The 72089-nt window shown below is 34.6% G+C and overlaps 2 pseudogenes; one reads left to right on the plus strand and one right to left on the minus strand.

The window, feature by feature from the left end:
* The first annotated feature begins 14587 nt into the window (after positions 1-14587).
* Positions 14588-27719, plus strand: LOC149571334 (putative aspartic proteinase GIP2 pseudogene; annotated as a pseudogene).
* Positions 27720-56541: 28822 nt separating this feature from the next.
* On the minus strand, positions 56542-57778 carry LOC149571335 (putative aspartic proteinase GIP2; annotated as a pseudogene).
* Positions 57779-72089: the final 14311 nt, after the last annotated feature.

Below are 72089 nucleotides of genomic sequence, written 5' to 3' on the forward strand. Positions count from 1 at the left end.
TGTTTGTAAATTTATATTTCTTTTATCTTCCTCCTCAATGAGTAGCATATCTCTTCTCAAGTCTTCAAATGTGTAATTATCTCTTCCTATTTTTAATACTTCCTATATTAAATCCTCTTTATGTAAGTCACTGTGGCTATCGATATTATCAAAGTTAAAAATTTGGATCAATTCATCAGGTAATTGTTCTAGGGTCTCTTTCTCTACCTTATCTAAAATTATCATATCCATCTCTTCATTCTTTGGTGCATCATTATCCAGGAAGTCATGGAACTCTTGTATTATATTTTCTTTTGTCTTACTTTGATCCTTTTCCTTTGTATTATACTCACTCATCTTATAAATAGGTGATACATGATTTGTAGTTGGTGTCTACCAAAATTTGGTGCATAATTTTATTTCCTTTGTTTATTGCTTGCTTTGTTTTCTACCTTGTTTTGTTGTGGAGTTTCCGATATTTCTTTTAGATAATTAGCCTTATCTTGATCTGTAGATTCTTCATAGAAAAGAAGTTCATTTTCTATTTCTTCAAGATTCTTATTGTTTTCCTCTATAATCTTTTATTTTTGGAATCACATTTCCTTTCCAAAAATTTTACTTATAGCCATGATAATCTTTTTTTTTTTTGTGATTTCCTTTTTTCCTTGCTTAATCTTTTATTGTTACTAACTCTCTTTAAATTCTTTCTTTTATAAATATTATCTTCTAATGTTTCTTCTTTCTTCCTATTATTTTCTTTATGGTTTTGAGCTTCATACAGAAGATCTAAATTCATCTACAGAGTAGTGTCTTTACATTCTTCTAACAGTTGGATACTTTCTTTATTTTTTTATGAATTTAAAACCTTTTCCTTTTTTGTGCTTTGATCATTTTTTTCTTCTTTTGACTCTTGTAGTGTTTCCATTTCTTTCTTCTGATCTTTCTTGGTAATTGATAAGAAACTATTTCCCATCCCTTTATTTGCCATTGTTTTTTCTAATCTAGTTTTACCTTCCTCCCTTTCTGTATCTCCTTTCCTTACTATATCCTTACTTGGCTCCAACCTACTTATCTCATTTATTATTTTCCCCTTTTTTAAAATTTTTTTTTCTAATGTTCATTATAGGAAAGGTGTCTATAAGATTCGATGTTGATTGTAAAGTTGTAAATGATATCTTTCTTTCATTATCTAATCTAGTTATTTCTGATATTTTACCTTCAAATTTTTGATATCTTAGGTTGTATATAGAGTTTTTTATAATTAATTTAATCGTATTGTGTTATAGAGTTTTATTCTTATCATTAACCAAAAATTTAACAAAGTTACAAAATTTATAAGAAGCATCCATTCCTATTAAATTACCAATTGAATATCCAATTTTCCTAAGAATCTCTAAATGCATTAGTTGGATTGAATGGACAACCAAGTTGGAATGGGTAAATCTAACTAATTTTCCTTGCAATCCAACAACCATTCAATGAATTTAATAGAAAATCCTTTATAAAAGAAAATAGAGACAAAGAGGAATTCTTTTTTCACATCTTCATTACTACTGTGTGTGTGTGTGTGTGTGTGTGTGTGTGTGTGTGTGTGTGTGTGTGTGTGTATTAGAATTGTAAGATATATTTACCTAATTTTTGCAGAATTCCTTTAACCAACAAATGAGATTGATTATTTCTTATTTTGGTCCATTCCAAAATGTGAATATACTCACTTTTTGACAATCTTGCCATCGTTCTTTGTTGACCTAATTACTAATACTTAGGACCTGTTCTTCAAATTTTTATTTGTAGGTTTGCAAAGTTGATATGGTTTGAATGGGGCACTGACATGAGGAATTGGGGGACCCAATCCTATAATGTGGTGGAATATAAGTTGTTTTAAGATGTGATATGGGTTCAAGATGTTCTCCCTCTCGAAGATTGGCTCCATGGTTATCAAGATTAGAGAGATATCCTGTCTGCTGAAAATGCATAGATAAACTATTTTGTGTTGCATATTTGGTATGATTGAAAAAGAAAATTTGTTTGTCTAGGCTTGCTATTGAAAAAATGATATTAGGGCAAAAGCTCTTCCAATTCCATTTGTTGCCTTATTAGGAAAAATCTTCTTCTATACTAATTTGAGGAGGTACCTGATTTTGATTTTCCTTATGATGATCCATTGATAGATGTAGTATATTGTCTTGATTTATTACCAATTTGGTTCCTCCTCTATTGTTCTTATTGTCTTTATCTATTGGATGAAACCCTAATTTTTCTTTAAATTTCACTGGTAGCTTTTGGTTGGATGCATCGATATTTTTACTAATTTGATGATTATATTTTGTCTGTCATTGAAACTTCTACTTGAAATCATCATACCTTGAAAGTTCCACAAAAGGATTAGACTTTTTTACTGCAAACCATAGATTAACAAAGGGAGAAGCCTTGATATGTGGAGGGTTTCTGGTATAAATTTCAATCTCATCTACTTCTCTGCTAGATTGACATATTAATATTTTTGGTTGCTACCCTAGTTGTCAATTAGGTTCCCAAATCATCTACTTTGGTTTGCTAATCAAATGCTTTATTGATCTAGTGTGTCTTGTTTGCTAGTTGTTTTTATTTGCATAATTTGCATAATTCTTGTGTTCTTCTATTCCTTCCATTTTTTGGTCATAATCACAATTTTAATAAATTTCCATATTCATGAAAATATTACTATTATCTATCAAACGAAAAACACATTTTGACCTTCTTATGGTAGGTTCAAATTTTCTCAAAAAATTAGGTTATTATAATTTATTTGAGAAATTCTTTAACAAATTTGGCATATGTAGACTATTGATTATCTGAATGTGGAAAAACTTATGGACTTCATATGTGAAACTATGGCTGATAGGATTAAAGATTTATCAATTCAAGAAATTTTGTAGCTGTTTGGAAAAAGAAATGATTTTACTCTGGAAGAAGAACAAAAAATGAGAAGTGAAACTAAATGGACATTTTGCTAAACATGTTACAAAGATGGATTTCATATTTCAAAATGTCTTGTCTTTCTAGTCGATATTGTGGAGCAGAATTAGCAATCCATATTGGGACAACTCTTCCAAATAATCTTTAATACTAAAATTCTTGATTCTTCTGTTTGGTCTATAATGATAATAATCCATAATTTTGTTGTGGCAATTTGATGCAGGGGCACCTCCCAAAATTTCCAAAAGGAACAAAAATGGACCCGGGTAGTTAACTAATGATTTGTAACCATTAAAGATGATCTTTAAATAAGTCATCTCATAATGTGATCGAGATAGAGAATTGATATGTGCAAAAAGATAATAGTTTGATAGAGAGTGAGTGAATAGATTGAAATGCAAATGGCTCTCTGGCAGCACCCAGAGAGCCATCAATTTTGTAATCTACAGATAGTTATATGTAGTGAAAATATGTGTTGTTTTTAATGGTGATTCAATTTTCTTATCAAATCTTGTTAGGTTCCCTATGCTTTTGGTTCAGTAATTTGTGAAAAAAACATGGTAGTGTTTAGAATTAGTTTCATATTACCATTATTTTATTATCATTATTGTGATTTCTCTACATCAGATTGGTATTAGAGCTCAGAAGATTCTAAGCATGTAGATGGAAAGTGATCTACACTAGGCAGTATTGTGGTTGTTTTGGATTCTTGGTATGAAGTTTGTGGTTGCAGATTGGTGCTGGTTCACTCAGTTGCAGGGGGTGGACATGAAGGTCTACCAAAGGCCATAAGAGATGGTCTTGTGTGTCGCTAATAGATTGGGGAGAGAGGCATGATGGACTCCCAGGTGAGGAACAGAGGTTGTGATGTAGCGTGGAGGAGAGGACTAAGGAATGGGAAGCACCATGGAGGTGACCAACATAACTCCATAGATGGGAGTTGGTTGATAGTGAAAAAAGGAATCAGCAGAGGCGTCGATGCAGTGATCTGAGTGACAAGGCCCATATTTGTCTTCCACCTTGTTTCCATGGGACATGGAAACATTTGAAGTCTGGCAGTATGATGTAGGGGCACCTCCCAAATTTTCCAAAAGGAACGAAAATGGATTTGGGTAGTTAAAGAACAGTTTGTAACCACTAAAGATGATATTTAAATAAGTCATCTCATAATGTGATCAAGACAGAGAATTGATAAGGGTGAAAAGATAATAGTTTGATAGAGAGTGAGTGAATAGAAGGAAATGCCATCCATTTTATAATCTGTAGATAGTTATATGTAGTGAAAATATGTGTTGTTTTTAATGGTGATTCAGTTTTCTTATCAATTCGTGTTAGGTTCCCTATGCTTTTGGTTTGGTAGTTTGTGAAAAAAAAACATGGTAGTGTTTAGAATCAGTTTCATATTACCATTATTTTATTGTCATTATTGTGATTGCTCTGCATCACAGTTTTTGGCCAATTAAAATCTTCAATATTTCCCTTATTGATGTGAAAAATTGCTTGTTGAATTTCTTAACATGTGACGCTTGGGTTACCTTTCTCTTTTGTGTTAGAATAAAGTAGGAACATAGTGATAATTCAACTTTACATAGTGTTGAAATTCGATCGAGTTTCCTAGATATGTAGAATGTATCATAATTTAATTTATAGTATTTTTAATTCTTTAATATACATACATTTTTTAGTTTAATAATAATTTAAATTAATTATTTGGTAATATACAGTATTATAGATTTGTTAATCATTTAAATCAAATTTTATTAATATATTATAATTATATAAAATTAATTATTAATTAAAAATTAATTATATATTCTTATTGATTTAAGTTTCATTCAATTTTAAAATGTTTCAAATGATATTTAATAAATATTTTAATTAAGAAATTTAAAAAAATATGAATAGAATAAAGTTCTATTGATTATTTATTCTTGAAGAAATTTAATTGTATATATTTTTTCCATCTGATATAATATATATTGAATGTAACTAATATTTTATATATAATTAAAAAATATTTTTAAAATTATAATTATTATAAGTTGATTAATTATATATAAAATAATGCTTATATTAATTAGATGGTGAGTTTTTAAAATTTATTGGTTAACATTTTTATTATATATCATTTGAAACATTATTTCACTATACTTTATAATTGAATGAAATTATTATTAAATTGAATTATCAAAAAATTATTTAACAATAAAAAGTTGTAATTAATATATCAAATAATAAAATTATTATTAAATTGAATTACCTTTGATAAAATATTTTTTATTACTCTAAAACTTGATATGTTAAATGATATAAATACTATTAAAAAAAATATTTTTAAAAAATATTTATTTTCAAAATTAAAAAAACACAATCATCAAAGTAAATTTAAAATTGTACTTATTGTATTTGATGTAAGCAATATATTATTGATTTCACTCCCTCTAAATCTAATTAATTTTCACCAATCAGGAGAAATTATTTTTAAGTAAATAAAATATTTCTCAACTTTTTAAATTTATAAAAATATATGATTGGCTAAATTATTTTGTTGTTGTTGAAGCACTTTTTCCAAGGTTTCTCCATATTCCAAAATTTTTAGCTAATTTATAGATTATATTATTTCAACATATTTTATCATATGGATAATTATATTTTTAGTTTATTTTGTAACCACATTACATGCATTATATGAAAAAGGTTGGAAAAATAAATATAAGTTGCAAAAAATAATAACAAATATACACTTTATAGATATTTTGATTAAGTGACAAACTATATTTTTTATTTTTAAACCAAAATTAATTTTTTTTTTAATATTTTTTTCCGAATTGACTTTTCATGGCTATTCTATACTTATTAAGCATCATAATACCATTGATAGAATATATTATCATTTAACAACATTTTTAAAAATTTACAAAATAAAGTTCAACATCTTATAAGTAAATATATAAACATAAAGTTCAAATTTTTAAAAAAATTATTAATTACTAATTCTCTTACTTTCTACAATAATTTTCTAAATATATAGCGAAATAAATTAAATTTAGTAAAAATATATAACAAAATAACAACTTATATTACATAAATTCAACACAAATACAATTAACTATAGACACAAATACCACACCACTATGACACTTGTTCAATATATGCATTTAAAAGATTAAAAAATACAATGTTTATAAATTTTAAACATAAAATATTACTTACTAAATTTAAAAATGAAAACTACATGCATACACACTAATATTTAAAAAGTAATATAATTTTAATCTTCACTATAAAGATATTTTATACTAGAATTAAAATAAAATTACTTTTCCTATTTATATTTTTAGTAAACTAATCATTTTTTCTAAAGAAATATATTTAAAAATTTCAATTAGCATATAAGGTTGTGATTATTTAAATCAAGTTAGATTAAAATTACTTTTATTAACATAATAAAGTAGTAATTGATCTTTTGAATTCAAATTTAATTAAAAATTCATTCATAATGCTAATCATTGATTAATGTTTAGTGTATTTATGTATAAATTTGTAACAATGACTTTATTTCAAATATGTAAATTTAATAAAGTAAATTATTTTTGTTTAATGTTAAGTATTGTAGTAATAAAAAAATTGTTAAGCAAGTGAGCTACTTATGTGGGAGGTCTGGGTTCGAGTCTATTCAAATTTAATAAATAATAATAATAATTAATCATAACACATTATAATAATTAATCTTGATTTTGGGTTCTTATTGTTAAAAAAATTCATTAAAGTAAATTATTTTAATAGCTTTCAAGTTTTATTCTATTTTAAAAAATAGTAAAAATATGCAAAAAGAGGGGTAAAAATTTATTAAGACAGAAAGGAAGACAACAAGGAGAGCTCAACAAGGAGCTCGATCCTGAGCAACAAGATCATCAAATTCTTGCACCATCTCAAAGGACAGTTGCCCCCTATCCCTAATATTCCAACCCAGATCATGACTAGAAGCCCATTTGGCTAAACAATCAGCAGTTCTATTCCATTCACGAGGAATATACATGAACCTAATGAACTGAAAAGAGGAAGAGAAGAAAAGAATATGCTTAACAACAGTGGCCAGCTGCCAACTAACATCCTCAAGCTCTTGTGAAGAAAGCATGTTCACCACCACCTGGGAATCAGACTCACAAATAATCTTACTCCATCCCCGCGAGCAACACTGTTCCACAACATATAAAATAGCCTGAGCTTCCATGAGATTGTTAGTATAATCACCCTTATGAACTGAGAAGAAAAATTTAACATCCCCAGAACTACAACGAGCCACTCCGCCAATACCAGCTGGACCAGAATTCCCACAGGAAGAACCATCAGTGTTAATTTTCAGAACTCCACAGGGAGGAGGAGTCCAGTGCCCATCCCGGTTAACCCAACCCTTCCTCTAATGGTGAAGCTGCCTGGACATAGAAGGAAACCTATGAGCTGCAACCCCATCTTGTAGATGAAAATTGAGGCGATTACAGATAGCAAGATCAACCAGATCCATACCCCCATCAAGCTCACACTTCACAAGAATAGTTTCCTGAAGAGAATGTGATATTTTCCACTAAAGATGCAAAACACCAAGCCGAACATCTTGGAATATGCGACGATTCCTCTCCAACCAGATATGCTAAAGCATGAAAGATGGGCCAGCAATCCAAGCAGCATGGAGAGAAGAAGACTTGGAGGGAGCACTACCCAAGCGGGCCCAGAACTCAGGCAAAGAGGAAGCATGCCGAAAAGAGCAACCCCAAGCGCTCCACCAAAGGTTCCATATCTGAGTAGAATAGGAGCAATGGAAGAACAGATGGGAGACAGACTCCTCTCCATTACCACACAAAACACAATAAGAGGGGCCCTGAAATCCACGTTCACAAAGATTATCCCAGGTAAGACAATGGTTGTGAGCCACTAGCCACATGAAAAAATTGCACTTGGACCAAGAAACTTTATTCCAAACTTGCTTCCACCAAGGGACCTCAGCATCCCCAAATAATTGTCTAGTTATCTCCTAATACCCAGCAGAGACATGATATTTACCAGACAAGGTACTGCCCCAAGCCAAAACATCTGGACCAAGCAAAGAAGAACACTCTCTAGAGGCCAGAATTTGAGAAAGCTCCTGACGATCCATGTCTGTACCTCCAGGAGGCCAATCAGAGGAATGCTTCCATCTGTAACCAACAACAGGTCCCAATTGATAAGGAGTCTTGTAATGAGCCACTTTATCCCATCTAGCGGCAAGAAAAGAGTCACAAAGAGGCTGAAGATGAGGGTATATGGATAAAATGGAAGGGAATCCATCCCAAGTATCAGACCAAAACAAAGCCTGAGAACCTCCTTTACATATCCAAAATAGACCCCTCTTCACCAACAATGCACCTGTCTTCAAAGTATGCCAAACCATTGAGCCACGACCTTCAAGAGGAAGTGCAGAAATAGAGCAAGGATCAACACCATGAAAATATTTATGAGTGATAATACGAGCCCAAAGTTGATATTGTCCAGAGCACCATTGCCAATAAAGTTTAGCAGCTAAAGCTTGACTACTCAATAGAGCAGATCGAAGACCAAGACCACCCTCTTTTTTAGGCCTACAAACAGTTGCCCAATTAAACAGGCTCCATTTAGTACTACGCAAATTACCACTCCAAAGGAATTGTTGAGAAAGAGCATCAAACTCCTTGAGAAAGTACATAGGTGTAGCATGAACCATGCTTCTATAAGTAGGAAGAGCTTGGATAATAGCTTGAAGAAGAGTAACTCGGGCAGCAGTAGAAAGCCATCTATGAGTCCAATGATTTACCTTATCCTGAAGCTTGGTAATCAAATTTTGCGACAAGAGACGTGGTTGCCTGGAAACAGCAATAGGAATGCCAAGATAAGTCAAAGGAAGTGAACCTATCTGAAACCGTAGGATACCAACAATCCTGTGCTGAATAGAATCAGGAGTGTTAAAAAAGTAAATGAAAGATTTGTGCTCATTAACTTTCTGGCTTGAAGCTGCCAAATAAACGTCCAAAGCATGTCGAAAGGCTTTAGCTTCCTTGATCCTAGCAAGACCGGCAAGAGCAGAATCATCAACAAATTGAAGATGGGAAAGAGAAGGTAAGCCATTACCCCACCGCCAACCTTGAATAGAATTCTGGGACACCTGATGCTTAATGAATCTACCCAAGCCTTCAGCCATGATGATGAATAGATATGGGGACAGAGGGTCACCCTGGCCGAGGCCTCTAGAAGCACCAAATAGTTGTGAAGGTTGACCATTAATAATAACAGAAAAAGAGGCAGAAGTAACACAACTCATAATCCAACTCACCCAGTCAGAGCTATATCCAAAAGAAAGAAGAATACTCCTTAGGAAGCTCCATTTAACTCTATCGTAGGCCTTAGCCATATCCAGCTTAACAAAGATGGCTCTCTCCCTTGAAGTAGCCATAGAGTGAATAGCCTCAGTAGCAATAACCACCCCATCCAAAATTTGTCTGCCAGCAACAAAACCACCTTGTTCTTCTGAGATAATAATGGGAAGCCACCTTTTCAGTCTCTCAGCAATCAGCTTAGTAATAACTTTGTAAACCACATTACATAAGGCAATTGGTCTAAAAAACTCCAATTGATTAGCACCCTCTCTCTTAGGAATAAGAGTCAAGAATGTAGAGTTCAAAGCTTGAAGCATCTACTTGCTAGCATAGGATTCTTTAACCACCTCCAACAAATCATGATTAATGATGTCCCAAAATTCCTGAAAGAAGTCAACTGGAAAGCCATCAAGACCAGGAGCCTTCCCCTTAGGCATGCCAAAGACCACCTCCTCTAGCTCTTCCAAAGAGATAGGACGCATGAGATAATCATTCATTTCCTGAGTGATAAGGGAAGGAATACAGGACAAAATAATATTTTCTTCATTATCAGCAGGAGGAGAGTCCTCAGAGAAGAGGGTAGAGAAGTACGAAATAGCCTCCTGGAACAAAGCTGGCAAGGAATTCAGTTGGATACCTTGAGAATTAACCAAAGAAGAGATAGTGCTCTGATTCTAGCGAGATTGCACTGTTTTATGGAAAAAGGCAGTATTTCGATCACCTTCCTGGAGCCAATCAACTCGAGCCTTTTGCTTCCAAAAAATTTCCTCTCGAAGTTCCCATTCTTCTAGAGCTCTAGAAGCAAGGGATTCAGCCTGGCCAAGATCCTTTGAGAAACCTCGATCTCTAATCTCCCTTGTGATGACATCAAGATTTTCTTGAGCAAGCCTCTTCATAAAGTGAAGATTTCCAAAGCATTCCCTATTCCATATCTTGAGCTGCCTTTTAACATATTGAATCCTTTTAGAAAATGAGAACATTTCAGTACCATATACAGGAGCACCATCTTTCCACCAACAAAAAACAAAATCATAAAGAGAGGAGTCACGAAGCCACATCAACTGGAACTTAAAAGGAGGATGCTTCGGAACATAAGCCCCTATAGTGGAAAATTTGATTGGCCAATGATCTGAACCCCTCCAGTCAAGGATTTCTGAAGAGATAGTAAGGGTGCCACTAAGCCAGAAGCAAGAAACAAGAAATCTATCCAGGCGTTCTGAGATAGCAGCAACACCAGTCCTGCGATTATTCGAGGTATAGAGGCCATTAGAAGGCTTAACATCAGAGAGATGCAAAAGAGATATGTGTTGCCGAAGAAGAGCAGAAGAAGGCCCCAATCTAGCCAAACCACCATGCTTCTCTTCCAGACTTAAAACTGAATTGAAGTCCCCTGCTAACACCCAAGGATGATAAGGATGACAATTTCTAACATATTGAATATGTTCCCAAAGTTCCTCCTTTCCCACAAGATCAATAGGTGCATACACATTAGTAACCATGATTACCTCCCCTGAGTCTAGAGTAGAAGCTACCATAGAGAGAGCTGAGCGAGAAGACATCCAGCCAAGAGGAGAAATTTTTTGAGGATCCCAAAATATAGCTAAACCACTAGCACTTCCTATTGCCCCAACACACTGGCATTGGCCACGAGACCAAATACTAGAGGCATGTTGGACCATAGACTCCATAAAGAGCTTAGTCTCTTGGATACAAAAAACATCAGGACTATGATCAACCACCAAGTTATGAATAGCCTTTTGTCTAGGGATGCTATTCAACCCCCTTACATTCCATGAGAGAATAATCATCATTGGGTAGAATTGGGAAATGAGAATCCAAAGGTTTCACTGAACCAGACTCAATCAATATATCTCCTGTGAGTTTAATCTTCTCTTGGTCTGTTTTGCGCCCACTCCTTATAGGGGGAGTAGAAGAAGCCCGCTTAAAGGGTCGAGGCAGCAACCCCAAGGGGAGAGGAGATCCCTTGCCCTTACCTGATGGTAGCACATCCTTAACCAAGTCAGCCAAAACAACATCATCATCTTCCAACACTGCAGGAGTCACTAGAGCCACTGTCACAGGAGCTACAGGAACCTTACAGTTCTGATATACTACAACTTGAGATGCCCCACAAGCATCATTAGGAACAGATCTCTCATCTGGGCAAACTGGATTAGAAGAGATAGGAGGAGGAATACCCTCCTCTAGAACCATACTATCTAGCACCTCAAAGCGGTTAAAACCTGAATCAGATAATCTTTCTTTCAAAGGCCTCTTTTGACCACGTCGCTTAGCTCGAGGGCAAACAGGGGTAAATCCATCCTTATCCTGCATTTGAGCCTTACCCTTACCTGTAGCATCTTGTGGATTCATCCCCTTGGTAGTATTAACCATTTGAGATTGTCCTTTCCCTATAGTATCTGCCAAACCACCAGCATTGCCAGCTGTAGAACGATCCACTCCTTTGAAACTCGAGTTATGGAGGCACTGCCGCAGTAAATGACCATACTCATGACAAATCCGGCAACGGAAAGGGAGGGATTCATAATCTAATTGCTGCACCCAAGAAGAATCCCCCAGACAAATTTCCAAAGAATCTGGTAATGGGTTATTCAAATTAATTTCAAAAAAAATTCTAGCATAAGAAATAACCTTTTTATCAAGGGATTGATGTGCGATCGCAGCTGGCTTCCCCAACAAAGCAGCAATTTGTCGAAGGATTTCTTCACGCCAAAATTCCAAGGGAAGACGAGGCAAGTGAACCCAAATTGGCACTGTTGAAGGGAGATCCTCAGCAAAATTAAAACCTGAATGTCAAGGTTTGACAAATAACCCCACATGGTTGTAGAAATAAGGGCCTCCTTCAAAAAAATGATCACGATCAGACATGCAAGAGAATACAACAAAAAAATAACTATTCCTTGCCAACATAATCTCCATATCGCCTTCCACCTGCCAAGAGCGGCGGATCCATGCCTCAAGAGTGGATAGGGAAATTCGGATTCCAAGAAATTTGCATATCAAAGCATGCTTGGTCCAATAATCAATGTCCTCCATTACAGCCGTTGGAGGAATAACCAGAACAGGGTGATCATGGCTACGCGAAAAACAACCATTAACTTTTTTCAGCTTGGAGCTCTCCCCTGAATAAAACGATTCAGATTGCATTGCATGCATAGTTGGAGAAGAACCATCTGTTCTCACCAACAGAGAAGAAATCCTAGGCCCTGCCATGCAAACAATAAAACCCCAATCCAAAATTGACTGTAGAAGATCTCCAAAAACACCGACGCAAATTATGTCCAGTAGCTAACAATCCAAACAGAACAGAAACATAGTAAAGATCAAACACCAAGAACAGGCTAGGGGAAAAACCCTAGCCCAACTGGCAGCCAACCAAAAGGTTTGTGGTAAACCTAGTGTGACTCGAACTGGAGTTGATGCGTAGCACCGGGATCATTAGCCTAACACTACGCCTCACGACTAGCCTTCACACCAACTCGGCTACTCACTCACCTTTAAGATATATTACAATTAAATTTATTATATTATTTTTACAACATTGTAATAAATACATATGGATTTATTTTTATTATTTTAAAATCTTTATTTGTATATGATAGATTATTGTCAGATTTTATATTGTCTTCCATTCACAAGATTGATGATTTTTTATGTTTTATTTATCATTTATTTTCTACTAATATTATCCAATAAACCACTAACACTTTTTAACAAATATGAAACTGTTAGAAAATCTCCTTATGTAAAGATTGTTTAGTATCGTTTCTAAATTTCTTCTACATATCATTAGTAATTTATTTTTCATATTTACAAAATCCTATCACTAATCGTTGCATGCACAAAAGCATGCAAATGCTAGTTAAAAAATAAAACTAACTTCTAAAACTAAATAAAATAATATCTTACTAATGTTGCCCAAAACAAAACAAAAACAAAAATATATGACAAAGGGTACAAATTTTAAAGAAGTCAAAAGGCTTAGCATATTACATTAAAAAAATTGCAGCTGACGATGTACTATTTAGCAGTACCAAATGAAGCATGGAAGCACGAATTTTGGAGGTGCAAATAAGTTGCACTCTAGCCTAACATTATTGACTAGTTATTTTCCTCCACATGAAGAAGAAAAGTAGGTCCATATGTAGGTTTCTTTAACCTTAATTACAATCCGCACCTCTAAGTAGCAGTATAAAGCTGATTTGAATTATATGGTTTCTTTATTTGGTAATGCCAGGAATGCCAAGTCAAGCGTGGAGACATTCGAGTCCAACAAATATTACAATATTTGTAATTCCAAGTCAAGCGTGCAGACATTCGAATCCAACAAATATTACAATATTTGTACTGCCAAGTCAAGTGTGGAGACATTCGAGTCCAACAAATATTACAATATTTATATTGCCGGAATCTAATATCATTGACATGAATAGATTTGGTCTGTCTGGTTAGAGCCGATCTTTTCGCTGGAATCTAATATCATTGACATGAATAGATTTGGTCTGTCTGGTTAGAGCTGGCCTTTTCGACTGAAAAGAATAGACAGTTTTGAATGACACTTCAGGCCCCGAGGTTGTTTGACCTGCTTTAGGCTGGGGTCCCATGGAAGCCAGCTTCCTTAAAAATAGAGCTGCACCCACTAAGATTTTTTAGGAAATTTGTAAGCTGAGCGGTCCTATGGATTTTGTAATTTGAGTTTCAACTCCCAAATTTAAAGAAAAACTTTCTAAAATTTATTTTATGATAAAAGATTTTTCTAGTTTTAAAGTTTCAGTCTTTGACAAATGGCTAGATTTTTCCCTACGCTGGTGGGGCTATTTCCAGCCCCACCCTATTTTCATCCGCTTCCTAAAAAAGTGGGGCTCCTATTATGAAGGAATAGATTCTAATTAACCCTGTAGCCCCTCAAAAAAATTCTTATGGGACCTCCTCTACCTGAAAAATAGCCCTATAGCCCCCCTCATGGGACCCCTGCCTTAGTAAACGCATTTACGCATTTTCAAATTGGCCTAGACAAACAAAACAGGAGCAGTGAAAGAGATACTGATTTTTACCATCTATATGTAACATTGGGATTGTATCTGCCAACTGCAAAGTAGCATCTAGTAAACTGGGGGCTACATTAGGGTTTTCTTGCATGATCACAAGAACAAATCTGCCCTTATCCTATTTATATCCCATATGCCCTTATCACTAAATCATCATTCCCACTTCCTCGAGTAATATTACAAGCAGATATCATCATGTCGCCGCGATCCCAATCAGTACTCCTCATCCTCTCTATTTTCATTTGTGCTCTGTCCACTCTTCGATCGGAGGCAGCGACAAGTTAGCCAAGGGCTCTTGTTGCTCAGGTCACTCGAGACTCTTCAACTCTGCAATATGTTAATCAAATCCAGCAGAAAACACCGTTGCAGACAGAACATCTAGTGGTAGACATAACGAGAGATTATGTGTGGGTGGAATGCGGATACGGCTCCTACAAATCCCCCACTCTCCGCCCCGCTCGGTGCCGCTCAACAGTTTGCTCAAAGGCAGCCTCCATCTTCTGCAGCGATTGCTATATGCCACAGGAGCCCGGCTGCAATAACAACACGTGCGCAGCCTATCCCGAGAACACCGTCACAGGAACCTTAACGAACGCTGAATTTGGGCAAGACGTTGTGGCTCTTTCTTCCACCGACGGCTACAATCTCGGGCCCAAAGTCACGTTCCCTCTTTTCATCTTCTCCTGCGTGCCCGCCGTTCTCTTGGAAGGACTCACTCAGGGAGTCGCTGGAATGGCGGGATTTAGCAGAGCTGCCGTGGCTCTCCCCTCTCAGCTCTCCGCCGCTTTTAGTTTTTCTCGCAAATTCACCATTTGTCTCCCCGCCGCCAGAGCACCGGGTGTCATTTTCTTCGACAACGGCCCGTACGTGCTCCTTTCTGGGAAAGACGTCTCTCAGGGGCTCACTTACACTCCTCTTGTCAAGAACTCTAATCTTCCAGACGAGTACTTTGTTTCTGTGAAAGCCGTCCAAGTGGCTGAGAAAAATGTCGCCATCGACACCGCGAAGTTGAAGATCGATAGCGAGGGGTACGGCAGCATGACACTGAGCAGGGTGGTTCCGTACACAACTGATGCGATGTGTACGCTACCATTCGTGACGCTTTTGTGGAGGAAGCAAAGACGAGGAACATTTCTCGTGTGAGAGGTGTAAGGAAGCAAAGGTGTACGGAATCGCTTTCTAGGCTATTCTTTGAGAGGACGTTTATGCAAATCAAAGTAACTATTGCAAAGATCTCAAGAAATGCATAATAACATAATCAAAATAACAAAAAACACACAACACAGAGATTACCATGGGGAAACACTTCCGGGGGAAAAATCCCACCCTCCAAAACTTACACAATGTATTATCAAACCAAGATGATTACAATACACTTGTAATGCAAGTTCTTACAGGAGCGCATCACCACAACTCGAACTTGGAGAGACTCCTTCTAGCACCAGTCTTGCAAACTAAACTCAATTACACAAACACCTCCCCAAGCCCTCCTTTTATAGTGATTTTACCACTTATGGTTTTACAAAACCATGAGCAAAACTACCATGCCACATGTTACCCATTTTTGACAACAACCAGGTTAAAAATAGTAATCCCGTCCACAATTTTGTCTCTTAGTCTAAACCCTCATAAAAGTCACAAAATGAGTCATCAAGGCTCTAAAAATAGCCTACCTATATTCTACTAAGGACAAAACTCATTTAACAACTCACTAACCACTTTCCAATGCATAAACAAGTGGAAAACTCCCACAAACTAATTTTGGAATTTTTCAAGTTGTAAGGTTGAGACACATGTTTCTCAACATTCTCCCACTTGTCAAACACCTTGCAAGAGTCAGGGGATCTAAAATATCATGGATTTAATTGCTAGGGGCTGAGAGGCCCATAGACTCTGAACACCATCTGAATTTCTCTGTGCTCACGGGCTTAGTTAATGCATCAACAACATTCGCCAAAGTCTCTACCTTTTCCAGCTTCACCTTGCCATCCTCGACCATATCTCTCACAAATTGATATTGTACATCAATGTGCTTGGTCCTCGCATGAAAAGTCTGGTTCTTCGCTAGGCAAATTGCACTCTGGCTGTCACTATAAATTGTCACTATACCCTGTTTGAACTCTATATCTGAACACAATCTCTTTAGCCAGATGGCTTCTTTGCAAGCATGAGTAGCTGCCATATATTCTGCCTCAGTAGTGGACAAAGCGACCACAGCCTATCGCTTACTCATCCAACTGATTGTACCACCAAATAATATGCACTAGTGGATCTTCTTCTATCAACATCACCAGCCCAGTCTGAATCCACATAGCCTCGAATATCCAAGGAACGCTCACTTCCTGTTCCATGAAAACATATTGAGTACTTTGAGGTACCCTGCAAGTATCTGAAAACTCTTTTTACTGCATCCCAATGTGCTCTTCCTGGATTAGACATATAACAGGAAAGTACTCCCACTGCTTGAACAATGTCTGGTCTTGTACAAACCATAGCATGTATCAAACTTCCAACAACACTCTAATATGGTACTTGACTCATCTCTTCCATCTCCAATGGAGATGTAGGACACTGTGAGCTAGAAAGATTTATTCCCATAGTAACCGGAACACTCAATGGTCTTGAATCCTGCATATTGAATCTTTTCAAAATAGTACCAACATACTTACTTTGGCCTAGCCAAAGCTTTCTATTCCGTCTATCTCATATAATCTCCATTCCCAGAATGTGCCTAGCTGCACCAAGATCTTTCATTTGAAACTTCATTGAGAGTTGAGATTTTAACTCTGCAATCAAACCTTTTCCTTTGCCAATAAACACCATGTCATCAACATAGAAGGCAATAACCAAAAAACCATCACCATCAGATTTGAAATATATACAATGATCAGATTTAGATCGCACAAATCCCAAACTCAACACATATGTATCAAACTTTTGGTACCACATCCTAGGACTCTATTTTAAATCATACAAGGATTTCTTAAAATTACAGACCAAATGACTTTTACCTTTCACCACATAGTGCTCTGGTTGTGACATGTAAATTTCTTCCTCCAAATCTCCATGAAGGAAAGCAGTTTTCACATCCATTTGCTCAATCTCTAGGTCATAAGCTGCTGCAATAGAAAGAAAAAATCTAATGGATGTCATTTTGGCTACTGGAGAAAAAATCTCATCATAATCTACTCCCTCAACTTGAGAGTAACCTTTTGCAACCAAACGTGCTTTATACTTCTCAATGCTTCCGTTTGAACCCATCTTTTTTTTGAATTCCCATTTACAACCAACAGGGTTCCGTCCTTTAGGAAATGGTACAAGGTCCCATGTTTGATTCCTCTTAAGAGCTGCCATTTCTTCATCCATGGCTATTTTGCAAGACTTTGAATCATTCATACCAAGAGCCTCTTCTACATATCTCGGTTCATCAATGTTAGCATTCAATGCAAATATGCACCTCCAATCATCAGGAGAATACCCATGCCTTTCAGGTGGTTTCCTTTGTCTAGTAGATCTTCGAACAAGATCTGGTTCAGGTTTAGGAGGTTCAGGTTCGTGATTAGGTTCTCCCTCTTCCTCTGATGATTCAGAACTCGTAGAGCTCTCTTCAACATCTTGTCTTTCTAAGGGCCTTGATTTAACTTTCTCAGGTGTAGCAGGAAGTTGAATCACATCTTTCTTTTCTTTAATTTGTTCTGGCTGCATTGTAACAGAAGAAGGCTTAGTTTCTCTAAAAATAACACTTCTAGAATAAAATACCTTTTGTGCAACAAGATCCCAAAGCTTGTATCCTTTCACACCATAACTATATCCGATGAAGATACATTTGACAGCTTGTTGTCCAATTTTTTTCGCTTCTCCTTTGGCACATGAGCATATGCCTCACAACCAAACACTCTCAGATTTCTAAGTGAAGGCTTGTGGCCCGACCATGCTTCCATTGGCGTCTTATCAAAAAGAGTTGATGTAGGAGACATGTTTATCAGGTAATAGGTAGTGGCTACAGCTTTAGCCTAGAACTTTTGTTCTAGTCCAGCACCACTTAGCATACTCCTAGCCTTCTCCATCAAGGTCCTGTTCATTCTTTCTGCAACTCCATTTTGCTGTGGAGAATATGGAGTTGTCTTCTCTCTTTTAATACCACAATCTTTACAAAATGTATCAAAAATATTGGAGCAAAATTCACCACCATTATTAGTTCTCAAGAATTTTATTTTCTTTTCAGTCTGCAATTCAACCATTGCTTTAAATTCTTTGAAACGACTGAAAACTTCAGCTTTACTCCTAAGGAAATAAACCCATGTTCTTCTACTAAAATCATCAATGAAAGAAACATAATAAATTGATCTACCAATAGAAGGAATATCAACTGGACCAAATACATCCGAATGAATTAGATCCAAAATACATGAAGACTTATGAGAACTTGAGTAAAACTGAATGCGATTTTGTTTACCATAGATACAATGCTCACAAAAATCAAACTCAAGGTTGCAGTCATTCAACCCATCAACAAGGTTCTTATTTTTCAAGGTCCGTAGACCCTTCTCACCTATGTGGCCGAGTCTATGGTGCCATAACATAGTCTTCTCTGCAAGAAAATTTGATTCAGTAGATAGAGCACCCTTGGGTACCCAAAAACCATGACCATCTGTTGAGAGAGAAACTCTCTCCTTCTCCAACTGAGTAGTCTTTTCCACAATCTTATCAGAAGTACTATTGCACTCGACTGTGCATGCATCAAGTTGGTACAATGTACCCAATCTACTTCCTCTTGCTATTACCATAGCACCTCTCACCATTTTTACACCTGCTTCAGAAAACTGTACATGCACACCCGCATCTATTAGCTTACTAACAGATAACAAATTCCTTGCTAGTCTAGGGATATGCAAGACACCATCAAATCTTCTAATTCTACCATCAAAAAATTTCACATGAATACTTCCACGACCAACAATATCAAGTACTAAATTATCACCCAAATACACCTTACCACCATCAAAATTTCCATACTTACTAAACCAGTTCCTATTAGGAGTCATGTGGAAAGATGCACTTGAATCTATTAACCATGCATTTTCACCTGCATGAGTGGCCAAGGCTACAATGAAAGCATCTCCATCTTCCTTCTCGGACTCAGAATCAGAATCTTGCTTCTTCTTCTTCTTCTTTTTCTTCTCCTCTTTGCAGTCCTTTCGGAAGTGTCCAGATTCACGGCAATTCCAACAGATTGCCTTGGACTTACTAGGGGTTTTCGATCTCCCCTTATTTTTGGACTTAGAATGGCCATGCTGCTTTTCGTTCTTGCCTCTTTCTTTTGGTCTTCCGTGAACACTCAAAGCCTCTTTGGCATTCAGAGAGACCTTCCTTTTCATCTCCTCAAAAAGTAGAGAACCAACAACGTCTTCCATCTTCAAGACAACTGAAGTGCTCCCTATAGCCATCACAGGACTATCCCATGAGTCTGGCAACGAACATAACAAGATTTGACACCTTTCTTCTTCATCCATTGGCACCCCTACTGAGGTCAACTGAGTCACCAACATATTAAACCTTTCCAGATGCTCAGAAATTTGTCCACCTTCTTCCATTCTCAAGGAATACAACTTCTTTCTCAAGAAAATCTTATTCACAAGTGATTTCACTTGATAGATCTCACTAAGATTTTTCCAAAGCTTCTTCGCGGTAGGTTCTTCATGGACATTAATTAGAATCGAGTTTGCAAGACACAATCTGATGAGACCTTTAGCTTTTCTATCATTCACATCATATTGTGCAGCTAATGTCGGATCTGTGGGCCTCGGCTTGTTCTCATCAATCGCATCCCATAGATCCCGATCAATCAACAAATCTTCCATCTTTAGCTTCCACATCTCAAAGTTTGTGCTAGAAAACTTTTCAAAATCAATTCTCCCTGACATGCTTGCCATCTTTTCAATCCTGTAACACAGAAATGAAATGCTCTGCACAAGCTCCCACTCAAACCTTGATTAGCTCAAAAAACCCTGTACCCAACAAATAGAACCAAAACTGGCCAGGCTCTAATACCACTTGTAAGGAAGCAAAGGTGTGTGGAATCGCTTCCTACGCTAATCTTTGAGAGGACATTTATGCAAATCAAAGTAACTATTGCAAAGATCTCAAGAAATGCATAATAACATAATCAAAATAACAAAGAACACACAATATAGTAATTACCATGGGGAAACCCTTTCAGGAGAAAAACCCCACCCTTCAAAACTCACACAATGTATTATCAAACCAAGATGATTACAATACACTTGCAATGCAAGTTCTTATAGGAGCGCATCACCACAACTTCAACTTGGAGAGACTCCTTCTAGCACCAATCTTGCAAACTAAACTCAATTACACAAACACCTCCCCAAGCCCTCCTTTTATAGTGATTTTACAACTTGGAAACCACTTATGGTTTTACAAAACCATGAGCAAAACTACCATGCTACATGTTACCCATTTTTGACAACAACCAGGTTAAAAATAGTAATCCCGTCCACAATTTTGTCTCTTAGTCTAGACCCCCATAAAAGTCACAAAATGAGTCATCAAAGCTCTAAAAATAGCCTACCTATATTCTACTAAGGACAAGACTCATTTAACAACTCACTGACCACTTTCCAATGCATAAACAAGTGGAAAACTCCCACAAACTAATTTTGGAATTTTCCAAGAAAAGATTGCAAGGTTGAGACACATGTTTCTCAACAGTGTGAAGCTGTTTGATGCGTGCTTCGATGCGAAGACCATGGGTTCTACTAGAGTTGGCCCTGCTGTGCCCACCATCGGATTGGTGTTGCAAAATAGTGATATGATTTGGAGAATCATGGGAGTGAATTCTATGGTTGAGGTGAGTGATGATGTGTTGTGTCTTAGATTTGTAGATGTAGGAAGGGAGGATCCCATCACGATAGTTGTTATCAGAGCTCATCAGATGGAAGATAATCTTTTGCAGTTCAATCTAGTCACATATATTGGAATATTAAATGCATATAGTCATTTCTCCTTGGAGCCAAATGCCCACCTACCACCCCTAACAGATTGCATGACAACCAAAAAATTTATTACAGGTAGGTGAGTTTTTCAAATTTGCAAATGAGGGGGAAAAATTTTTCGGCAGAAGACAAAAAAGGATTGTTCACATTCATTCAAGTAGTCAGAGGAAGACAGAGAGACAGAGTGAGAAGAAGAGCTCAAAAGTTGCAGAGAGCAGAGAAAGTGATTAGTAGATTTAGTTTGTTGCAGGGACAGAGGAAGTTCTTTTCATGCCTGTAGTTGCACGTGTTTCTTCTCTAATCATTCTGTAAGTTGAATGTTTTATTGTTTCATTCGTCCTGTTGAAGTAGTGATTGCTCCAGGCATTATTGTATGCAGCCATTAGAGCTGCAAGTTTAAAGTTTCTAAGTATTGAAGTTGTTCAAGTTTTTACCATTTTAAGGTTTTTTGGGTTGAAGCCGAATGCTCCCAGATTTTGTAATAGTTTGAATTTAAGTTGAATAGTAAACAAGAAGGCATACATGATTCCATTTCTTCTTGTTCATTGTATTAGTGAAGTTTATTGTTGAATATTTCAAGCTTTGGATCTCTGGTTTAATGGTGAACATATTCACATCATAAGTCTAGACTCAGTATTGTCTTTGGTAGAAGTCATTTGCAGTTCAAACCGATCTCACTCGGAAACGTCTTCTATTGAGCTCCTCCCAGTAGTGGCTACCGACCTCACTCGGTGCTTTCTTCTACCGAGCTCCACCTTCCTGTGGTTACTGATTTCACTCGGTAATCACACTATCGAGATCACTCGGTATCCTTTGGTTATCGAGTTGTGTGTTTACCGAGCTCACTAAGTAAACTCTCCTACCGCTCGATTTCTTAATGTTTACTGAGAAAAACTGCTACTCGGTAATAGTATTTGTCGAGAAAATTTTTAGAGTTAGGTTGTGAGTTTTAAATTGAAATTTTTAATATTTCTCACATGGTATCAAAGCTTTGAGGCCCCACATCCAAAGTGAGTTAGGGCATTTGTTTTCTTGGGATATTTATCATGGCAGGAGATGCAAGAAAGATATGGCAGCAGCCACCACCATTCAATAGACAAAATTATGATTCATGGGCAAAGAAAATGAAGACCATTATGGTTGCAAATGATTTGTGTGAGTTTGTGACAAATGGTTTCAATGATGTAATAGATCCAACTCAATATGCTGCCCTCACAAATGCACAAAAGATTCACTTGAAAAAGTCAAGAAGGAAGGATGCTAAGGCATTAAGTCTTATTGAAGCAGCAATGACAGAGACAATTTTTCCGAAGATTGCAGCAGAAAATTATGCAAAAGAGGCATGGGATATCCTTCAAACAAACTTCAAGGGGATTGATAAAGTCTGTACAGTTAAGCTACAGAACATAAGGAGGGAGTTTGAGAACCTTCAGATGAAGGAAAATGAATCAGTTGCAGACTTCAGTTCAAGAACCTCCAATGTGATTAGCCAACTGAAGTCAAATGGAGAAGACTATCAAGAGCAGAGGATAGTGGAAAAGATATTGAGGAGTTTACCTCATAAGTATGACAATTTGGTCATGACCATAGAAGAGGCAAAAGACCTCACTATTTTAACAATGGATGAGTTAATGGGTACACTGACAAACCCATGAGCATAGGATCAATAGATCTACATCTTTTTCTACCCAAGAGCAAGCATTTAAGGCTCAATCAAATCCAAGAGGAAGGGGGAGAGGAAGAAATGGCTCGAGCAAAAACTCCAGAGGCAGAGGTCGATATAATGGAGGACAAAGAAATGCTACAGCAGAAAGCTCAGGAAGAGCAGATGGAGCAAGTAGCTCACAAAATACTTCAAGACGAGGTAAGAAAAATTACAACTCAAATAAGAGTAATGTAGAATGCTACTACTGTCATAAATATGATCATTATGCAAATGAATGCTGGAAGAAGCAGAATGATCAGTCAGGACAAGCAAATGTGGCTGATGTGAATATGGGAAGTGGACCCAATGTTGTTGCTTTCATCATGTGTAATGTTGGTGAAGAAGGAAGCCCTGAGGTTTGGTACCTCGACAGTGGATGTAGCAACCATATGAGTGGTAATGAAACCTTGTTTTCATTCATTAACAAGAGTTTCAAATCAAAAATTAAGATGGGTAATAATAGAACCCTACCAGTTGTGGGCAAAGGATCTATTATGGTCTACACCAAGAAAGGTGAGAAGAAGGAAATACAAAATGTGTATTTTTCCCCTGGTATGAAGCACAATTTGATGAGCATTGGTCAAATCATTCAAAATGGATACAAAGTGCTGATGGAGAATGACAGGTGTATCATTCAAGAAAAAAATGGGAGCAAGAACCTACTTGCAACAGTTCAAATGACAAAAAACATGATGTTTCCCTTGAGGATAGAGACATGTTTCTCATCTCAAGTTGGTGTTGCACCTCCCACACAATCAGCTCTAAGGAGTGTGATTGAAGACCCCTCATGGCTATAGCACCTAAGGTATGGTCATCTTGGCTATGATAGTTTAAATTTATTGTCAAATAAAAGAATGGTAGAAGGTTTGCCACAAATAGGAAATTCATGTGACAAATGTGAGGCTTGTATTTTAGGTAAGCAACATAGGCTTCCCTTTAATTCTAGAAGTTCTAGGAGGGCTAGATATCCATTAGAGTTAGTGCATACTAACCTAGTCAGTCCTATGCGAGTTAATTCCATTGGGGGGAGTACTTATTTCATAACATTCATTGATGATTTCAGTTGTAGGACATGGGTGTATTTCTTAAAGAATAAATCTGAAGCATTTGATAAATTTGTAGAATTTAAAGCCCAGGTTGAAAGAGAATGTGGACACTATATTAAGGTCCTAAGATCAGATAGAGGAGGGGAGTATACCTCCAATTCTTTTGTAAATTTTTGCAAGAAACATGGCATAAAGAAAGAGCTCACAGCTAGCTATACACCACAACAGAATGGAGTGGCTGAAAGAAAGAATAGGACCATTGTTGAAATGGAAAGGAGCATGATGAAAGAGAAAGGTCTCCCAACTGAATTTTGGGGAGAGGTTGTGGCAACAACAGTTTACCTAATTAATAGTTGTCCTACAAAGGCAGTCCATGACAGAATTCCAATGGAAGCATGGTCATGAAGAAGATGGACAGTTGAACACCTAAGGCTATTTGGATGTGTTGCATATGCACATGTGCCTAAAGAGCAAAGACAGAAATTGGATGACAAAGGTGTGAAGTGCATCTTCACAGGGTACAGCTTAGAATCAAAGGCATACAGATTGTATGACCTATTGAACAACAAGATGATGCTTTCAAGAGATGTGGAATTTCTTGAAAATTAGTCTTGGTATGGTCAAACTGATGAGTCAATGAGCACTTCAAGTAAAGTGCCAATTATAAATGAAGAGGATGCTGATGAACAACAAGAAGAAGGAGCAGATAGAAGAAGAGGCAAGTAGCCTCAGTCATTACCGAGCTCCTCTAAGCATTACCGAGTGTCAGTGCCAAGTAGTAGCAGTGAAGATTCTGATCCTACACTCTCTTCCCTATTACCAAGAAAGACCAAGAGTCTTAGGGAGATATACCAAGATGAAAGGTATGAAGATTATGATGAGAGTGTTAATTTTGCATTATTTTCTAATAGTGATCCAATTTATTTTGAAGAAGCTATTAAAGAGAAGAAATGGTGTAAGGCCATGGATGAGGAGATAGATGCTATAGAAAGGAATGAGACATGGGAGCTAACTGATTTGCCTCCCAAGAAGTAAGTGATTGGAGTGAAATGGGTCTATAAGACCAAATGCAATGTTGAAGGCAAGATTGATAGGCATAAGGCAAGGCTGGTAGTCAAGGGCTACAAACAATAGTATGGCAGAGATTATGATGAGACATATGCTCCGATTGCAAGAATGGAAACCGTGTGTGCTGTCATAGCAATTGCAGCTCAGTACAAATGGAAGGTATATCAAATGGATGTGAAGTCCACCTTTCTAAATGGTGTATTGAAAGAAGAAGTGGATGTGGAGCAGCCACCTAGTTATGAAGTTGTTGGTGAAGAGAACAAATTATATAGGTTGAAGAAAGCTCTTTATGGGCTCAAGCAAGCTCCATGGGCATGGTATAGTAGGATTGACTCATATTTAATGAGCAATGGCTTTAGCAAAAGCAATGGTGAGCCCAATCTTTACATCAAGGTAGCAGATGGTAATGTATTGATTGTTGTCTTGTATGTAGATGACTTGATTTTTACTGGTAATGATAAGGCTCTAATTGGTGAGTTTAAAGAGGCCATGAAAAGTGAATTTGAAATGACAAACTTAGGTCTTTTGAAATACTTTCTAGGCATAGAATTAAAACAAATGCATGATGGCATCTTCATCTTTCAAGAAAAGTATGCAAGGTAGATCTTGGAGAGATTCAAAATGTAGAATAGTAAGGCAGCCCCAACACCAACAACAATAGGTCTAAAGTTGAGCAAAGAGACACTAGCAAGAGAGTGGATCCAACTCTATACAAGAGTATGGTTGGAAGTCCAATGTATTTGATTGCAACTCGACCAGATCTAATGCATGCAGTAAGTTTGATTTTCAGATTTATGGAAACACCAAAGGATTCCCATTGGTAAGTGGGAAAGAGGATCCTAAGGTATGTGAAAGGTACCAAGGGATTTGGTATTTTGTATACTACAAATGATAATTTCAAGTTGGTTGGTTACACAGATAGTGATTGGGCTGGAAGTATAGATGATAGGAAGAGCACTTCCGAATATATGTTTCATATGGGATCGGGTGCAATTTCATGGGCATCCAAGAAGCAACCTATTGTTGCTCAATCTACAGCAGAGGCTGAATACATAGCAGCAAATGTAGCAGCATGTCAGGCTATTTGGTTAAAGAGGATCTTGACAAATTTCAATGAAAGACAAGAAGATGGAACCACAAATTATTGTGACAACATCTCATCTATTGCATTGTCCAACAATCTAGTCTTCCATGGGAGAAGTAAACACATAGAGATCAGATATCACTTCATCAAAGAGTTGGTGGAGAATGGGGATATCAAGATGGAATTTTGCAAGTCTGAGCAGCAGCTAGCAGACATTTTTACCAAGCCATTAGGCATTGGAACTTTTGTACACCTAAGAGAGTGTCTTGGTGTAGTTGATTTCGATCAGTTGTGATCCTTGTTTGTTTGGCTCGGGACAAAGGGGGAGTGTTGGAGTATTAAATGCAGATGGTCATTTCTCCCTAGAGCCAAATGCCCACCTACCACCCCTGACGGATTGCACAACAGCTAGAAAATTTATTACAGGTAGGTGAATTTTTCAAATTTGCAAATGAGGGGGAAATTTTTTTTGGCAGAAGACAAAAAAGGATTGTTCACATTCATTCAAGTAGTCAGAGGAAGACAGAGAGAAAGAGTGAGAAGAAGAGCTCAAAAGTTGCAGAGAGTAGAGAAAGTGATTAGTAGATTTAGTTTGTTGCAGGGACAGAGGAAGTTCTTTTCGTGCCTGTAGTTGCATGTGTTTCTTCTCTGATCATTCTGTAAGTTGAATGTTTTATTGTTTCATTCGTCCTATTGAAGTAGTGATTGCTCCAGGCATTATTGTATGCAGCCATTAGAGCTGCAAGTTTAAAGTTTCTAAGTATTGAAGTTGTTCAAGTTTTTACCATTTTAGGGTTTTTCTGGTTAAAGCCGAATGCTCCCAGATTTTGTAATAGTTTGAATCTAAGTTGAATAGTAAGCAAGTAGGCATACGTGATTCCATTGCTTCTTGTTCATTGTATTAGTGAAGTTTATTGTTGAATATTTTAAGCTTTGGATCTCTAGTTTTAATGGTGAACATATTCACATCATAAGTCTGCACTCGGTATTGTCTTTGGCAGAAGTCATTTGCGGTTCAAACTGATCTCACTTGGTAATGTCTTCTACCGGGCTCCTCCCAGCTGTGGCTACCGACCTCACTCGGTGTTTTCTTCTACCAAGCTCCACCTTCCTGTGGTTACTGAGTTCACTCGGTAATCATACTACCGAGATCACTCGGCATCCTTTGGTTACCAAGTTGTGTGTTTACTGAGCTCACTCGGTAAACTCTCCTACAGCTCGATTTCTTAATGTTTATCGAGAAAAAATGCTACTTGGTAATAGTATTTGCCGAGCAGATTTTTAGGGTTAGGTTGTGAGTTTTAAATTGAATTTTTTAATATTTCGCACAACATATTGGTTGGGATTCAGCTCTACATTGCTGGGCATGCAAACCACCTACTCCAACTTCAATTTCACCTCTGCATAAAATTGCAATGATTAACAACAGTTTGCTAATAAGTTCTATTGAAGTTTCATTACTGTCATGACCCACGTGCCCCTCCTTTATGGAGAGTAATATTATTATTATTTCCATCCTTGTCTTATGTGATAAAGTTTTTCTTTGGTTGAACACATGCTTTTGACTAGGGTAAGTCACGAGTTAGTCCATTAAAAAAAGAGAACAATTTTTGTGATAGTCAATTTCAACAAAAGTGGAAGAAGGAAATAAATTACAAAGAGATACAGCTTAGCATCACTACTAGATTTTTGCATATTTATTTATTTTCAACTTATGTTTGTCCAATGTTTTAGTTGTGTATTGTAGAAATTATTTTTTGAAAGATTCAATTATCCATGCATGTTTAATAGTTTTAAATGATTATTTAATAGATTGATCTTGGAAAACTAAACAAAAAACTTAGAAGCTTAGAAAATATTTGGAAATAAACATAAACTTAAATAATGATAAATTTATTTAATTGGGTAAATCTATATGGAACTTATTTTACCTTTCATGGAAGGGAAAATATGTATGAAATGAGAAAAAGTAGAATTTATTTACTAAATCCAAGTTGAATAAATACATAAGGTTGAAAATATAGAGCCACATGATTTTATAGTATGATTATGCTTCATAGAATGACTAGAATTGATTTATGACAAATGAAAATGAATATTATAGGACTAGAAATGATTTATTTAAACTTATTATTTCTTAAAATTAATTATTTAAAAGAGTACTATTGTGTTTACAAAGGGTCTATTAAAGAGATAAAATTTGATGCAAAAATGATGTTTTATTTTAGAAATAAATAGTTGTTTATATTCATGGTTGGAAAACATAGATGAATTGGATTAGATTGGATTAAGAAGAAAAGTTACATAAAAAAAAAACCATATACCTTGCATGTATTGTGTTACCAATGGAGATGGTTAATATTTTGAACATGGAAATGGCGTTTAAGAAAAAGGAATTGGTGGGTAATGTGGAAGATAGAGAAGGGTAAAAGATTACCTACCACTAGTAACTGGTTTTCTTTTGTTCAAAACATGCTTTGGCCAAAGCTTTGTTTCGCATATATTTCATTAATATGCATGAATAATTATTTCAATTCCTCTCTGCCACCCTATATCTCAGATTTCTACATATAATAAAATGTTAAGTAGTTATATTCATAGGTACACCCTTTCTATCTAATCCATCAATGTTGAGCTGCTAAACTTCTTGAGCAAGGGACAATGCTTTTCATTTCATGATAAGCTTTGGGGGAGCCAACAACTCCGTGATTGGGAGGAAAAAGCACCTGGGCCACACTCTCGTCTCAGGATTTGCTAGTGAACATCAAATGTGAAGGCTTAGGAGACAAGGATTGTAGATTCAGTGTGGTGCCTTGATGACTAAATGTATGTAATCTGAAATGAATAGAATTGAGCAAACATGTGATATATTGTGGTATCCATGTTATTCATTGATGTATTAGTATTAAGAAAAATATTAGTGTATCATGATTTTGTGAGAAATTCATATTGTAGAATCTTGTTATATAAGAAGGGACAATTTAAATTGGAAAGTCTTTGGATAAATTTTATTCTTGAAATTTTCCTATATGAAAGTGTATCTTTGACTAGTCTTGGAAATTGAATGACTACAGGCATGATTTCATTTTAACTCTGGTTGACCGTGGATTATTTTATGCCTTATTGATGACATGGCAATTGTGTGAGAAAATGAGTCTTTATAGTTATAGATTCAATTTTCTCTCCCAAATAGTTTAGGCCGAATAGTCTTGATTTTCAAATAAATAAGAAAATCTCTCATGGTGATTGTGTCACTACATTAAAAATCTTAAAGTGGAGTCGAGCTCATCTATGGTAATTGGTGTTATTTTCTGTGTTGTATACTATGGAAAAAAAAAATTGCATTATCTTATTTATCACGTACTACTTTACCCTTCATCCCTCCTTAATATTGCCAACAGACATCTATTCATATTTCCTACTACTAATCATTTTGAAAAAACATTAAATAAAGAAATAAATAATATCAATGCATCTTATCTCCTCAGGCTTCTACTGTATTTAGACATTAATAATTTATATCTAAACATGTTTTGACGATAAATTTGAATTTTGATTTGTAGAAATAATCATTATAGATGTTTTAACTAATTTTAAAATTTTGTTGAATACTTAATTTAAAATATTTTCTCATTATTTTATTGTTTAGGAAAGTATAAAACACAATGAGTAGTACATGTATATATATGTTTTAATAAAATAACAAGAGCTCTTCAAGAGCTTGAGTCCTTGTCTTTGAGAAAAGATATTTACTTGAAATAGTAAAAAATGATTAATGGATGTGGTTGATTTCATTATCTTGTGTATATGAGCTTTGATATAAATAAAATTTTAATTTTATATTATGTAGAAAGATAAAATAATATTTAATCATGAAACTAAATCTATATTTAATGAAAATATGAAATAAAAAATAAAAAATAAAATGATACATAGAATAAAAATAAAAATAAATTGTATACCATCATTACATTGATCATTAATGTACGATTTAAAGATAATTGTTATATTTTTAATATAAATTTACATTAAAAAAATATAAAACATAATCATGAAAGGTTGCTCCACAACCAAGAAGAAAAGTAGACCTCTTGGTTCCAAGAATAAAAAGAATTTTGGAGATCATAATGATCTCCTTACCATCCCTCTTAACCCTCTTTCCCCATGAAATTCATCTCATGGAATGTTAGAGGCTTTGAGTCTCTTGATAAGAAGTTTTTTATTGATAGATTTTTGAATTGTCATAGTAATACTGATTTTCTAATGTTTTAAGAACTCAAAGATATTGATTTTTCTCTTAACATTGGTCTTGACTGTATCTAGAGAGATGTAATCAAAATCTATAGTAACCATCCTAAAGGAAAGGGTGGAGTTTCTCTTCTTATTAACCCTAGTTGGGCAAGATATGTTGAAGATACAGGCACTTGCCCACGAAACAGAGTTGCCTAGGCTATCCTAGATATTAGAGGTTCTTTCTTTGGTGTGTGCTCCCTATATGCTCCCAATGACTTTAAGGAAAGGATCTCCCTCTAGGGTTGGTAAAATACCCTCCCAAATATCCCTTGGATTGTTGCTAGAGATTTTAACATGGTTGAGAATCAAGATGACAAGGTTGGAGGTATCCCTTTCCAATGGAAAATCCCTAAGAAGCCTCATTGGGATAGCTTTAAACAACAATTACAACTTTTTGACCCCCTCAATGGTTTCAAATCTGAAACTTCTTCCCTTTGGTATACCTAGTGCAACTTCCAACAAGGACCTAGTCAAATATACTCTAGGCTTGATAGGTTTTATGTCAATAAAAATAATTTTTCCTTTTCCCATAACCATCTAGGAAATTCAGTCTCTATCATTCGTGTTACTCTATCTAACCATTATCCCATCACAGCTAACATCAATACTAGGGATTCCATCACCAACAATAATCCTTGTAATAAAATTTTTATCCTCAATTCCTCCCTTCTAAAAGACTAGGATGTTCTAATTGCAATAAAAATGGTAGGGCTTTTTGACATGCACAATCTGTTTCACTCTTACACTGTTAGATAGATATGAACATTGCCTCATGGCCAAAAGTTTTTAAAACCTTTGGCTAGAAGAAGGCCAAGCATTATAAGTGTGTGGAAAACATTCTCACTAAATGCGTTCACTTTTCCTGAATGAGAAATCCAATCACATCCTTCCTCCCCTACCCTAGTTGAAGAAGTTTCTCAGGCTATAGATTCCCTTAGGAAACATCAACAAATTAAAATTAGGGATGCCTTCATTAGAGCCCAAAATCACTGGCTTCAGTATGGAGACAAAGGCTCCAAACTTTTCTTAAACCTTCTCAAGGATAAACATAAAAGAGAAAGAATTGACAAAATCATAGTGGAGAATAAGGAGGTCTTGAATATCATTGATATCACTAATTCTTTTGAAATGTTCTACAAGCCTCTATCTACCTCAGAAGATAGTGAGGCTTTGAAAGACATTAGAGATAAATGTAAAAATATCATCCCCAACATGATCTCTATGAGTGACTCTATCCTTCTCAAAACCAAAGTTTCCCTCCAAGAAATTAAAAATGCCATTAACATGCTCAAAGAAAAGAAAGCTCCACGCCTTGATGGGCTTCCTATTGAATTCTATAAAGCCAATATTTATTGGATCATGAAGGATCTCTATGACTTATACTCAAAAGCTTTTGAAATTGGTACCCTTGGGGAGTCAATTAATATGGGCATTGTGAAACTTGTCCCAAAAGATGGTGATAAAGCCCTTATTAAAAAATTTCAACCAATTACTCTCCTCAATGTCTCCTATAGAAACCTACCCAAAGTACTTGCTTCTTGTCTTGAAAAAATCCATCCTAAGTTCATTTGTTTTACCCAAACTGGGTTCATTAGGGAAGATATATCTTGGAAAACCTTGTCACTAGTTGGGAGATGTTGCAATGTTCCTTATTGATTTTGAGAAAGCATATGATGGGGTGGAATGAGACTTCATCCTCATGATGCTTAATTCTTTTGGTTTCCCTAGCAAGTTTTGTAGGTATGTTCAAGTCCTCCTCAAAGATGCTCTTGCCCTAATTGAAGTTAATGAGAATCTTTCTCATCTTATCTTGCTTACTAGAGATCCATTAGATAGGGCTTCCCTCTCACCCCTACTATGTGTGTTATTACATCATATGCTTTATTTTACCTCATTTGAGATGATACCTTATCTCCTAGAGTTCATGGTATTAAGGTGCTAGATGATTCTAAATTACTCAATACTCAATATTCTAATGAGACTTCATTATTCATGGAGCTCTCTAGACACAAGATTGAGTGCCTCATCCAGAAACTAAGTATTTTTGGGAAAGCCTCGGTACCCATATTTTGAGTTCCAAATCTACCTTTCTTTGGTGGAAACAGGAACCCACGAATTGGCTTCAACAATTTGGCTACTCATGGGGAGTACTTACTAAAATTGTTAGATATCTAGGTATCCCATTCTTTGCTTCCCCCTCCCTTAAGGATGTGTGGCTTTGGGTTAAAGAGAAGATTGATAAGAAGCTCAATAAGTGGAATAATAGGATTCTCTCCCTTGCTAGTAGGGTCCAAGTCTACAAAAATATCCTCTCCTCCTACAACATATACTATTCCTCTACCGGGATGTTTAACAATTATCAAACTTTTGAAATTCAAAATTCCATTAGACATTTTCTCTTGTTTGATGGCAAGGGTAAAAGGAAGGCTCACACGGCCAAATGGATCTGGTGCCACATTGACAAGAAGCTTGGAGGTCTAGTGTAAGGAAACTTGGCAATAAAGAATATAACCGTTTCCACATAATCCGTAATAGATCTTAAATAAATACGGAATTAAAAAACCACATGCAAGAGAATAGACAACATACCCACAAAAATGTGACACAAGATATACCCTGGGAAACCCTCATTGAGGGAAAAACTCAGCCTCCAAAAGCATCCATCACCATGTATTATTCAGCAAAATAACCATTGCCATACAACCATGGAAGCCTTCATGGCCATAGCCACAACCGAGCAAACTATGTGAACAAGCATGAATCCACACATCCCATGCCATGCTTCCAACCTTCACAAATGCTCCCTTGGCTAACCTGTCAAGCCTTGTCCCGCTCGACTCTTGCCTTTTGTCTTCTCCTTGTCACTCTCCCTATCTCTCTTTTTTGTCTACAACAACTACCCTTGTGGCTGCTTATATAGTAGCAAGTCCCACAAAAACCACTAAGTGGTATTACATAAACCATGTGCTAAAACCATGTCCTACCTAACCCACTGACCCCACATTTAATATTGGGCATTTAATTCTTTTCCCCAATATTAAATAATTACATGAAATATTATCACAATGTTACAATACAACTCATCAAGAATATTCCATGGGAATCTTTACATGTTGCACATCCATCTAGGCACAACATTACATAATAAAATAAAATAATAAAATAACAATATTATGCAATGTGTGCAACACCCATTATCTCAACAATCTCCCACTTGTTGTACACATTGCATAGGGTCAATCTGTAGCCACATAAATAAACAAGGGAACAATCCCTCCCAACACATCCACCATCATGGATCAAAATACACCAAGTGCTCCATCCTGGTACCCGCAACAAAATCAAAGTATCCAGCATCTCAAACATGAATGATCTCACCTCCTATTATGTCACTACCACTGGACATACATAGAAGCCATCCAAAGTGAAAGCCACCCAACCTGTCACATTAGAAGATCATAAAATCCTATACCAACTGAAATTTCAAGCACAAATAACCTGATCCAAAGGTAATCACATGTATCCGTAGTTGTCAAAATATTCATAGCTGAAATAGCACCCACAACAAAGTGCCAAACCCATCCAACTATCCATACCTCAAAGGTATAACAAGTGAATCTTATATCACCGACATATCCAATCTATAACCTGCAATCACAAGCTTCAAGAGCAATACCTACCATATATATACCAAGAAGCTCCCACTGCAAAAGATAAATATCAAATCTATAACCAATCCACTCAACACATCTCAAAGAAGTGAATCCATGTAGTATCAAGGACATCCACAATACATAATCTGATATCCTACAAGAACAACTCTCTTAACATCCAATGCTCTCCCAAGTTCATCACAACCAACAGAGGAAAGAGATAAAGGAATAACCATGTCATCTCTCACATGACATACATAAGCACAAACCAGTGATCACAATCTCTAACCAATCTCAAATCCAATGTAAGAAAAATTGAACATCCAGGAAGATAACCAAGACTAGAGAAACCATGCAAATCATAACCTGTATCATGTCCTTCTACACACACCTCTAGATGTAAACTGTGCAAGTATGATCTCCTCCATAAAACCCCAACAAGAAGCCTCAACAACACCCAAACCATACCATATAACTAATCATGGATGTAAGCCTCTCACAAGAAGATCAAACTCAATAAACCCATTCCTAAACCAAGAAATAACCATTCCTAATCCAAGGAATATGCCTAATATAAAACCATCTCCCAAACTCAACCAGCATAACAACATATGCACATGGAGATAACCAATGCTAAACCATCTCTCAAATGAACCCTCCAGAACTAACTCATGTACGATAGCTCAAGATCCATATCCATGAAAGACAAGCATAAATATAATGCAACTGAGAGAAAATAATGGGCTATACCTCTCAAGTAGCAAACCGTCGAGTAGACCAAGAGTGGGGAATGAGAATGCTCATCAAGATACCCAAGTCTCCAACCAAGACTCATCTAAGAACAATCTCCTCTCAAGTCCATATCAGGTGACTGCCCCTTGGACTTCCTGTTGAAACCATCAACCATACCAACAAATACTTCTCTAATCCAAGAGAAATCAACGTCACCACCGTCTCTAAGTATCCATGAGAACCTGTAACCAATCAATCCATGCCAACTCCAAATGCAACATAGCAATATCATGAAGTATCCAGCTTATGATCAGTGTACTCAATACCAAGAAACTAAACCAAGATCAATGTCAAAGTTCCAACCATGGCCTCAGGAACATAAACATGACAACATGATCTAACCATCTCAACTAAAGAGATAACATGCTCCACATGAACATAACATAACATTTCACAACTCTAAATGCGTATCAAGAGTATACCATAACATAATAATGAAACCATCCTCATACCAAGGATAACATGCCAAATAAAAGCATAAACCACACCTTTGCCAAGAACCCTGTGAGTCCTCAAGATGCAACCATCTCCACACACCATGAAGAAAACCATCTCCACATACTAGGAAGAACCATCTCCACATACCATGAAGATAATCAAGAACTCCATGAGTCCTCAAGATCTAACCATCTTCAAACATCATGAAGATAACAAGTGCACCATGCAAATGTCAAAGACGCTTCTGCAGCAACAGGATCTAAGACAAACCTCCAACATCTGCAAACACTCAATAAATATATCAATGCCAACAAAAAACTCCCACCCAACCGTGATACCAAGTCACCTATGGCATCATAAAATCCATCTCCTACTTGAAGATCCAAATCAAACCAGGAACTAATCCTGCATTGTCACCCCATCACTGTCACAAGCTCCCACTAAATCGTGTATCCAAGCTATCCATGACATATGATGAACAAATCCATCCTCTGTATAACCAATCATGTCATGCCAAAATCCATGACACCATGATCACATCCATGAACCGAGCATCTGGCTCTCAAAGTCCAACCTGTCAGCATAGTCAACCACAATCCTCTGCCATGACTGTACCTGGTAACAACATCTCATCCCTTCTACATGAAGATAAAATCATGTGAATTAGGGCATAGACAACCCAAATCCAAGCCACCAATCTGAATATGCATCACTAATGAAAGATCAATGGGCAAAGACAACCCATAACCAAGCTATAAATGCAACCTGTAAGTATAGACCGCTTACAACATTGCACAACTTGTAGACCCAACAAGTCATCATGCATATCCAAACCAAACACTGATAACCATATCATCATGAGACCAATCTAAAATATGAACTGAGTATGCAATGACATCAAATCTTAAATCTTCCAATGCCATAAACTCACAATGTTACCATAGTCAAAATATATCTATAAACTGTTCAGATCAATATATCAAGAAATAAATCATGCCAAACTTGCACCAAATCTGAACCAATGTGTAGAGCTCTCCAAGAGCTTTCCGTTGACTACTCGAAGTCCAAAATCCGACTCCGTATGCCTAAGTTATGCCCTAATCCGTGCTCAAAATAAACAACATCTGACTTTAGGGCTCTTAAAACTTGAAAAAATATCAAAATCATAGAACCAAACCTACACCATCTTGTAGTGCTCTGAATTAGCTTTCCAACGCCTATAAGAACTCTGAAATCCGATATTCTGAGAGAAAGTTATGGTCATTTTACTAAGACAGTCTTTTTTCCATTTTCAGTACGATTTTTCATTTTTAATTTTTTCAGTGACGAAAATTCCGACAGGATTAAATTTGACAGCCATCACGGGCTGAAACAAAAAAAAACTCTTTCATTTCCTCTGAACATGGCCAAACTAGAGCATATTATATATCAAAATTTATGGAAATGTTGACCCGGATCCAATGGTGAGGTTTGTTTTTACCCAAAAGGTCATTTCTGCAAGCTACCCCGCAAAACCCTCATTTAAATGAAACATCCGAAAAACTTTTTTTTTTGTCCAACAATTTCACATGCCCAAATATTTTAACATCCCATCATACAAATCCAAAACCCTCAGATCTGCAATAAATCATTCATATATCTTGCCCTTTTCTTTTATCCTCTCATGCATTCTCATGGATTCAATCTAGGGTTACAATAATAAAACCATAGCTCTGATACCACTTGTAAGGAAACTTGGCAATAAAGAATATAACCATTTCCACATAACCCATAATAGATCTGAAATAAATATGGAATTAAAAAACCACATGCAAGAGAATAGACAACATACTCACAAAAATGTGACACAAGATATACCCTGGGAAACCCTCATTGAGGGAAAAACCCAGCCTCCAAAAGCATCCATCACCATGTATTATTCAGCAAAATAACCATTGTCATACAACCATGGAAGCCTTCATGGCCATAGCCAGAACCGAGCAAACTATGTGAACAAGCATGAATCCACACATCCCATGCCATGCTTCCAACCTTCACAAATGCTCCCTTGGCTAACCTGTCAAGCCTTGTCCCGCTCGACTCTTGCCTTTTGTCTTCTCCTTGTCACTCTCACTATCTCTCTTTTTTATCTACAACAACTACCCTTGTGGCTGCTTATATAGTAGCAAGTCCCACAAAAACCACCAAGTGGTATTACATAAACCATGTGCTAAAACCATGTCCTACCTAACCCACTGACCCCACATTTAATATTGGGCATTTAATTCTTTTCCCCAATATTAAATAATTACATGAAATATTATCACAATGTTACAATACAACTCATCAAGAATATTCTATGGGAATCTTTACATGTTGCACGTCCATCTATGCACAACATTACATAATAAAATAAAATAATAAAATAACAATATTATGCAATGTGTGCAACACCCATTATCTCAACATCTAGGGCTTAAGGATCTTAGGATGCAAAGAATGTCCCTTGCTGCTAAGTGGATCTTTCATGCTTTGGGAGGATAAGAACCCTAGAAGTTTCTGATTAGAAACAATATTCAAAATGGTGTCCCTAAGTTTACCAAATCTTGGAAAGCTCTCCCATTTTTTGATTTGGTTTCTGGTAGATTATTTGTGTCTATCCAGTGCACTTGGGTCTTTAAGTCCATATGGAAAGCCTAAAAGCATGTACGCAAATTTATAAACAACTCTAACATTGATTATAATTATGCCCTGCACAGGGAATGTTTGATATGGTAGAACATTTACCACAACAATAAACCCCTTGTCTTAACCCAAGGCTTTTCTACTAGGTATTGGTATAATAAGGGAATTAAGTGTATTATGGACATTTTGGAGCATAATAACCTTATTAGCTAGGAAACTCTTAGCAATGACTATGGCCTTCCCAATTCTCACAAGAGAACTTACAACATGATTAAAAATACTTGTGCTCCCCTTAACCTTCTCTAAAATATTGATGTTGATTCACACAGATTCTTTTCATTCCACTAGAAAGATGGATCCCTCCTCCCTAAAGTTAAAGCCAAAAATATCTATAGGATGTTCAACTATGACACCTTGGTTACAGATCACATTAATTCCCTTTTGTATATTGACACTAGTCCTTCTGATTGGTAGAAAACCTTTGAGAAGCTTTGAAAGTCTCCCATCCCCCTGAAGATCAAATTCTTCAAAGGATAACTCATGCTTGATATACTGCCTATTACAAACCACCTTTCTACTTATGATACCTACTCTATTTGTAGGATGCCTGCGACTATGAGATACATTCTTTTTTACTATATCTCTGCTAGAGAAGTCTAGTTAATGTTTGGGATATATCTCTTGTTGAGCATGTGTGTACTCTCAAGATATTATTATTGGTTTCATTCATCGGCTTAAAAAGATGCTAATCTATTTTGGTAAATCCTTTCATCTTTCATCCTTTGGTTTATCTGGGAATTTAGAAATGAGAAAAACTTTCAAGGTAATGGTAGGTCTCTTACTAGTTTTCTTAGAAAACTTAGTCATTTTAAAATTGCTAAGTAGGTATGTTGTGTGATGAATTTGGAAAGGTAAAATTTATTGTAGTTCCTCACAGATGGACATACTACTACTTTCATCTATGAAATGAAAGATGACTTTGAGTTTGCTAGCATTGTGGAAACCAAACTACTTTTGATGATGATCTCAAGAAGTTGATCAAGGAGATTAGAGAAAATAGAGGTCCCTACTTTAACAAGCTTGAGATGTTCACTCATATCTTGGAGTGGAAGAAGGTGGTCTAGATGGGGGGTTCTCAAGGTTGGACCACCTGGGTAGAAAATCTTGATGACATTCTTCAATATGAGAACTTTTCTTTTGATCACTTTTGTGAATATTATCACAAGAATTCTTACCTACTTTGTTACTTTTTTTATTCTTATTGTTGGATGACTTTTTATCTTCTATGATGTATTGATTCACTCTGGTACTTGTCTTGGTTGAGGCATTGCCTCCCTTGTATCTCTGTTTAAACTCTTTTTGATCCCTCAATTTTTAATATAAAAAGTAGTAATAATTTAGAACATCTTATATCCCCTTTTAAAAAAAATTGGAATGTTAAACTAATGCTTAATGCATATGCAAGATTGGTTGCAATGGTCTGCCAATTAAAATAAAAACTAAATAAAATTATAACATAGTTTTTGGGAAATATATTTAATGCATTTTACTTTAACTAAGACAATTTATAATAAGCAGTAAATATTTTGCTTTAACTAAGACAATTGATAATAAGCAGTAATAATTTAGAACATCTTATATCCCCTTTTTAAAAAAATTGGAACATTAAACTAATGCTTAATGCATATGCAAGATTGGTTGGAATGATCTACCAATTAAAATAAAAAATAAATAAAATTATAACATAGTTTTTGGGAAATATATTTAATGCATTTTACTTTAACTAAGGCAATTGATAATAAGCAGCAAAATTGGAACATTAAACTAATGCTTAATGCATATGCAAGATTGGTATGCTTAATGCATATGCAAGATTGGTTGCAATGGTCTGCCAATTAAAATAAAAAAAAATAAAAAATTATAACATAGTTTTTGGGAAATATATTTAATGCGTTTTACTTTAACTAAGACAATTGATAATAAGCAATAATTTTTTTTTATTTTTCTAATCATACATATTTAATTAAAAGAATATTTAAAATGGCAATTTGAAAATCATAAGATATATAAGAATTGATATACACCTTTATATTATCTTCTTTGAAAATATTTATATATTTTTAAATACTTTTTAAACACAACATAAAAAATCTTAAATCCATGTAACATATTCAAATTTAAGTTAGAAAGTAAACTAAATTTATTAAATTTCTTTTAAGGCACAATAATTTTGTAGTTGAATTATTTTATTGATGGAGATTCAGCTTTTTTGCCTAGCTTGTTTGGTTAAGAACCAAGGACTGAGGGGTATCCATTCTGCCAAATTTTCCTAGGGCACAATCTTGGCCTCATCCCTTTTAGATGAAAATTTTAAAGAAAGAATGTTTTTAAAACTATTTTATCAAGAACCTTTCTTGATGTTTATCACATATTGAAAATAAATTTAGAAAATTTAGACAAGAAGGAAACCTGTTGATTTGAACCTCTTAGTACATGTCATGTCGTCATTACTGGAATTGTGTTGGTAAGTGACCATCGACTTAGGCAAAGTGAAATTTGACTTGACATACAAAATATGTCATTTAGATATTTTTGAAGTATTTTTTGAAGTATTAAATGCATCCTTCTCTATAAGATTTTTGTTTTCTTTTTTCAATTGGAAAAAATAATTTATCCCCAAGAAATTTGTCTCTGACTAATAAGAAATAAGAAAATTTGATAGTTAGAATTGAATTTGAAAAATATATGAATAAAAAAGTTTAGTTTGTAATATTTTATTTCAGCATAAAAATTAATGTTGGGGGGTCTAATGAAAACATTATTTCCTTACCTTACATAAGGTAGGGACTAATAAATATATATTTTAATAAAGATTAAACTATCTTATTTTTAAGTAATTTTTTTGCTTTTGTTTCTTGTACTTAAATGGTAGAAGATTTGTTAAAATTTTCTCTAATAATATAAAGTGGCAAAAGTATGTTAGCAAGCACCAAGACAAAGTCATAATATTCAATTTGTAGATAATAAAAACACACACACAAATACAAGGGATACAACAAAGAAAGGATATTTTATTATTGATGCTTTATAACATACCATATCAACTATTTATAAAGTGGCTCTACATCACTGATAGTGGGAGATGACATTCACAACTCGAACTTGATCTTAACTAATACTATTGCTTATATTAGTTAACAATTTAACAACCATACTAACAAAGGTTTACTTTGGATTCTATTGTGGTGAACAATTGAAGGTGATTATTTAATTAGAGTTTCAATTAATAACCCACCCCCCCACCCCCACTAATTTTGACCATAGATTTTATGACATTAGAAAAATTCTTATCTTTTGACTATTATCTTTCATTTTACTCTATTCTAGCATCCATGTCAACTCTTCAAACTTTTCTAAATTCAAACCATAGGTAAAATCTTCAAATTTTGATTGAACTTAGGAAATCTCATCATTCTTTTGGAATGCTATAACCATGAGATTTGGCATGCTCCAATCCATTGTAGGAAAGTGTGAAAAGATTATAGTTTCTCAACACCTCCTATTGAGCCACATTGTAGGTGCCTGGGGATCCAAACTTGGTTCTCTTGTCCTATTTCTGAAACACATTTGAAGGAATGCTTCAATATTTAACCATATGATTATGTTATCTATCAATATAGATACTTATTCATAAACTCCCTATAAAATAAACTTCAAAAGAGGCAACAAGAGAAACATACAATGATATACTTCAAAATTACAATCCCTTTCTCTACAAAAATAATACACTCTTTCTTTCACTAAAACTCTTTTCATCATGAACCTAATAAACCTTAAATGCTTCTATGGTTATGAGTTTTATCTTTCTTTTCTTTGACATTGTATGTATCAGTCTGATTTGGCTCTAATGCCAAATGTAAAAGCTAGAAATAGAAACACATACACATTTACAAGTGCTACTATAAATAAATGAGATTTGATTATTGATGCATCAAAATGGATTACACTTTCCCTTTATAAAATGCCTCTTCAATATAATAGGAAACCTATTGTGTTTGTTACTTCGAGCCTCTAGTTGGACTCCTTGAGGTCTTAATTATCAAATACATAGCTAATGGCAATGCATACTTCATTTCCCAATAAATGAAAGGACTCGTACATGGGAATATAGGATTCAACTGATAATGTACTCAGTAATGTAACTGTGATGAACATTCTCTTTTTCTTGCCATATAAAAAGGAAACTCCATAATAAATACTTGCATATAATAATATTAATTAATCAAGCTTCTTTTGTTAAATGCATAACCTAAAAATTTGGTTTTCTATTTCCACACTACAAAATATTTCATGTTTTTTCATGCCTTTAGTATAATTTCCATCAAACCCTTAATTGCTAAAAGGGCACATAGCATACCCAATAAACATTCATATGGTCATTCCTAGTAACAATGTTGTACAGAATCTACATATAATGGCTTTTGGCCCACTTTTCAAAATTTAAAAATCATTTAAACAAAAAGTAAAGAGATCAAACAAACTATAACAATTAAAATTTAATTACCAACTACAAAAAGTGCAAAGTGCCAATTTACCAATTAGAATTAATTATATAGCTTAAAAAACTATCACACTACTTCTTTGACATCTTGTGGATGACCCACTTTTTTCTTTGGCACATTATTCTAGTGTATCCTTCCTCACCTTCAAGAGACTAATGGTTCCTTTCTTGTAAGAAGAAAATCTTGATGTTCTTTTACCCATTGATAATACTTCCCCTAAAATGCATATTTATAGAAGTCAATATGCATGTAAGTCTAGTGCCTTTATTCCTAAAAGTGTAAGAATAAGTCAAACAATCAAAAGGAAAAATAGGTTGTGATTGTGGCTTCTACTATGCAACTTGTGATTCATCACCATTCCCAACAATAAAGTTCAATGTCAATGTTCAAAGTGTTGATTCAAATGAAACTCGTTAGCAACCAAAATGTGGTTTTCTTTATCTCATAGCCTTAAACAACTTCAAACATCAATATCAAGTCCATATAATGCTCAAGTGATATAGACCCTAACATCCTTTTAAAATGCCAAAATGAAAGAAAAAATACCATTGAAAATTTTAAGTGGATACAATTAGGGTGGGACTAGAAATTTCATTGCTAAATCAAAAAATATATTCCACTTATAAATTATACACAGTTTTTGAATTATCATCAATATGCCAAATATATATATTTACTAGTTTAATTAAATCTAAAACATTAAAATTAAGGAGAGAACTCAACAACCAATAGTAATGCAAAGACAATTAAATTATTAATAGAGTTCATTAAACTTAAGATTATATAATAGTTGCAATAGAGAAGTGACTAAATTAGTGCTTCACTCAAGAGTTTTAGTGTAGTGATAAAATCACCCTATAAGACCATTTAATTATTAAAAATATTACTCTCAATAAAATTCTAATTAGGAGAGATAACTTAATCTTTATCTTAACTTTATAATTATAAGCAAATTTTTATAATATGTTTTATGTGGTGGAGGTGAAATTTAAGTTGGAGTAAGTGGCCTTAATGCTTAGGAATGAGGAGTTAAATCCAAGGTGAAATATTAAAACATTAAATAATGGAGGCGTCATAGTCATTTTTTGAAAAATATCTTCTTGAAAATTCAAATCAACCACATACTCTAGAGAATAAAATTAATTTTCATATTTTATTGTTAATTTAAAATTATCTAGAAGTTAGTAACATTCAAGTTTTGTACTATTTTTTTTACTAGATTTAACAAATTGTTAAAAAAGACATTAAAGAAGATATTTTTAAAATAAAATATTATTTATCTTTTTAAAATATATGAATCATCGAACTAGACAAGTAAACTTGGCTTATAAAATATACTTAGATTAAATACCTTATCAACCTATTTTTTGTAGATTACTATAGTTGGCTTATGGAAAAAAAAAAACCTCATTTACATATTTAAGATCTTTCAAAATTGAAAAACCCCTTTTCTTATTAATTTTCTTTCAACAAAGATTCAACCTCTTTTAAGCATTCCCATGGAATGTGAAGATGTTTCTAGTTTAGAGAAATATTATGACTAGCTTATATATATGTATTCAGATAATATATATATTAAATATGTCAATCGATATTTTTCTGAAGGACCTATACTCAATTAAGATATCGATCAGCATATTTAATATAGATATTATCTGAATACACACACACACACACACACACACACACACACTCACATTTATAATAGCTAGTAGCAACCACACACATGATATACATGTATGATAACTATAATTTCTATATATATATATATATATATATATATATATATATAAGATTTTTGACAATATTTTGGTCATTACTAAATAGAAATACATATTAATAAAAATAAATGTATTTAAACAATATTTATTTTTTGTCATTTTTTGGACATTGGTAAAAAGAAGTACATATGAATAAAAATAAAAGCATTTGAACAATATTTTAATTTTTAAAAATTAATTGGAAACATAGTATATGATAATTATACTTAAAAAATGCATATTTAGGTATAATTGAGTATTACTTTGAAGACATATGTGGTAAGTAAAATTATAACATTTTACAATAGTACAATTCAATTTTTAATTTACATTTTAGTTACAAATTATTTGTATATTTTATAATAGAATATATATTGGAGGACATATATAAGTAAAATTGAAATATTTTTTCATACTATTATCTAAAATATAAACTAAATCTATAATTATTAATCATTTTAAAGAATATACTATTGAAGCATTTACACAAATCACATTCATCAATCTAAATTCTTACACAAGGATTGGAGTTGAAGCAAAAATAATTAAAATGACATATGCAATAGTTCATAATTAACCATATGAATTGTTTGATTCAAAAAAATTGGAATAGTTGTACAACCATTACCATATCAATTATAAACCATAACAAATTTCATAAGTCAAACCATGTAGTGTTTTGATACAATTTAGGAGTTTATAAATGTTTCAAATAACTATTATTTAGAAGTTTGGTGATATTACAAGTCACAATCATCAATCTATACCATTACATAAATCTTGGGGTTTAAGGAAAACTAATTATTTGATTCAAAATAGTTGAAAAAGTTCTACAACCACTAGCATATAAATTATAGAGCATAACAAATCATAGGTCAAACCTTGTAGTTTATATCACAATTAAAGAGTTTATAAATGGTTCAAATAACTTTTATTTAAAAATTTTGTGCGAACAAAGTGGAAATTACATAAAGAGAACTTCATTGTAATGGTGCAAATACATTACATATTCTTCAGTGATTAAAATAGTATTACGACCTTTATTATGCAAGTGATCATGATATACTTCTTCCATAAAACTTGTAACAACAACCTCCTTTGTATATGTTTCCTTAACCTTTTGTGCAACATCTTTCATCCTCATTATTTCTAGCTCTTCAACATAATTAATGGATAATGCAGTGTTTTCAATATCTTGAAGAATTTTAGAGCAACACTATAAAATTGATGTTGTGCACTTACCAATAGGTGTTTGGCTAAGATGTTTGGACTTGCATCAACAATTTCAAATTCATTGTCTGATAGATCCATAGAGAAAAGTGTTACCTAAGAATCAAACAAAATCAAATCAATCTTAGTATATATAATTTAAGATAATAAATTTGAACATCACTAGGACAATACACTTTTTAGTTTTTCAATTTTGTGTACTTATATATACATGCAAGTTTATATGGATGCAACCATTTTAAAGTCATTATATTTTGAACTTATATAATGGACCAATATATTGTAATTGAAGTAGTTTTGAAAATAAAATGAATACCTTAATATTATTCTAAAAATTTGAGTCTATTTTCTCCAACTTTTCTTTTGAAAAATTGTATGCCATTTTTCATTTTCTCATAATGGTCATATGTCAATGGTGGTGTTATTCTAAGACTTTGTAAAGACTTCACATGAGATATTGCAACAAATGTCAAACATGTTCTCTCTCTCTTGGACCTATATCAATTGTAGCTTTTGAGAGAGTTAGCCCTTGTGATTTATGAATGGTCAATACCCATGCAAATCTTAAAGGTAGTTGAAGCATTCTACCCCTTTGTATTGGTATTGCTGGGACTATATTTGGTTGATACTCTTGAAAAGGTAATCTAGAGTAATTATCAAATTCAACCAAAACATATGTTGGTGGCTCTAGCGGTTTACTTTTTGGCTTGTAGATAATCTTTCTAATATACCCCAATGCTCCATTTAAAAGACCTGTCTCTACCCAAATATTTGTAGTCAACATCACTCTTGAATTGTTATTGATTAATAATTCAATCTCAAGCTCTCAATTTAAACAATCTTCTATTGCATTCAAACTCCCTACTTTTGTTGCAAGACTTCGTGCAACATGATGCTTCAATGAATGTAATAATATCTTGCTATGGTTATATACATTGTCATTTTAGGAGAACAAATGGACACAATTTTGAAAATCATCATTTGTTGTAGCATTTAAATTGATAGGAGTTCTCATGATAAGTAATTTCTAGTCTTCAATTTGTGGGTCACCATTTCTAAGATTTGTTAGAAGTTGACAAAATCTTTTTTGTTCAATGTTTTCCCCCTCTTGTCTAAAAATATTATCTAAAGTTACCACAATTTTCAATTCCTCCCACAATAATTTTTCTCATCTTTTTCTATCATATGTAGGTTTGTCACTCACTGGAGGCAATTGCCCCAAGTCTCCAACAAAAATCATAGATATACCTAAACATATTTAAAATAAAAAAATTAATACGTTGTTCAGAATTTATAATGTGATTAATATAATTTATATATTGTACTAAAAATGGCATAATATGATAACATATACTAATAGAAGTGAAAATATACTTGCAAAGCTTTTGTCTGAACTTTGTGGACATGCTTGCCTTAATCTTGAATCTATGTTTTCCAACATAGTCTGACTAATGAAGCTCATTTCATTAATCAATATGTATTTGATATGTTTCATTTCCTCTTGGAAACTTGTAAGATTTGATCATTCTAGCTATGAAAAATCTCTTACTGGTATTCTTAGCTTTGAATGAATAGTGAAAGCTCCAATATTAAATGCTGCAACTCTTATTGGTGCTAGTAAAAGAAGGGGAGAAGGAATCGAAAAATATGCAATTTGAAGGGCTTCACGAATGAAACCAATCAAATATAACTTTCCTATTCCTGCCATTCCTTCAATTATCATGAACAATGGGCCTCTATCTTCATTGGTATGATAGTGTGTCATAACTATGTTCATTGCCTTTTTTTGTTTATTGCTAAGGGTTGTATAATTGAAGCATTGAGGAATATCATCATATATGAGACATCCATTTTCCTTCATATTTTTTATGAAATTGACTGCTCCCATTGTACACTCCTCATGTTGATATTTAGTAGACCACTTTGTATTGTTATCAATGTCTCTTCTTCCTAACATATCTTTTTCTAATACTTACATATTTTGACCATTATGAATTATAGATATGATTTGACATTCATTCTATATAGTATTACTTGTAATAGCTTCATCTTCTTCAATATTTGAACCATTAATATTTTTATTTTCCTCTATAATTGTTTCTCTTTATACATGCCAAGCATTATAACTGAATCAGTCCCACTTTTCTATTATGGAGTCAGTATCCACACCAATATCCCTTTCTATGTCACGAAATGGTTTGTATAGTAATAACTCTGCAAAACAAAATTTTGCCCATTTTTGTGAAGTACATGGAGGAATGGATGTAAATCTTGGAAAAACTCTAAATATAAGTTCTTTTTCCCTTGACTCACATTTATTTTCTCTTTTTCTTTTATAATTGTATATCCATGATTTGGTTGCATCAATTAGTGTGATGCCTTCCATAAAAATCTAGGCCTTTTTTTATATCCATCAATAAAACTTTTTTTTTGTCATCATTGTTCTCCTCATTATTCAAAGTTATAGAGTTGAACACTTCATGTGAGACATTTAGATTGACAAATCTTCTACTACTCTCCATGAGCGGAAGCTCTAACAACATGTGACATGTTTCTTGAGCTCCAATGTCCCTTTCTATCATAGTTTCTATTAGAAGTCATCTATATGCACGTTTAGCTAAATCATCAAGGTTTTCCATGTTTGAAAGATGCATCAACATCTACTGGTATGTTTTAGAGCTCTTCTCAACTTTTGATGCATACTTTGCTATGTATTTAATGATTGCATGTTTGGACAAAATAAGTTGCCAATCTATATTTTCTCTCCATAATTGCAATATGTGACAATTATGTGAGTTCACTCTATCATCAATTCTTGTTGGCTCAATTTTTCTTCACTTGTTCCTATGTCTTTGTATAATTTAGATCCAGTAAGATTCAATGACCAAGGACCATGATATTTGAAAACATTATAAGAAGGTGAATGATTAATTATTTCATTAAATAAATAATATGTTTTACTATACAAATATTAATAACTATAATAGTTACCTGCAAACCATCTTTCCTTGTTTTTATCATAGACATGCACCCTCTCTACAAATTGTGTGATGCTCAACATAGTTTAGTATTTGTTCATAGTCATTGTCAATATCCATATTGGCAAGTTGTATTGTATTATTTAGACACAGATGTTCAATGAAATTTTGGAATGCTTACAAGAAAATAAAGATATTTGACATATGTTCATTATATAAATATAATATTGAAATAATATGTTATATAATAAGAGGGTAAAAGCACAAACCTGTGTCACCCTTTTACAAAGGAAAAGACTAACAAAAGTATAATTGTTCAACTTCAATGACATAAATATTGTATTATTATTTAGAATTTGAAAATGAATTAAACTAATGAAATGTGTAGAAATGGATGAAGTTTGGGATTAGAAATTTTAATAATTATTTGCAAAAAGAAATGATAGATTTTCCTATTTTTTAAAGATAACTTTTTAGTTGCTCAAAAATGCTAGAAATTAGGTTCTAGTTCCCACCCCAAAACTACAAGGAAATAAACTTATTTCCTTTTGATCTCAGATTATGCTATATATAACATATGTAGATAGGACATTGAAAAACAAAAATTGACTTTAGACCTATATTTTCTCTTTTATAATGATTCAATTTTCAACTTATTCAAATCAATAGTTTTCATCTCCCCCCACATTTTTGAAAATAAATCTATTCCAACCAAAAGAAAAATTATAGATTCTTGAAGAGGACTCTCTCCTCTAGAATGCCATATAATTTTTAATTTTTTTTTATATGATTTACTCTTGCTCTATAAAATGGTGTTTATATGTCATAAAAAATATCATAAAAAATAGTAAGAGTTATTGAAACATCATTTTTCTAAAATAATTTAATTTATTTGGTAATTTGATGCTAACTACTATAAAACATGCATTTAGTAGACATTTCCAGTTGGAAAAATGTGAGACCATATATAACTTAGCTAGAATAAATTTAACAAGATCATATGTTTGTAATTTTTTTATTTTTAGATAGAAATAGTCAAATTTAGTTGTTCTGATTAGTCAGCTTGAAAGGCAACACAACTTTTTACTTTCACCCAAGAAGATATTTTACAGAATTTTTTTTTGAAAACACCTGTATATTTCTTTGATGTGGATCTTCTCTAGGATTCCATGCATTAATAATGCAATGAAAATATTTCTCAACTATTCTTCATCCCTCCTCATTTTTTCAATCAATAATGTTCATATTGGGAGCACCATTGATCCATAAAAATCCACGCACATGTGGAGAACCTCTGTGTTGCCATTCATACCTACACCAAAAATCTTTGACATCCATTCCATTTTCTAGAATTTCTAATCTGAATATTGTATGTCTTAAATGCATGTAATGTGCAACTATATGAGGATAGTTGATAACATTTAATTTTCTCCAATTTTGAGCTTCTTGCATATTGGTTGGGCATGTTTCAAGCATGAGAGCATGTAGATTAGGCATTTGCATATCTACTGCACTTAAGGTGAAAAATATTGTTGGAGTGCCAATTTGGTGAAGCATGTCTATCAATTCTGCATGATATTTAGTCCAGTATGACTTTGTTCCCCTTAACATTCTTCCAAACTACATCAACTTATCAACTAAATGAGATTGTGGCATTAGTTCCATATGCTCATGTAGCTCATTGATAGTAATGGGCATGTCTTGGATATTTTTTTTCACAAACACTGTAGATGAATTATGTTCTTAGTGTCTCATTATCATGTTCATCATAAAATATCTAAATCATGGATGTTTACCAAACCTATGATCCCTATACTGTAATAAATGCTTGAAAAATTCATGTAGATGCACATGCCTCATTCGTGGTTCTAACCAATCACATCTTCCATCAGGGAATAGTGTTGGAAATACTATGTAGATAGTAAACCTGATGTTACATATTCATTGATAGGAGAAGCACCAATACTAGACCAATCAATCAATGTTGTTGGTTTTGCATTAGGGTTATTAACCCACAATTGAATTAATTCCATTTCTCTTTGGGCATTTTGTAGTTTAGAAGCCATTGATGTAGTGTGCTCTATTGTATTACCTTCATCAATCTCCAATATAGGACCGACATATGTGACTTCATTAGTATCTAAGTCAAATTCCATTTGTATTGTAGTTAATCTACAAAATATATTTCATTTGTATTCCTTGGTAGGTCAGTGAGAGCATTTTCATCAATAATAACATCTAAAAAAAAAATTTCATGCTCTATTTTGAATTTTAGTGCTTTGTAAACATCATCTCTATTAACAGTGAAATTATAATATGTGTCATGCTAATTCCTTCTTCTAACAATAATAATGGACAAATTTTGTATTGTGTGTGGCAATATTTTTTAAACCTATTGTACATTTTGAGGAAAACTTATGGTGTGCCCTTTGTATTTATATTGACCACCTATTGCATGGGTCACTTGCAGTATTGGAATTCCATGTGCAATAAACATTTCCTCTACTTAAGTCAATTTTGAAAAATCCTCTTCTTGTGGCCCAGGATCCATATTATTTGAAGATGAAAATCTATGAATTCATCTTTCTTGTCTACATCTGTTGCATATAGGACCTTCAAAACTTCGAGATACTTTGATTCCAATAAATGATTCTTGACAGATATAACACATCTTTGGGGTTCTAAAACTATCTAGTTGAGATCTATGCTGCATTTGGAATCTTTCCAAATCAAATTGAACTGAGCCATTAGAATTGTGTATATTGTGGACACTACACTGAACACCTAAATTCATTTGTAATGAATTTCTATGTTGAGGTATTTCTGGAACATGATTTATTGAGACTGACTTTTCGCATTCATCATTGAACTAAATATTTCCATTCAAGTGAGGCAGTCTCATTTGGTTTGACATGATCCTCTTATCTTTCTTGACCTTGAGAAATAGAGGTTTGTGTAGGTGTCATTTGATGAACATTTCTTTGCAGACTTGTATCCTTACTATTCTCAACTTCCAAATGTTTTACAATTTGATTTTCCTCTTTTTGCATATCATTCTCTATCATCTTGATTGTGCTTTCTTTTTTGCTTTTCTATCTAAGAGCCTATTTGTTGTTCTCTTCTTTGTCTATGATAGTTTCTATGATACTCTATTTGGTATTCTCTTATATATAGTCTTTGTTGGTCTTTGGATTCAAAATTTTAGTTTGGACATCCCATAATTGATATTGAAAAAAATATAATAACAAAATACAAAGTATATATTTTAATATGGTTGATAAAAATATGATTAAATATATACTTCTATATAATTCATGACTAAGTAATTCATCTATCTATTTTAATATTGTGTTTGTATTTGTAGAATAGATGCTTACTTATCAAAGATACATTTACTTCTTAATTGATTAAGTAATACACATGTAGAAATAATGAATAAGAATATAAAAGTACATTTACATTGATTTGGTGGGACAAACATTATCAACAATTTATTTATTTGTAGTTTTTGCAAGTACATGAATTGAAAGAAGCCTTGGTGTTGATATCTACTTGATTAAGCGATGTAAGGAATCATCACGTAACATTTGAGAGTTGAACAATTTATTTAGTTATGGTTTTTGTAACTACACAAACTCAAAGAACCCTATATTACAATATTTAAGTGACATAAGAAATCATCACGTAATATTTGAAAGTTCCCTAAATCATAATGATTATCATAAAACATCTCTTTGACATATACTTCAATGCTTCCTATTTTGCAAGCTACTTTTTGGATGAAGGATGTCATTTCTCTTGATACGTTGACATTAGTCTTGTCAACATCATGTATATGTACTACTAGGTTCTCAAAATGAGTTACCATCTCTACAAAATGGCCACAAATGTTTTTCATTACATTTTCAATGGGGTTTTCTATGTACCCATTTGAACCTATAGAAATCGTAGGACTCAATGGAAGTGGTCCATTTATAGTGTCTTTTGTATCTAATATTTGTATGACACTATTTTTTTCATTACAGAACAATTCCATTGTATATCTAACCTATGAATATAATTGAAATTTATATCATGTATAATGTCAACTTCATAATTCAAATCTTTATATAATCACATAGAAATACAATACAATGTAAGAAATTTATTTATTAAAATAATAATCAAAAATATTATTGAAGAAAAAAAATCAATATAAAGTACCTGGATAATGATCTTTAAAGAAGTCAAATGAGTTGTATGACCAATATATTAGATGCCCACAATGTGAAAGAAAAAAATGTAGTATTAGTCATGAAGGCGACATGATTTTTTGGATGTACTTTATTTGAATAAAACCTTTATATCAAGGGGAACACCCTGTATAGCAAATAAAGGTGACCACCAGAGATTATATTGGTTCAAGGAAAGCCCATCTCTAAATCCTTTGCCAACCTAGTGAAGCCAAGCTTCCCAAGCTTTTCAAATACTCTTGGCAAAAAAAGTACCCTAAATTTGAATAGGTTCAGGGGTAAACAAAAGCTGGCCAGTGAACCAAAAAGCTTAAAGAAATACAATGTCTTAACAAAAATTTCCAAGCTTCATTGTTGGAAAGAGCTGAAGATCTTATTTACCGTTTGGGAAGATCATAATGCAATCATTTATGCTCACAATTCACTTGACATTAATGTAGCTATGTACTCTAAAGCATGTATTTATAACAATGTCATGTTGCAAATTCAAGTACAGATGGATAAAGTGGCTCTGGAGGTGGCGCACTTATAGGAGCTTTTGGCTCATTGGGGTAATGCCCCATGTATGGTTGCTCATGTTCCACTAGATTTGGCCTCTAGAAATTGTACCCCTCCTCACAGTCGCCATCAAGGACATAGTAGTTCCGCTCGCTGCTCACGTACGCCTCGCTCTCAATAGCACCGCTCCCTAGTGGTGGTGCTTTTGGTCAACGCCATATTTTTGGAGGTTCCAATGATTGGCACAACTTAGCTTCACCTCCCTGGAGGTCTGGTTTGGGGTGGTCTCCAATGGCTCCTCCTGCTACTCCTACTACTAGTTGGCCCTCTACTCACTCAGACCCCAAGTGGGTGTTTCCCTAGCCGAATTTAGCCATATCTCCTCCCAAGCCTAAGGGAGAGAAAGACGAAGATAATGCTATTGCTGCGAGTGATGGTTGGGCTCTCCCTAAGCCATCTTCTCTCCCCACTTTTGGGTGGGGCTCTAATGATAAGGATCCTCCTTTGTCGGCTAGCGCTGTGCTGGCAGCTTGAGGATTTCTTTGTTTTCTGTTGTTTTCTATAGTTTTTTTTAGGAATAGTTGATTTTCAGCTAGTGGCTATATGAACTCACAAGGTGATCATGTATCCCCCGGCCCCCTTTTTTTGTGAATATGTAACTTTATTGTATTTTTTTCAATATAAGGGAGGGACTATTCATCAAAAATAAAAAAATAATATTAAATTAACAAATTCAAAAATATTTTAAAAATAAAAATTTAATGATTAAATTTTTAAATAGTATAATTTATGAAATCGTAAACCATTTAAGATAAATAGATACAAAATAAAGCTAAGTATTACCAAAATAAATATAATATATTAAAAATTTTCCTCTCAAGTAAAAAGTAAAGTAAATCTTAAATATATTTTGTATGTATATCTTATATGAGTGAAAGATAATTTTTAATTAATAAATAAAAAATGTTTTGAAAAGATAATACCTAATAATTAAAAAATTATACCATTTTTTACACTAATTAAAAAACAAAAATAGAAAAACCAAAAAACGTAAATCTAATATGGAAAAAAATAATCTCCATCTAAAAATAGCACTTAAGTTGTTTACGTTTTGAAAAAATTAGAGGAAAACAAATCCGAATGAATAAATTTTAAAATAATATAATTTATGAAATCCTAAACCATTTACAATAATAGATACAAATTAAAGCTAAGTATAAGAAAACTAAATATAATATATTAAAAAAAATTTTGTCAAGTAAATATTAAAATTAATCTTAAATTTATTTTGTATCTATATCTTATATGAGTAAAAATTAATTTTCAATTTATAAATTACAAAAAACTTTGGAAAGATAACATGTAATGATTAAAAAATTATATCATTTTTTATTGAAAAAATAAAAACTATAAAAATGTAAATCTACCATGACAAAAAATATTGGCATCTAAAGATAGCACTAAAGCTGTTTTTTTTTTTTTTGTATAAATTTGGGGAAAATTTTTGAATCTAAAAATAACACTGGAAGCTTTTTTCTTTTTTTAAAATATAGTATAGTAGCGATTGAGAGATTATCACAATAATTTTCACTTTTGAAGATGTTTATGAGGAATGTGAGTGGAGAGATTTATGACTCTCTTCAAGCTCATGGTCAAGCCAACAATGGCCAAGCATTGGTTTTAGTGCACACTCATCAACGTTCTCATGAACAACTTCACATATTTTAGAAAGAATTTCATAATATAATAAATTATAAAATCTAGGAACACATATATAATAGAGTAGAAAAAAATATATCCAAATGATCTGATTGTTGGAAGAAACTGATGTAAAATAATACATTTGAACAAAACTTATTCAAAATAATAAAAAGAAAATACAAATTCACTAACCCATGCACTCGACTTTTGAGAGGCTATTGTGTGTGAAGAGTTAATGGTAGATTTACCATTTATAAGATTTTTTTTGTAACAATGTTTCTAATTTTGTTGAAAACTGATGATACACTACAAGTAGTTGAAAGGTTAAAATGGAGAACTAGAGTTATCAGCTAGATGTATTAAATTGTGAACTATGGTTGTAGTTGAAAAATGATGATAGAGTAAGTCTTTAGAGGGTTAAAATGGAGAACTAGAGTTGTCAACCAAAAGTATTTATTATTGAACTATGGTTGTAGTTGAAAAATGATGATAGAGTGCAAGTCTTTGAAGGGTTAAAACAAAGAACCATGAATATATGTCAAACTTTATTGCTGAAAAAAAAAGTGTCAAACTATAGTTGTTATTTATTGCAGAAAGATCAATGGAAAAGTCAACATGTTGTTATTAGCAAGTAGTTATTGCCGATTAATATTAAGCTACGAAATCAAAGATAGTGCCCCCTTGTTAAGCCCCATGAGACCAGGGGTTTCCGCCATGGGGGCCAAAACTGAGCTACCGAATACAAAGACTAGGATTTTCAGTGCCAAAAAAGTGATGAAATCGACCGTGAGAGTTCCCTCATTGTCAGAGCTGTCAACTTAGGAGTAGATATAATGGCGGAGCTTCTTTTTGTTAGAGTTTGCCAGGACCAGAAAATCTGTCATCTTCTCTATGCAGATTGAAGAGTCGTAGGGGATTGAAATGTAGGATGATGAGAAAGATGGGTTGAAGGTGGAATCGGCTGCTCCTAGTAGGCAGCTCAGCCATGACAGCTCATTGCCAGTGTCTACCACCATTTTTTGCCTCTATGGCAGATTTCCCACCATTACTTCCATCATTAGAGTAGCATTGTTGTAGCTGAATGTGGCTCTGGTTACAACGGTGACGATTTTGTTTGGGTGTTTGATGAGGAATGAGTAGGGATTCGAAGTGGGTAGAGTAAGATCATTGCAAAAGTCATAGTTGCAGATTAATTATCATAGAGAAATATCATTGCAAAAGTTATAGTTGTCATCAATTATCACTGATCATGGACATGGAATTTTCATGATCGTTCTTCCATTGTAGGACACCTATCGGTGTAATTAGCATATATTTTGGTCTGCGTCAACTTCACATCAACTCCTGATAAACCAAATTAAGCGTATCATCGATCACTTAATTTTGATAACGTGAATGACATGGCGCCCCCCCAATCTGCAAATGAATCTTAATTAAAATTGAACTTGGAGCACATAATGTCGGAGGCGAGCAACGATGAGTTGAAATATAGTTTTGACTCAATCAGGTCGAACTGTAGTAGGTTGTCCACCAACTGATGACTTCCCACCACAATCGATGTCCTGGGAGACTCTCCTACATCTATGAAAGCCAGACACATTACCCCCTCTTTCACCTTGACCACATAATTGGCCCCATAAATCCTCCAGAACACAAACTCGTTATCCAAGACCAAATCGATGAAAGGCACGATTGGTCTAGTTTTAGTGGAGCCCACTGTCGTGGCATTAAAGCAGGCATCAAAAGGCTTTACCAACTACACGTGAGAGATGCCCGTGTCTTCCGCTTCCTTAATGAATGTGTCACAGATTGTGGCATAGATGAGCATCGCAACCTATGTGTACAACACCACTGTGCTCAGCTTTGTCCTGTCGCTACCCTACAAATTCAACCTTAGTAGATCCAGATTGATGGCCAATTTCTTTCCATTCAATTGAAGGCTCTTAACATTCAGGTAATATTCTCTAGGGTACTTGGGAGTGAAGAGGAAGGTGTAATTGAGATTGATGGATAGGAGATAAGGCAGGGTGCCAAAGAAGATGGCTCCTAGAGCAGTGCTGGTGGGAAGGCATAGGCCGAATTTCCTTTCTAAATTGAGGGCCACGGTGAGCTATAAGGGTAGAGTGAGAGGCACCCAGTTTAAGCCTGCCATTCTTGCAGCCCCCTTTTCTAGGCCCCGAAGTATAGTGGAAGGAGTGCAGGAAAAAGTGAATTGGGCGACGACTATTTTGGATGGCAAGGATGCCCCCTTTCCACCCATGGGAGAGAGCGCAAGAGCGTCTTGGGAGAGCTTTGTGTTAAATATCTGAGTCCCCATCACCCCATTCATTGCAACCGTTGTTTCTGCGTGATTTTGTTCCAAGGGGCACATTGGAGCAGTCGCCACAGCCGAAGATGACAGAACTAAAGGTGGTGCAGAGAGGAGTGTGGTAGGGGATGGGAAGGTATGTGGATGATTTGTACGTCATAATGTTGTAGTGAAGCCATAGGAAGTCTCCAAAGAGATCAACCACCAATCATTGTTTCTTGAGGGGAGTCCCTTGCTAAATTTCTATTATATATTGCAGTGTTGTGGAGTCTTTTGAGAGTGAAGCAACCACAGTCGACACCTGATCTGCAGTTGAATAGGCTAAAAACAGTGTGAAAATTAACACTGTTGTAGTCATTGATTATTAATCTTCTATTGTAAATGATTATTAAATTGTTGAAAATAAATTCTTAACTAATATCAAAAAATAACACAACTGCAACTTCACCAATGAAATATGGAAAGAAATTCAGACACAAAAAATACAATATTTTCAAACAAATTGTCCTTGGAAAAACCCCTAAGGGAAAACTAGTTCTGCAGATGGAAAAAATATTAACTTCAGCAAAACAAGAGATACAAAATTCCTTGCCTCTCATTGGTAGAATTCAGACAACCTCCTAATTTCTCCTACTGATATTCCCCACTACTATCCCCAACACTATCACTGCACCCTTGCTAACACTGCAAGACTGTTTGCTATCACTACAAACTCATTTGCTAACACTACAAATGCTTCTGCAACTCTTGTTGTTCACTGTTCTATTCTATTCTCCAAATACCTCCCTTGACCCCCTTTTATACCACTTAACCAAGAGGTTTCTAGTTGCTTCTTGATCAAGACAACTCAACCAAGAAGTTTCTAGTTGTTTCCTAGCCAAGAAGTTTCTAGTCAGTTCTTGATTAAAACAACCTAACCAATAGGTTACTAGTGGCTTCTAGAAGGAGTCAATTAATTAACACATATTTTTTGTAACTCTAACAATTATTTTCCAATTAATCACATATAGACAAACAACTATCCAAGCTACCTAAAACTAACACTCCTTCTTAATGAGGAAGTTGTTCTACATGACACCTAACTTATCTCTGAAGAAGATTAATTTTTCTTTCCCCAATGCCTTCATCAGAATGTCTACTACCTGCTCCTCTGTAGGTATGTATTGTAGCTGAACAACTCCCCATTGTACACAATATTTGATGAAGTGATATCTAATATCTATATGTTTAGACCTATCATGAAATATTAGATTCTTAGACAACTTGATGCAACTTTGATTGTCGCAATGTATCACAATAGTCTCAACCTTCTAACCAAACAAGGCTACTAACAACTTCTAAAGCCATATAGCTTAACATGGCACCATGCTAGCTACTATATATTATGCTTCTGCTGAACTCAGAGCCACAGATTTCTGCTTCCTACTGAACCAAGATACAACTCCTGATCCCAAAGTAAAACAACACCCTAAAGTGCTCATTTTGTCCATTGTACTTCCTACCTAATCTACATTTGTAAAGCCCAAATCAACCTGATACCTTCACCTCAAACATATCTAATCAATCTGCACACATGGATCTCTTTTTTGTGTGCTACAAAGTCTTCTGGTTGCTCTATGTATACCTCCTCCTTTAAATCACCATTAAGGAATGGTGTCTTGACATCCATTTGATGGATCTTCCATCCCATCTATGCTACAAACAAGATCACATGTCATATAGATGTATACTTGGCCACTGGAGTAGGTGTCTCCTCGTATTTTATTTCCTCCTTCTGAGAAAACCTCTTGGCCATGAACCTTGCCTTGTATTTCTTGATGCTACCATCTACACCATACTTTATCTTATAGATCCAATGTGATCCAACTACTACCCTATTTGTTGGTCTAGGCATTACCTCCCACACATCATTCTACATTATTGAGTTATACTCCTCAGCCATAGCATCTCACCATACCTGATGCTCTATAACCTCTTGATAGTTGGAAGCTTCACTATCTACCAACTAACTAACTAATGCCACATAGTCATTGAACTTGGATGGTTGTCTCCGCTATCTAGTACTCTTCCTAGGAGCTCCCACAAGCTTTTGAGTATCCCTCAGTGTCTCTTGAACTTCACGGTTCCTGCTGCCAACTATAGAGGATGAAATCTCAACATCTAAGCCTTCTAGATACATTTCCTATTGCACATGCTACTCTATGCTTTGTGAAACTTCACCACCTGAGCCTATACTTGTACTAGTAACTATACTTGTGCATTGCTTCCCTTGACTAGGCCTTGGAGCTTCTATTGGCTGCTCACTCTGATCATCTGCTGGAAAATCTCCAGACCTTCTAAATGCCTTGTCCTCCATTAACTTGACATCATGTCTGACAACAATTCTTCTAGTCTCTGGGATAAAAATCCTATATGCCTTTGAGGGTTCACTGTACCCAACAAAGTACCCCTTCTCTGTAGTTTGATGTAACTTGGTACATGTATCACCTGGAATATGACAATATGCCAAACTCCCAAATATTCTAAAATGGCTAACATCAGGCTTCTTACCTCTAAAAGCTTCCTCTGGTGTCATCCTCCCTAGTACTTTGTGTGGAACCCTATTCTAAATGTAGAATGTTGTACTGCACACTTCTACTCATAAGTAGTGGGGCATATCCTAGTCATGTACCATAGATCTTGCCACCTTTGATATAGAATGATTCTTCCTCTCAGCAGCTTCATTCTACTATGGATTGTAAGGAATAGTCCACTCTCTCTTGATTCCTTCCCTAGTATAAAACTCTTGGAAGTTATTTCTTTTGTATTCGCCTCCATTGTCTGACTGAAGGACCTTTATCTTCTTTCTTGTTGAGTTCTCCAATAGACCCTTGAACTCTTGGAACCAACTAAAAACCTCATCCTTGGTCTTCAAGAAGTATATCCAGGTCTTCTAGGAGAAATCATTGATAAAAGTAACATAGAACTCATATCTTCTGATAGACTTTGTCGACATTGGTCCACATACATTTGAATGTACTAGATCAAGAACACCTTTAGATCTAGTGTCACTCCTTGGAAAAGATGCTTTCACAAACTTCCCCAACATGCATCCTTTACATACATCATCATGCTTTGTGCTCATCTCTGGAACACCTGTCATTGTCTCACGAAGCAATTTGAGTGCTCCATGATGAATATGGCCCATCCTCCTATGCCATAGCTCTCCAAGATTTCTAGGATTACAACTACTCATGAGTGCCTTAGGAGTGTCAAACTGCAACCTATAAAGATGATCACTCCTAACTCATATAGTTATGGGTGATTTCCAATCCTTGTGCTTAATCAACACGTGTCTCTCTAAAGAGCACATTATACCCCCTATCCTAAAGAATAGATATGGAAAAAAAATTCATACCTAATCCTAGCACATGCAACACATCATGAACTAGAATTATCTTTCCATTCTCCCTCTAAAACTGAACAGTCCCTTTCCCAATTGGGTTGAGTTTGAAAAAATTTCCCATAGAAATCTGGATATTGGTGTTCTCCTCCATATAACTAGAATACTTCTTTAACTCTTGTCATATGAAATGATGCCCCACTATCTATATACCAGATAGTCTATGAGTTTAAGCTCACCATACAAGCTATCAGTGCAAACTCATCTTCCATTCTACTGGAGAGTTCATCTACACTTGCTAAAGCTGCCACCTTCTTCTTTGCCTTCTTCCTTTCTAGGCAATCACTGACATAGTGACCATACTTGTGACATCCAAAGCACTTGACCTTAGAAAGGTCCTTCTTCTTCTTCTCACTTTGTGAGTTTGATCCTTTGCTAGATCCTTTCTTTTCTTTCTCTTGCCCCGTAGGGTAATGTTTTCCTATTCCACCTCACTTTTCTGACTCTCCTTGGCCCCATTGACAAGATTTAGTCTAAAATCCTCCTAAGTGAAATCAGTCCATAGTCAATCCCAACTTAGTAAGGTATCTTGTCCACTAACAACTTGAACAAAGACACTCCACTATTTAGAAAACCCATTTAGGGTTATTCTCACTAGCTCATCATCACTAGGACTATCTTGAACAATTGCTAACTCATCCTTGAAAAATCTAAGCCTAGTGAGGTAACTTGTAACATCTTCTCCCTAGTTCATTTGGGTATTCTTCAACTTCTCTCTGAGAATCATCTTCCTGTTAGTGGTAGCATTCTGGTATAGATTCAAAATGGTGTCCCACATCTTCTTCGTTGTATCTAGCTTTGAGATATGTGGAACAATATGATCCTTGACACCATCAAGGATATTCCTCCTCACCTTGACATCGCCCTTCTTATATGCTGCAAGCTATGTTGCATCCATTGGTATAGGTACAACACTGGTAACATAATCCTTGATACTATTCTCTTCCAAAATTAAATTTTTTTTGGCCTTCCAAACACCAAAATTTGAGGCACCATCCAATCTATCATAATCTCTCAAACTAACTAAATCCATCTCAAGGGATTAAGGCAATAATAATTCTAAAGAGATCAACCTAGGTTATATAAACCCTTAATTTTTTTTATACGGAAAAACTCTTCCACCCTCAACACTAGTCCGATACCATGTGGAAATTAATAGTATTGCAACCACTGATTATTAATCTCCTATCATAAACAATTATTAAACTACCAAAAATAAATTCCCAACTAATATCGAAAAATAACACAAATGCAACTTTATCAATAAAATATGAAAAGAAATTCAAAACACAAAGAACACAATATTTTTGGACAAATTGTCCCTGAAAAAAACTCTAAGGGAAAACTAGTTCTATAGATGGAAAATATATTAACTTCAACAAATCAAGAGATACAAAATTCCTTGCCTCTCACTAGCAAAATTCTGGCAACCTCCTCAATTCTCCTACTGATATTCCCCACTGCTATCCCTAACGCTATCATTACACCCTTGCTAACATTGCAAGACTATTTTCTATCACTGCAAACGCATTTGCTGTCATGTCCCCTATTCAAATAATTTATAAAAAAAAACTTTGCTAAGGCAGGCAGGCTCCAAAAAGGTGAAGTCGAAAAAAAGGGGCTAATCTTTGGAAACCAATGGACTAATAAATAAAAATTATTATTAAATTATATTTTATTAACCCCTCTTGGACGTGAGTTAGGGTTATGCCCTCTTTAAAAGGGGTTTGGAGGCATTTTGGACTCACTCCAGAACTTGATTTTTGCTAATTTTCTTGTTGTTCTTCAGAGGCTGCCAAACCTGTGGAGAAGGAGACCCAAGAACGGGAGTTTGCAAGTTTTCAGGAAGGCCAAGGATGGGAGTTTGAAGCCATTCCATGTGCATGCTCATACAGAGTTTGCCTTTGTGCTGAATAGTGCCGATTTGTGAGTTTTCGAGATTGTTTTTGGTTTGAGTTTGGTGATTTCAGTCGAGTGTTTCATATCAGTTTGGGTTTCTGCTGTATTTTAGACTTTAAGATGTTAAAATAGAGTTGAATATATGTATTGGGTCATGATTAAACTTCTGAGATAGTTTATGGGTGTTTTTGTGGTGTTTCCGGGCATTGTATGTTAATTTCGGGAGCCCGATTGAGCATAGTTTTGTCCTACATTTGTGAGTTGTTGTGTTAAAGCTATACAAATCTGGAAATGTCATTTTGTAGGCTTTTATTCTGCTGAAATTTTTGTACAAATGTCCATTCTCAGATTTATTAATAATTTGTGAAGTTGTGAAGTTTTTTGGCACTAATTTGGACATACCCGATTTGGGTTTTATTGGGAAATTGGCAGATCTTTGTAATATTGGTTGTTTGATTTTAAAGATCTAATTTGAGGTTGGAAATACCATGAAAAATAAGTAAAAGGACATTTCAGTGGTATCAGAGCCGTGATCTTGCCAGCCTGAGGGTTTGTAGAAGTTGCATGTCAGTTTTAAGAAACTACCCAGATCTTGCATGTCAGTTTTGACAACTACCCAGATCTTGCATGTCATATTTTATGGTTGCATGTTGCTTCTAATTGGTTGCAGGTCAAAATTTATGATCACATGCAACTAAGTGAAAGAGAAAAAAGATATTTGCAGCGAGAAAAGAATAAAGAAATTTTGATCAAACCCCCAGTTGAAAGCAAAAGTACAAAATCCAAGGAAGAAAAAAGTATGGCTGATCCAGATGAGATGGCAAAGAAATTCTTCCAAGACATCCAAAATACTCAGAAGCAAACAGTGGATGGTTTGGCGGAAACTAGAGAGGCTTTGTGAATATTGACAGAAAAATTACAAGGAATTGCATCTATTAATGAGAAAGGGAGTACTTCAGAGGACCCAAGAAATGGGAGATCCACACCATCTAAATCAACCAAAACTATCTTCTTGCTTGCAGATGAGACACCAGTACCAAATCCAACCATTAATCTAGTGGAAGAGGTTACAGGTAACTTGATTACATTAAGAGCTACTTATAACGGTTTAGATGATGACTTTCGTAGTTCAGTTCCTTTTAGAGAATATGTGGATATAATGAACACTTTGATGCCCAAGAAAGAGAACAGGAGGGATCATGACACAAGTGGAAGAGAGCTCAAAAATAAAATAAGCAAGTTTACAGCACCTACTTTTGATGGAACAAATAAAATTTCAGCTAGAGCATGGCTACAAAAATTACAAACATTTTTCACACTTAACCCCATGAAAGAGAGTGATGTTGTTCAATTTGCAAGTCTACACTTGGAAGATGCAGCCTATGATTGGTGGTATCATGGAATGACTACTCAAGGTCATGATCAGGTAACTACATTTGAAGATTTCAGTCAAAGAGTGATAGATAGATTTGACCTCAAGGATGATGAAGAGTACTTTAAAGAATTGTCAAAGTTGAAGCAAACCAAATCAGTTAATGAGTATATAGAAGAATTTCAAAAAGTGGCTGTTATGGTACCTGATATGAGTGAAAAGAGGATCGTTTATCTTTTTCTTGATGGTTTAGAAGATTCTGTTAAGGGTTTGGTTAAGGCTTTCTCACCCTCAACCTTACAGGAAGCTATCAAAAGAAGCTTGCAACTTGAAACTTGTGTGCCTATGAAATCAATCACTAATCAAAAACCCCCAAATCTTTGGCAACATAAGGGAAATTTTCAGAAAAAGACTTTCCCAACAGTACCACTAAAAGATGTGACAAATGTGGCAAAAAAGAAGGTGGATGAAGAGACTAGGAGTGAATTACGAAGGAAAAAGCTTTGTTTTACTTGTAGAGAACCATGGGTTCCAGGACACAGATGTTTGGGGAAAGGTCAAGTGCACTATATTGAAGTTGCTTCAGAATCTGATTCAGATGAGCATGAGGAATTTCATGATACTAAGGAGGAGGTAGACGAAGAGAAAGGAAAAGAAATCAGCAAGGATGGCACTTTAGCAGCATTATCAGGAGTCCCAAGATACCATCCCTTCCGAATTCGAGGGGTACTAGTAGGGCAAAGGTTGACCGTTCTTCTTGATAGTGGCGCAACTCACAATTTTATTGATGAGGGATTTGTCATGAAAAGAGGGCTTAAAGCAGAAGATTTTGAGGGATTCAATGTTACTGTAGCTGATGGATTCACTATGCCTTGCACACGGGTGGTGAAACAACTCAAGATGACCTTAGGAGATTATGAGTTATGTGATGACTTCTATGTGGTTGGTATTGGGGAGACAGATCTTGTATTGGGTGTTCAATGGTTGCACTCTATCGGAGGCTATTACATGAACCATCAAACTATGGAGTTTAAATTTCATTCCAATGGGAAAGAAGTCATATTGAGAGGGTTATCGAATGGAGCACCTAAGGCGGTCTCTGCAAAGAGGATGGAGAGGACTTTTTGAAGAGGACAAGTAACATGGGCAGTAGGAGTCATAATCCAACCAACAAGCTCTCCAAAGAATCAAGGTAATTTCCATTTTGAAATTCAAAATATTCTTGATAAGCATAGTATAGTTTTCAATGATTTGCCTCCAGGATTACCACCAGATAGAGGTTTTGAGCATGTTATAGAGTTAGAACAGGGTGTCAAACCAGTTATAACAACCCCATACCGCCATCCAAGAGATTATAAGGAAGAAATTGAAAAAACTATTAAAGAACTCCTGGACATGGGATTCATAAGGCCTAGCTCTAGTCCATTTGCATCATCTATGGTACTTGTCAAGAAAAATGATGGTACAATGAGAATGTGTATAGACTACAGGGCTCTAAACAAGAAGACCATAAAAAATAGGTATCCCATACCACACATAGATGAACTCATTGATGAGTTACATGGTGCTGTATACTTCTCAAAAATTGACTTAAGATCAGGCTACCATCAAATCAGAATGAGGAGTGAAGATGTGGAAAAGACTGCTTTCAGATGTCACTATGGGCACTTTGAATTTCTTGTTATGCCATTCGGACTCACTAATGCACCTACAACATTCCAATCTTGTATGAATAAGGTATTCAGTCAGCATCTTCGAAAATTTGTTTTGGTATTTTTCGATGATATCTTGATATACAGTAAAACATGGGAAGAGCATCTAAAGCACATAGACACTGTTTTGAGAATCTTGGAGCAGCAATCCTTCTATGCTAAGCTATCTAAATGTGAGTTTGGTTTGACAGAGATCCTATATTTGGGACATATTATAAGCTCTAAAGGAGTACAGGTTGATCAACAAAAAATTCAGGCAATTTTGGATTGGCCTCCACCCACTAATCTTACACAGTTGAGAGGTTTCTTCGGGTTGTGTAGCTACTATAGGAGATTTTCCAAGGGATTTTCTCAGCTTGCTGCCCCCTTGACTGATTTGACAAAGAAAGGAGCTTTTGTTTGGACAGAAGAGGCACAAAAAACATTTGATAAGCTTAAGGAGGTAATGAGTTCATGCCCTGTGCTTGCAATTCCAGATTTCTCTTTACCTTTTGTTGTTGAATGTGATGCTTCTGGAGAAGGTATAGGGGCTGTCCTAACTCAAAGGGGACATCCAATAGCATTTGAGAGTATAAAATTAAATCAATCAGAGAAAGGTTACTCCATCTATGATAAGGAAATGTTGGCAATCATGCATGCACTTCATAAGTTTAGACAATATTTGGTATGTGGGAGATTCATTGTAAAGACAGACCATAATAGCCTCAGGTTCTTCTTGAACCAAAGGGATTTGAATGATCGTCAACAAAAATGGGTAAGCAAATTGCAAGCTTATGATTTTGATATTGAATACATGAAAGGAAAGAATAATGTGGTTGCTGATGCTCTCTCAAGAAAGCCCACTTTGTGTTCCTTATCATCTATCTCTGTTGATTGGAAAGTCTCCATAATTTTAGAGTATGCTAAAGATTTATTTGCCACCAAGATTTTGGATAAGTTAGTGGATGATAACAGGTACAAGGTTGTTGATGAATTGATTTATTACAAGAACAGGATCTTCTTAGTGCCAGGGTCAAAAACTAAGGAGAGGATATTGAGGGCCTTTCATGACACACCTTTGGCTGGTCATCAGGGATACTTCAAGACATACAGGCAAATTCGAGATTGGTTTTCATGGAAGGGTATGAAGGAGGATGTCCTTAAACACATTAAGGAATGTATGGTATGCCAACAAAGCAAGAGTGAGCAAAATTTTCCTATAGGGTTGTTGCAGCCACTTCCTATTCCCGAACAAAAATGGGAAAGTATTTCCATGGATTTCATCACTGGGTTGCCCAAGGTTCAAGGTAAGGATTGCATATATGTGGTGGTAGATAGACTAACTAAGTATGCACATTTCTTTCCTATCACATCTGATTTCAAGGCATCACAAGTGGCCGAATTGTTCTTCAAGGAAATTTTTAGATTACATGGTTTGCCTAGAAACATTGTTAGTGACCAGGACAATAGATTCCTCAGCTCTTTTTGGAAGGAGCTCTTTCATTTGGCAGGAACTGAACTCACTCCTAGTACTAGCTATCACCCTCAAACAGATGGACAAACAGAGATAGTTAATAAATGGATAGAGGGATATTTGAGGAACTATGTTTCCAATCAACAACATGCTTGGGTGAAATGGTTACACCTAGGGGAGTATTGTTACAATACATCTCATCACATGTCTATTGGTATGCCTCCTTTTCGTTCTCTTTATGGTTATGATTCCCTTTCCTTTGTTGATCTAATACTTTCCGATAGCAGAGTACCCCCAGTAAGTGATTTCATCAAGCAAAGCCAAGACATAATAAGGTCCCTCAAGGATAATCTACAACATGCACAGAACCAACAAAAGATATATGCTGACAGGAAAAGGATTGAAAGATCTTTTGAGGTGGGAGATTTGGTATTTGTTAGGTTGCAGCCATATAAGCAAAGCACCTTGAAGAGGAGTGGGGCAGAGAAACTCAAGCCAAGGTTCTATGGACCTTATAAAATCATCAAGAAGGTAGGAGAGGTAGCTTATGAATTGGAGCTCCCACCAAACAGCAAAATACATAATATTTTTCATGTATCTTGCTTAAAGAAGGTTCTAGGCCAGCAAACCATAGTATCTACAGAATTACCACCTCTTGATGATGAAGGGAAATTAGTTTTGATACTAGAAGAGATTTTGGATACAAGAGAGAAAAGGTTGAGAAATAGGAGCGTCATAGAGCATTTGGTCAAATGGAAAGGATTACCACTAGAGGATGCAACTTGGGAAGGAGCACATATTCTTAAGAATTCCAACCTTCATTTCTTGAGGACAAGCAATATTTGGGAGGGGAGGACTTGTCATGTCCCCTATTCAAATAATTTTTAAAAAAAACTTTGCTAAGGCAGGCAGGCTCCAAAAAGGTGAAGTCGGAAAAAAGGGGCTAATCTTTGGAAACCAATGGACTAATAAATAAAAATTATTATTAAATTATATTTTATTAACCCCTTTTGGACGTGATTTAGGGTTATTCCCTCTTTAAAAGGGGTTTGGAGGCATTTTGGACTCACTCCAGAACTTGATTTTTGCTAATTTTCTTATTGTTCTTCAGAGGCTGCCAAACCTGTGGAGAAGGAGACCCAAGAACGGGAGTTTGCAGGTTTCCAGGAAGGCTAAAGACGGGATTTTGAAGCCATTCCATGTGCATGCTCATACAGAGTTTGCCTTTGTGCTGAATAGTGCCGATTTGTGGGTTTTCGGGATTGTTTTTGGTTTGAGTTTGGTGATTTCAGTCGAGTGTTTCATATCAGTTTGGGTTTCTGCTGTATTTCAGACTTTAAGATATTAAAATAGAGCTGAATATATGTATTGGGTCATGATTAAACTTCTGGGATAGTTTATGGGTGTTTTTGTGGTGTTTCCGGGCATTGTATGTTAATTTCGGGAGCCCGATTGAGCATAGTTTTGTCTTACATTTGTGAGCTGTTGTGTTAAAGCTATACAAATCTGGAAATGTCATTTTGTAGGTTGTTATTCTGCTGAAATTTCTATACAAATGTCCATTCTCAGATTTATTAATAATTTGTGAAGTTGTGAAGTTTTTTGGCACTAATTTGGACATACCCGATTTGGGTTTTATTGGGAAATTGGCAGATCTTTGTAATATTGGTTGTTTGATTTTAAAGATCTAATTTGAGGCTGGAAATACCATGAAAAATCAGTAAAGGGACATTTCATTTGCTAACATTGCAAATGCTTCTACAATTCTTGTTGTTCTCCATTTTGTTTTGTTCCCCAAATGCCTCCCTTGGCCCCCTTTTATACTACTTAACCAAGAGGTTTCTAGTTGTTTCCTAACCAATAAATTTCTAGTCGCTTCTCGATTAAAACAACCTAACCAATAGGTTACTAGTGGCTTCTAGGAGTCAATTAATTAACAAATATTTTTTGTAACTCTAACAATTATTTGCCAATCAATCACTTATGGACGAACAACTGTCCAAGCTACCCAATACTAACAAGTAGGAAGAAGAAGATGATGTAAAGAAGGGCCATCATAAATGGACAAAATTGTTTACATAAGTAGGTGCATTCATATGCTAAATGGTGTGAGGCCAGTCCTTTATTAGCAGATAGGCATTCCCTATGAGGTTGCTTGCAACCTAAAATCATCTCATACCTGCAAACCATCTTCACTAGCAAATTACTATCACTGTATACCATCTTCAATCAGTAGTTTTCCCATCACCTGATCATACTTCACCTTATCATTGCTCTTTCTTTATGTCACTTGATGTTATTAATTGATGTCTGACAAATTGAGATGTGCAAATAAGTTGTATCGTTCATCTCTAGCTTCACTCATCTACTTTCATAATGAAAAAAAATCTTAACAAATCAAAAAAATCTTATCAAATCTTTTGTATTATGATTAGCATCAATGTCTAGCCATAACAATCCACTACCCAGTACCATCCATAAATTATGTTGTGTACAACCATAACCTCTATGCATTTATTGTGAACAAGTAGTAATAATAGCCAAATCTAATATGGTAGATCAGATTTGAAAGGACAAGTGGTTCATGATTTGGCATTTTTGCACTCACCATAACATGTTTGGGCTGCAAATAAGGTCACTATATAGTGAACATTTTTTTCCATATTTCCAATATCCACATTCACCAGTGACAATCAACTAGGAATTTTTGCAAACAATTGTAGCTTCAGACAGTCACAACTTTAGGTTCCCATTTTCCTCTTTTGCTTTGTTGTTTTTTCCCTATTCTCAGTATGAGCATTTTCAATATACTTCATCTTTTTCATTTGTAGCTTCAGGTTCTCAATTTCCTCTTTTTCTTTCTCTATTTAATTTTTAATTTTCACAAGAAGCATTTTCCATATGCTTCATCTCTGTAAGTAATATATGATTCATCAAAGCATTTCCTCCATCCATACAAAACTATATGAAAATGAAAACCAACATATTGTATGGTCTATCTAGTGTGTAGGCTCCTATTTGTATTAACATTTTGAATCATGCTTAATGATTTAGCATCATCAAGATTCATCAGGATGTGTAAGCTTTATCCTATAGCTCTATCATCCCTATGATGGAACATAAAGTGTGATCCAACACTGATGCAAACAAAAATCTTAATAAACCATGAGATTCTAATCTTCCTTAAGATTTTGAGTTGCTTAGCCTCTTTTAAATATTATAGTACAAGTTATTTTATATCATTAAAAAATATCAAAAGAAATCAACATGGATAATGGACCTTTTATTGCAGTCTGAAACTTTCTTTATAATTTTTTAAATCTTCTATACATGTAAAAAGTAGATTCATAAAGTATCAATCTTTTATTGCCACCATAGACGGCTTGATATTATAGATGTGGAGGAAACTTGGATGAATCTTGGCCATTTAAGATACTCATGGTGTCTTTCTTTCAATCCTCTAATCATGAGTATAGAAAATTGTTGACCCCATGTGCTTCTCCATTCTCTCTTGTCTTCATACTGCAAAATCTTCAGTGAGCATCTGTGTTGGACTTGTGAGTTCTACCTTGCCTTGCCTTGTAGATTTGAAGGCATCTACCATGTTTTTCTTTTGTCATTTACTGTAGCTAAGTTGGCAATTGGAAAGTGTGGCTCCAGAAGTCATAATTTAAGTAGGAAAAGAGTGTCTAGAGTCTCCCCAAATTCCACTTTTGGGATATATTTATTATTACTTATATCCCACTCATTGTTCTGCATTAAATGTGCTACGAGAATAAACATGTCTATATTTCTAAAATATTTGTGAAATTAGGTATAGGGTTTCCTCTAACAAAATGTGTTTCTATATACAACTTTTTCTTTCTTAATTAGTTTAATTTACAATATTAAACACTAAAGTTTCACACAAATATGTAAACAATAATAATATAGAAAGATAATGTAGTTTACTAAAGTGTTTTTTTAAAAAATATTTTCTTTGTCATTCTTAGTTCCATATTAAAAGGTGAGAAGAAACATGTCTAGATTTCTAAATTTTTTTGTAAAATTAGGTATAGGCTACTAGTATGTGTTTCCATATATACCTTTTTATTTTTTTCTCTTAAATTGATTATAATATAAAACACTAAAAATTCACAATTTTCCACTTATAGTTCTACATTTAAAATAATTGTATCATTTATTTACTAAATAATATGAATTAAAATATTCAAAATTATATATTCATTTCATTACATTTTATTTAACATATAACAATTTCATTTTCTACTTTTGCTATGTTATCTTCTACTTATTATAGTAATTGAAAACCATCTTTTTTCTATTAGAATAATTGTCTCATATTTTATTTATTAGCTATTATGCATGAAAATGTTCAAAATTATAAATTCATTACATATCTATTAGTGTAATTGAAATATTTTTAAATCGTGATTAAGTTTGGTTTTGTTGGATTTATATACTCAAATGTTTTGTATTTCATTTTATTATACTTTTTTTTTATCATGTGTCATGTAAGAAAAACTTTATTTTTCCCTCATTTTCTTGTATTCTATTGTCCGCTTCTCTTGTTTGACATTTAAAAGAGAAAAATGTAAAATTAAAATGCGTTTACAAGTGTAATTATTTAAACCCAACGATATGAAAAAAAGAAAGAAAAAATTTTCTTTGTTCGAGAATAGGTTATTTTTCAGCCATTCTTGTTCATAAAGAAAGATTACTTTTGTACTTACTTTCTTTAATGCCTCTTTCATTTTTCTTTACATATACTAAATTTTCTAATATGCTATA

Source organism: Cupressus sempervirens, chromosome 2 (genome assembly GCF_028749045.1).
Source record: "Cupressus sempervirens isolate cs-2001-9-10 chromosome 2, ASM2874904v1, whole genome shotgun sequence".
Lineage (NCBI taxonomy): Eukaryota > Viridiplantae > Streptophyta > Pinopsida > Cupressales > Cupressaceae > Cupressus > Cupressus sempervirens.